The 60,948-nt window shown below is 47.3% G+C and overlaps 1 protein-coding gene across 3 annotated transcripts; it reads right to left on the reverse strand.

Annotated features, from left to right (window-relative positions):
• Positions 1-4,237: 4,237 nt before the first annotated feature.
• TNIP1 (TNFAIP3 interacting protein 1) lies at positions 4,238-58,683 on the reverse strand. Of its 3 annotated transcripts, none has more exons than XM_061571119.1 (18): positions 58,548-58,683; positions 36,562-36,723; positions 34,945-35,049; positions 33,493-33,630; positions 32,312-32,394; positions 29,695-29,985; positions 25,848-25,942; positions 24,049-24,193; positions 22,811-22,906; positions 21,949-22,014; positions 20,102-20,233; positions 19,385-19,513; positions 17,565-17,702; positions 15,891-16,016; positions 13,518-13,598; positions 12,691-12,849; positions 11,559-11,667; positions 4,238-11,067 (listed from the first exon to the last, which is right to left on the reverse strand). In XM_061571119.1, the coding sequence occupies exons 2-18, from the start codon at positions 36,686-36,688 to the stop codon at positions 11,045-11,047; spliced, it is 2,043 nt and encodes a 680-aa protein (XP_061427103.1). In that variant the 5' UTR covers positions 36,689-36,723; positions 58,548-58,683; the 3' UTR covers positions 4,238-11,044. The 3 variants fall into 3 exon arrangements, with proteins under 3 accessions (XP_061427103.1, XP_061427102.1, XP_061427104.1); XM_061571118.1 differs by lacking the exon at positions 58,548-58,683 and adding an exon at positions 42,266-42,426; XM_061571120.1 differs by lacking the exons at positions 33,493-33,630; positions 58,548-58,683 and adding an exon at positions 42,266-42,427.
• Positions 58,684-60,948: the final 2,265 nt, after the last annotated feature.

Genomic DNA, 60,948 nt, shown 5'->3' on the forward strand with positions numbered 1-60,948 from the left:
GATACGGTGAGATGACTTTCATAACAGCTGCGAGAATACAAACCCATTCAACTGCAATATATGAGGCTGACACAAGTCCCTGCCGTGCTCGTATTCACACCTGTCAAAGAGCATTAATGTTGCTTCTGCTTTATGCCATCGTCATTCTGACAGCCCACGAGCCTGGCCAAACCGGACTGTCTTCTGATTATCCGGAATTTGGCCAAATTTTCGGTTATTTAAATCTTACAGTGACACTCCCACGGCTTGCTACGAAAATCCCTCCTGGGCCCTGCTGTACATCTTCCCGTACATGGAGCATTGGGCCAATATTGGGCCAATATTGGGCCAATATTGGGCCAATATTGGGCCAATATTGGGCCAATATTGGGCCAATATTGGGCCAACGTTGGCGTGTTTACCGAGTTATTACAGACGCCTCTCCACCGCTACGGAATAATGAACTTGCAGATCATCATCAGCAGCAGCAGCAGCAAGGATTAAGCCACGTGACGGATGAGTGCCTCCCCACGCCGCCACGACCTCTCACGATCTTAGCTCAACTCGGCGTGTCACCGCTCCGTGGATTTCGCCGTTCCATCTCCCCGACGGAGGAAAAACAACCCTTTGGAAGTGTTCCATTCCTTGGGCTGCCGCTCAGTGATTTTTTGTTGACAATCGGTCATCGTTCCTTTTATGGGCATGATGTGTCCTGCCCAAGCCTACTTACTTTTCGTAACAGTTTGATGTTGTTAAACCGCGTGTGTTCTCTCATCCACGTTTCCTTCTTTCTGTCTCTCAATGTAAGACCTTGCACGGAGAGACAGAAATCGCGTGTCTCTCCACGCTTGATTGTGCTCGTGTCAGCTTTTGTTCAACTTTTCCCCCCACAGATACAGGCGCTGCGGTGGCGAGATGTTAACTACCTCGCCTGGTATGCAGGAGGTCGTGGGTTCGATCCCGATGCTGACGCCTGCTGCTGTATATTTGGGGTCTGCATCCTCTCTTTCTCTCTCCCCCCTTGGTCGTTACCATTTTTTTCTGGCAACAAAAAACACCTTTTACAAGGAATCATGTCTGCATTCACCACAATGCTTGTGGTCAGAATGCAAAAAAAAACACACTGATAATATATGCATTGTCTTTGAAACTGATTGGTCCACACCAGAGACAGCTTTCTTTTGAGCCTCGTCTCAAACGGTGTTAGATCAGAGGACGCCAAAAGGCGTGAGTGTTTGTGTGCACGTCTTCGTAACGAGCAGTTTAAATAAACCAAGTAAGTGGCTGATGGTTAAAGTGCACTTTTTGTCCTGAATTTATTGCAACAGAGTTACAGCTCGCTGCTGGAAGTTTGTGGCGCATTCGTCACCATACGTGGCCACTTCCCGTGCGAAGGGACGTCACAGCGGCGCAAAGCAGTCTGGGTATTCGGGAGATCGTGGCGAAGAGTGTGCGTGGTACAAAATGGGACCTTTTTTGTGCCAGTATCAAAGTATGAAAAAACAAGAATGGGTTGTTAAGACTTTCTGGCAATAAAACAGGAGGTGTCAAGATGTCCAAACACAAAATATAAACCTTTTGCAAGGAATCAAGTTCGCATTGACCACCCACAGTACTTGTGGTGAACATGCAGACACGTGTGCTAGGCACTAACTGACCTGAAATCACAAACCATATCAGTAAACCCGCGCTCCCTACCCACGAATTCTAAATCGTAACCCATCCCACTTTAACCCGACACAAACACTGAAGCGAGTGGCTTCACTTTACGTTTTATCAATGGAAATCCAAGGAAGGCCTATGATTGGACGACCCGCTGGATCTAGAATTGGGATAGAAACTTCTGTGGGTACAAGTCATAGCAATGCGTGCAACTGCTATTGACTTGGCGCTGGAAAACGACAAGCATTTACTTGTTAACAATGAGACAATAAGCCTCCACATACCCGTCTCTCCACGTAAAAATAAATAAAAACCCTCTCCTACACGACCCATAAGTCGCACGGGTTTCTGACAGTGTATAATTTCAGCAGCAATCGTTTAAGGACAGGGGAAACTCTGGGCCTCGTGGTTTCGACACGCAGTGTCTCATCAGCAGTGCCAGGCTTCCTTGCATCAATGCTGGCGAACTGCCGACACTTGAGTTGTTTGGGGGTCCCGGTTAGACGTCAAATTATTTCGCGAAACTAAACTCAAAATAACTCACGAAAATTGCGTGCACTCAAAAATGTCGTCTGCTTATACTCACAATGTTATGTCATATTCTCACACAGCTACGCCAATGATTGTGATTTAACTGTTAACTGTGTGTCGCCACCTGCTGTATAAGTATGTTGACGATTTGCAGTCTCTATAGAAGTGAGGCGAACTGAGAGCTTTTATATTATTTGGGTCTTTCGGTAAAGTCATGTAGAACAACAAAATAAAAATTTGACATTATTATTTGTTCGACGTGATTTTATCGAAAAAAAAACAAAGAATATGAATTCCTGCAGTCACAAAACCTTTAAGTGAAAACTGAGAACTTTGTTGAATACAGGGTGGTCCAAAAGTCAGGACACAATGGGCTATTGTATTTATTTTAACTCATCACAAAGGGTAATTTTATTTATTTTAACAAATGTTCAAACTGGCTTCCGTTAACATTAACGCGTGCATGGATTATCGTTTGCAATTAATTCAGGACTTAAAAAAAATTACAGCTGTGTAACCTTTGAACATTAATCAATTACGTTGTTTTATAAATGATGGATATGAGTTGACCCCACAGGCAGGAGCATAAAAAAGTATGGAAAAATAATAACGATAACAGATAAAATATGAACTTATATAATAAACTATTCAACTATTTTAATGGCAGTGTTAAAAAAGAATTAAATAACCCCTTTGTGTCCTGAATGTTGGCCCACCCTGTACACGTTACAATAAAACCATCAACGCTTCACAACAGAAACGTGATCGATGGTGTGTGGAGCGGTCGTGGCGAGCGCGCTTACGCAATGCACCCGGCCACTCGAGTTCGATTCCCGCTCACGGCCACCAACACCCTAGTGAAGATTATCTGAACCGGTCCTGAGCCTCCCCTAGGTCGACTCAGCCTCAAATGAGCATCTGGTGAGGTGTGCAAAAACATCGCCACTCGGGAAACAATTGCGGCCGGGTGTGGTGCTGGCCACTTAGGGGCCGTCCATAAATGACGTCACGCGATTTTGGACGATTTTTGACCCCCTTCCCCCACCTCGTCACACGGCGTCACAAAAAGTCAGACCCCCCCCTCAAATGACGTCACAAAGCTCTGCCCCCCCCCCCAAAAATAGAACGTACTTCAAATCGATTTAAACTATTGTCATTGTAGTGCGTATTTAATGTGGCGTGCTGCACTCTGATGTTGTAGAAGAAAACATTTATTAAAAAGTCTATTTAATTAAGTAGAACGTGTCGTCTATATTTATGTAAAGTTGCGCATTTTGATGTGACGTCACACATCGTCACAAATATCTGACCACCCCCCCCCCCTAGGTGCGTGACGTCATTTATGGACGGCCCCTTACCCCCGTATCGGCCTTCGTAGGTGCTCCTCGCCAACAAAGCGTTCTTCAGCTTAACACGTAGCCTTTCGCGACCAATGTCATCCATAACGCAGGGTTGCCTGATGATGCTAGTTGTGATTACTGGCGAAACGTCGTACTCAAGATTGTAAATGTTGTGGCTTGGCTCTCCAACACACCGGTGCTGCTGTACTCGTGACGAATTGGCCACGTTCTGTTTACGTGACAACCCTTACTAGTTGGCTGTGTCGGGTGGTGGCGGGTTTAACGACACATTTATATATTTACGCGATCTAACCCAAAACACATGTATTACAGCGTTTTTCACCAATTTCAGAGGGGGGTGGGCACTTTGGCCGACAATACATCATCAGTGTGTTCAAGCCGCCACGCATTTGAAACCATTGTTGGGTTTGACAGCAGCACGATAGGCGAAACGTCGCCAACTGTATTTTTTAGGGCAATGCAATTGGCGGATCAGATTCTACTCTGGTTTTATGGAGCCGATCGGCTGTTACGCGACCAAGCTCGATTTCCTGTTCACAACTTATTTACGTGAATGTTTTGCTCGGTGCAAAACAACAGCCGAAGTAATTATTAACATTCAATACACGCCGAGAACAAAGCTTTGCAAATTTCTCGATTATTTTGATACTTTGGACACAAAAAAACCCCACTACGGTGTAGTATTACACAGTGCGCTGCAGAAATTAGATGACAACCTTTATTGAATTTCGTTTGCGTTACATAGTTCTGCGACAGCATAATCACAACTAGGATTATTAAAGGCTACTCGTAGCGAATAGCAAATTGTTGCACTCGTAAATACATTAATACAGATATATATTTTTCAAAAAACCTACCCAAGGCCAACCAGACCCTTCTCACAAAACACACGTGACAAGACCTGCTGTACCACGTGTCCTCAACTAGGTTTCACCCCAACACATCCGAGTGGATCTCGGGGTCCACGTAAGGGCCATGGGGCCGTTCGTGGGGTCACCAAGGTATCCAACTCAAATCTCAACTGTCCGGCTGGCTGACAGTACCGCTCAGATTATTGTTATATATATTTTCTTTTTACCAGGTAAGGCCCACTGCAGCTTCTCGCTTCTTTTTCAGAAGCGTCCCGGCCACGAATGATAGCTCAACGAAGCGGCCCATCACGCGGAAATGTACTGAAGCCAAAATAATTCCTCCGGAAAAGCCGGAGGACCCAGAGAAATATCCACGCGACCACCGGGAGAACACGCAAACTCCAAATATACAGCATGCGTCAGGGTTGGGATCGAACCCACGAAACCTCCTGGAATGTCAGGCGAGGGAGGTTAACTTCTCGCCACCGCAGTGCAAATTAGGTCCAATATTTCAACCCCGTTAATGAGAAGTGTCCTGGGAATCAAAAATTGCCAATCCCATTTCTCGACACTGAAACGCGTGAGAATCTACCTTGGAGCCCACTGGGTAGGGTTTTTCGCGGTTGTGCCGTACGGCTCTCCGATGTTCTTCGTGGGTCGTACCGCGTGCTGAAGGCACAATGTCCGACGTTTCGCTCCAAGTGCTGAGATCATGCCGAACAGCACGCGGTCCAACCCAAGAATACAACGGACAGTTAATTAATCTACTTTGATGTCGCCATCTTCCCACGCGGGTTGATAATTGAACATAAGCATTCAATACCATTAGCCGCTGTATTCACATGTTCTCATCACAACCCGACTTTCTGAACGATGAGCTTGTGGCGAGATGTTAACTACCTCGTGGGTTCGATCCCGACCCAGACGCTTCTATATTTGGAGTTCTTTTGGAGTTTGCATATTCTCCCCGTGGTCGCGTAGATTTTTCTCCGGGTCCTCCGGTTTTCCCCTCCACATTTTAGAAACATCCGTTTTAAGAGTATTTGGCTGCTACACATTTCTACACACTTTGATTTCGTTGAGCCATCATTCGTGAGAGCCAGGTCGCTTCTGAAAAACAGCGACTGCATATCGCTCAGTAAAATTTGAAGTTTAGTCGATTTTTGTTTTGCCCCAGAACACACCACCCCCGTACGAGCCACGTGAAGAAATCTCGGTAAAAATATTCCTCGTTCACCCGCGTCTTATTATCATCGCGTACAGAACGAACTTCCTTTTACGGGACATTTCGTGCTGGTTGAGTAAAAACTCCCCGGGCCACGGAAACGCCGCTGGGGGAAGGCTTCACGGCGGCGACTTTTGGCACGCGCGTGGCAGAAAAACCTCCCAGCACGTCGTTAATAACGAGCTTGTGTTAGAACACGTCTCTCCACAGAGAGGCACCCGATGCAGATGCCGGTGACTTGGAATTGTCTTGGGGCGAGCAAAAGACGAGGCTTGCTCGACGCAACAAAACACCACCCACTGGATGTGATGAATGAGGCTCGGTGCACACTGCAGTCGTTCGCTTGGGTCGAGTTTTAGACGAAGATATAATGTGATGTGTTCACAGAGCTGTCCGGGGCTGGCCTCCGGAAAATATTGACCCTCACCCACAGACCCTACTGCCCCCCCCCCCCCTCGACTGTTATCCAGTCAGGAGGGTGGGCGAAATGGGGGTTGGGGGGGGGTCGCCAAAAAATATTCATAATCAAAATTTTATTTCCCGAGTGAAACCCATAGAGCTAAGAAGCCCTTTTTTCAAGAGCGACTCGGCCGGCAGACACCATAAAAGCATTCCACAATTAGACATTTGAAACAAAGCAAAGAAGCCCTGTATATAGGTGAAAACATGAACAGGTATACAGGTACATTAATTTTATTGCGGAAATGAAAACTTTCTTTTCCTGGTTGTCGATGGCAATACGCTTTTAAGTTATTACACAACTTTGCAATCCAAACGCATTTGAATTAAGAACACGGCATTTTGCCTTTATTTGCATCTAACTGCCACCCTTGAAAGCATATCGACATAACCAAATGTCACCGCAAAGAACCAACGTGCAGGAATGTCTGGAGATGAGCCCAAGATCAGATTCGGTGGTTGGGTGTCACAGGGTCGTGGTGGAGGGGGGGGGGTCTTGTACCGCCCGGCACGCAAACGGGGCAACAAAACCTTTCCCACATGCAAAACACCCTCTCTGCACCTTCAGCTACACACAGACACAAACACACACACGGCCCATCGTGCCACGTGTTTGAAGTTTATATTAATTGGCTTTGAACGCTGTGGGGCTGTTAAACGCGGGGATCTCGCAACACCTGGCCCGCAGGAAAACTCGAGCCAAACAAGGCCCCTCGCTCGGCTGGTGGTAGAGTTCATCTGCTCCACGTCCTGCCCTGGCTCGACCCAGCAAAACACTGTCCCCTCCACTTCCACCTCCCCCGCCCCTTCAGGCTCGCCCGGGCTGTCACTGGATGAAGCCGTCAACGGATTTAAGCGCATTAGCTTCTGAGTAATAAAATACACAGACCAGAGGTGAATTTCCAAGACAGTGACACGCGCTATTACGCCCAATGAGCTTGGGCCTACCCCAGCATGCTTTGCATGTGTCATGACATCAACACCTGGGTGCATAACGCGCCCCAGCCGTGTGTTAAGACCGTTTGAGATGAGGAAACTGCATATACGGGTTGAAGCAAAGGATGTGATCTGCCGACGGGAGTTCGTTTTTTTTTATATATAAAGATGTTTGTGCAATAAAATTGGCAAATAACTAAAGCTTAAGCAATTAAATCATATTACTGTAATCCCACGTCCCTATGTAATAATACAATATAGTTATTGGTATCCCACTTCCTTATAAAGATTATTGGCTTGTATACAGTATTGAGTTAATACATGGGCTTAATGTTCATGTGATGTTTAACATTGGGAAAAAACCGGTACATTTCTCGAGTGTGAAAGCCCTTTAATTACTTAGCTACTCAGCCATGCTTAATACGAGCCTCGACTTTACATGGACAGTTGTGCGCGCTCCGATCTTAATCCGCCCATTGCTCTTGCGCACTAAAGGCGTCGCACACGTCGTAGATGGCACTGAACAGGCGGGCTCTGACAGTTGTGTTTAAGAAAATAAAATTACAATCACGACGCTTTGCCATCTTAGCCGGGTGGCATGTTGATGGCGTGCGGGTGGCCTGTGGCCATCAAAAATAAAGCAGCAGTTTTGATTGCGTAACAATGCCCAAATCAAATGGCTTTGGAACAACAGCGCAAGCTATCGCGAGCAATGATTTTTCAACACAAAAGATTGGGCCGGCCTCCCGTAATCCAAGCGCGGTTTTGCCGGATCGGGCTGCACAATTTCGCTCTCGAGCTTTTGCCACGAGCTGCTGCTGCTGCCGCGGGCTTTCTGCTGCGGCGTTGAACTGAAGACGATGCCGGATGCCCGTAGTCGTGCGTGGCGAGAGTTTGAGAGAATGAACGCTCAACACGCGGCTCAACTGGGAAAACCACACTCGCATTAAAGAGAAAAAAAACTTTTTTTTCCCTGAGTTTCGTTTAATTGGTTCATAATCCATAAAGAATTTAGGGATATAAGTGCTTCCTATTGATTACACTCGGGTCCTGGATCCAGTTGGTTACGCACAAAGCGATTCGGAACAAAGTCCTTTGTACAGCTTGCCGTTTGGGTACGGGTCAAGGTTATGAACCGATGAACACAACCTGACACGCAGCCGAAACGGTAAGCTGTTCCCGCAGGTATCCAGCGGTACCCAGAGGAACCTGACTCAAGGCGAGACTATAGGTTACGCCCTTTGCCCTCTGCAAAGGATCATGGGTAGCTTTGTTGACATGCACACATCGTGGTCTCGGGTAAGCAAAAACCTGTCGTCACAAACAGCACTCACAATTCACCTCTGCTGATCCAAAGGAATCGTTGTAAGCAATGTCCTAACTTGTATATAGTTACGTATATGGTTACTGTGGCTGAAGGGTGTTCATATGTACGGTATAGGGCAAGTGCAGGTTATGGAGATATTGCAAATGACGAAAGTAAACATCGGAATGAATGCACTTAATGATTTATATATTACCCTTGACACTGCATAAGCGTCTTCAGAACAATTACAGCTGTTAAGAACAAATGCATAAAAGCTCACCAATGCACTTGAATGCTTAACATTTTAAAAACCAATATTTCACGCAAACTTAACGTGTATGATCACCGCTGATATCACAGTGCTTTGAATAATCCGTGAGTGTGCTCTCATTTGTAAATTTGAAACTGGCCTTTCGATGCAACATTTTTTTTTGCCACGTTCATAAGAGTCATACATTTTCAACTTGTGATAAAATACCACTTTAACAGGCATCACCATTCGTCACCAATTAAACGTCACACTCATGTCAATTGAATACACCGCACACTCTTAGTTTCACTCTTTCGATCAGAACAGGACCCACACAGAAACCAAAATCATCCCTCACTCACACCCTGAAATAAGCCAGAGTTGGCTTTTATAACACGTAACCACAATGTCCCTTTCTCGGGAAACAAAACATTTAAGATTATCACTGTGACCTTGCTGGCTTAGTGGCAATTAACAGCAGTGTCATTTTACAGAGAACAACCCCAACATCGTCCATTAATTAAATCGAATTTATATTCATAGAGTGCCTTCGTTCAAGGCGCTTGACACAGTTACAAGAAGATTGACAGCAAAAAATTATTTAGACGGCACGGGTCGTGCAACCATTGAGGAATGCGTGACAGCGATAGAGGGGGGATGAGGGTAGGGGAGGGACGGGAAGGAGTGGAGGGGCGAGGGGGGGGGGAAGAAAAAGAGAATGGGGCAATGGAGAAGAGGTGGCGAGGCTTGGAGAGAGGAACGGATGAAGTTAAGGAGGATTGCTTCGTGAACAGGGGAAGTTTTTTTACACAACGGAGGGCTGCAAGGAGCGAGGACCAAAAACGGGATTGGGCACAAGAATGAGGAGGGACAGAGAAGGTTGGGAACGAAGCGAGCATGAGACGGGACGTAGAATTAGGTGGGCCAACAAGGCCACCATTATTGAAAAAAAAAATCATTCATAGGTTGTCTTTTACATCACACCAACAATACACAGCACCAAAATCCCAACTAACTCACATGGGGAGCCCAACACAGTCCATGAGCCCCGGACCAAATGTGTTACTCGTTGGTAGCACACGAGATGGCAACACTTTTAGTCATTCCAAGATCTTTGAAGCGCCAATTGAAGTGAATTATGTAAGACGAATTCAACAAGTTACGTTGTCGCGATCAACCCAGGTCGCCCTTGCATGCGTTCTCAGCGTGTTTATTTCATCTCCTGTTCAAAAACAGATACGACAACAACACGATCCACTTCTACTCGCTGCATGCAGACACTGCTGCTGGTAGGCGTTTGCCCCCCCCCCCCCCAACGGTACCGAATTAACCTCTGGCCCCATGGACGAAACAAATACACCGACATCATTCACTGTAAATACAATGTATCAGAAATTCCAATGTTTCTTAGAATTAAAGCAGCAACTGGGTTTGAAACATGACTAGTTTATTAAGTTAAAAGGTAACGCGATCAAACAATTACCTTCCCCAAACCACAAACTGCCACTCCGCCAGCCCACCCACACAGCAAAACTCACACTCGCTGTTTTCCTGACCAATATTCACCCTCACAGAGATCGTAACCATTCAAACACGCAATAGCACACCCCACATAACATACACGCTTGACTGCACAAAGCCAGGGGCAGCTACAACGCATAGCTTTCTCGTTGCAATTCCAGTCGTATAAATGCATTGTTGTTTTAGTTTTACTTTCAGGAATTATATGTTGGGGCACCTGGTGACGACAAACCATTTAAAAAAAAAAAACGGCGTCATTTTGCTTCAAGTGGAAGCAAGACATATACAGGGCGATCCATTTATAGATACCCCACCAATCCCAAATTGCACCTGCTTACTTTATTCTCAACAACAGCTGATTTAATATGGTGAGAGCAATAGCTTCCGCATCTTACAGGAGAATGCGGGAAGAAGCAAGGTGGTAAAAGGGTGTGGATAGAGATTAGTGGCTATGCAGTGTGTACAGGATGCCATAAGTAAAAGCCTCTCAAAAGTAGTTTATTTGAGTGGGTATCTATAAATGGATCACCTTGATTTTTTCCCCCCCCATCATTTTTGGGGGGCGAGAGGGGTGAAAAGAGGTGCGGTTCCTTATCGATCCCTGCCGTGACGTGAACCATCCCCCTTCCAATTCCTGGCGAGGGAATTTTTTTTTTTTGCCGGGGCCCAGTTACGGGTACATTTCTCCGTGCTCACCACACGGCATCATCGCCCTCTCACGCCACTTCCTCGACTTCCAAGTACAGCCGCCTCCCTCCCGCCCCTCCTCCCTCCTCCTCCAACACCACCATTGAACGCGAGGCCTCTCTCCATCTGCTCCAACGCATATGTGGACCCCCTGCTTTGCACGGGAACGGAGTGGGAGAGGCGAACCCGCTTGCAGGGAAAAACTCCCCCCCCACACACCCTCCCCACCGCCTCTCGGGAACAAAAAATCCCCCAATGCCAGTCGCCGCTTACGCTTTACCGCTGGTTTTCTGGGGATCCTGTCAGATAAGGGAGAAGGAAAGGGGAAGTCAAGGAAAATAAATAACGGCAGAGCGCGCAATTTGTCGAGAACCGTAGACCAGAGGGGGTTAACGAGCTATTTTGGTTGGGATTTTTGTTGTTGATTTTGCGCAGTCTTCGCAGTTTTCTGAGTTGTCCAACCGTGGTGAATCCAACCCCGTGTGTTAGAAAAAAAAGTCCGCCAGAAGGTGATATCACAGAACTTATTCAGAGATCCCCTTCAAGTGGCATTTTTTTCCCTTCATCCACGCGACAGGCAAAAGCGGCAATAATAAGCTCGTATCTTTCCAACAGGGCACCCCGAATGCATGTGCACGCTGGAGCCAGCCCTTTTCCTATGTGTTCGTAAAAACTCGAATTAAATAGCAAAGCACAACAACAACAACATACGGGTAGAAGACAAAGTGGAGGATGTGCATCCAGGAGATGGGAGGCCACGGAATGACAGGCGCCCCGGCAAACATCTCACCGGCAGCGGTGCCGTCCACCTCCATGTCCGCAGGCATCACGGGGTTTACCGGCGGTCGTGGCCCAGCTCTTTGGTCTCTTGGCCAACGCTGAAACTTGACATGAGCAGGCTGGAGAGAGAGGCGGTGGGGGAAGGAAATGGTACCACATAGACACAAATATTAACACTGGGTTCCATAAAGTAATGATGCTACTTGCACGCGAGTGTGAGCGTGCGTGAATGTGTGGGCGAGTGTGAGAGTGTGTGGGTGAGTGAGCGTGAGAGTGTGTGGGTGAGTGAGCGTGCGAGTGTGTGGGTGAGGTGAGCGCGCGAGTGTGTGGTTGTCTGAGTGTCAGCGTGCGAGTGTGTGGGCTAGTTTATGGGTGAGTGTCAGCGTGCCGAGTGTGTGGGTGAGTGTGTGGGCGAGTTTATGGGTGAGTGTGAACGTGCGAGTGTGTGGTTGTGTAAGTGTGAGCGTGCGAGTGTGTGGGTTAGTGTCAGCGTGCGAGTGTGTGGGCGAGTGTGTGGGCGAGTGTGAGCGTGCGAGTAGGGAGCAGTAGTGTGGCGGTTAGCGCGTTGCGCAACGAGTCTGGCCACCCGAATTCGATTCCCGCTCAGGGCCAACACCGGTGACAATTATCTAAAACGGTCCTGGGCCTCCCCTAGGTCGACTCAGCCTCAAATGAGTACCTGGTGAGGTGTGTAAACATCGCAACTAGGCAGACAAAGACGGCCGGGCGTGATGCTGGCCACCCATCCCCTCGTGTTCTGTGCCGGCCTTCATAGGTGCTCGCTAACAGCACCTGCCCCAACAGTCTGTTCAGGCTATACGGAGAATCTTTGTCTTTGTGTGGGCGAGTGTGAGAGTGCAAGTACGTGTGTGTGTGTGGGCGAGTGTGCGCGTGCGAGCATGTGGGTCAGTGTAAGCGTGCGAGCGAGTGTGTTGGCGAGGGTGAGCATGCGAGCGAGTATGTGGGCGAGGGTGAGCGTGCGAGTACGTGTGTGTGTGTGTGTGTGGGCGAGTGTGCGCGTGCGAGCGTGTGGGTCAGTGTAAGCGTGCGAGCGAGTATGTGGGCGAGTGTGAGCGTGCGAGCCTGTGTGGGCGAGTGCTGAGCGTGCGAGCGTGAGTGCACGTGTGTGCCGAGCCGCTCACGGAGCGTGGCGACGCGGGGCTTGCTGGCGGGTGTGTGGTAGCGGCGGCAGCGACGGCGCGCGGGTCTCCCGGCGGGTAGCGCACCACGTAGTGGTACTCGCCGTACGGCTCGGTCCAAGTCGCCTCCATGGGCGCCAGCGGGTGGTCGACGTCCAGCGCCTGCGCGCGGGAACCACGGGTTAAGTTTATTTTGACTCAATCTTAATTTTGGAGCTTTCGTGACTGCAGGAATTATTCTTTGGTTTTTTCGGTAAAGTCACGTATGCTATTATTTAATTTATTATTTTATTTTTATACGTGACTTTACCGAAAAAACCAAAGAATTTATTTTGACTCGTCGCACGGATGACGGGTCTCCCTTAAATTTCGATTTAAAGCTAACGTGACTGCAGGGATTCATCTTCTTGGTTCTTTCGGTAAAGTCACGTAGAAGGGAAGTAATAAAATAATAAAAATAAAACATAATAAAATAATTCTCACGACGTTTCGGCCACAACGCAAGCAGCCGTCCTCAGGTGAAGACCAGGTCATCATGTGAGAACGGGTCTCCCGTTTAGCCAGCTGCCGCGGCTATTTTACACGGGAGATCCGTGGTGCTGGGCGAGCCACAGTAGTAGCGGCGGCAGCGGCAGCGAAAAAACGTCAATATTTTGAGGTCCTTAAGGAATATATTGCGCAACTAACACACGAGGTTGCACGTTGTTGAAGATTGTGTCCGCTAACCAAGCTTTAGAGGCGTCTGAGGCCGTGGCTGCATTCTGGAAATGATTAAGCTGCTGCAAGGTTTGGCGCAAACGTTAAGTTAATCCACAAGTGGGGTGCCTTACCTGTCGCTGTCCCCTGAGTTGTTTCTGTAGCCTCTCTTTCTCCTCCCGCTCCTTCTTGTAGTCTTCTTCATAGGTGGTCAACTGCAGAGACGTGAATCATTTCAAAACTTATCACGCCTACCCACCCCTACCCTGCCCACCCACCACACCAATGACAGAAATGCCCAGCGCCGGTAGCGAGGAGTTAGTTAGCAAGTCAACACGTAACGTCTCACGTCGCCACCCTTTGCGATTCGTGGGATTTGTCACGATTCAGGGTCGTGATTCGATTCGAGGATTGTTTTCTTCTTTTTAAATCCTTTATATTAAGTTCACTTGCTTGCTTGCTTGCGCGCTTACGACCGTGCAAATCTTTCGGTCGTTTTTTAACCCACTTCCCGTGATCCAATCGAGCTGACATTTTCCACATAGACTCGTTGTGCGTGACAATTAATTTTCGTGAAAAAAAATGTGCAAAATTTTACACTTTTAAGGATTTTTTTTTTATATTTAATTACCAATTGCTTAATGCTGCCAGGCAATCATCTGACCCATAGGTGGCAGCCATCTCAAGCCAGAGGACGAGAGGACTCTAGCCGCCACGCATATAAAGGATTTATAGTGAAAAACTTTGTTTTTACGGGTACATTTTTTGTCATCTCATTTGTTTATCGTCGGGATCGTAGAGGTTTTTTGTAATTTCTGTTTCGTTTCTACAGTTTATTTTTTATTTTAATGCTTAAAGCCTCAATGTCAAACTGACATATCATTTGGATATCATTTGCATACACGAGTAAACGGCCTAACGACCAAATCACCCGGAGCTCAGAAAGCTAAGCGGGGTAATTCCGGTTTTTCCCTACACGTTTAGAAACCTGTGTTTAGAGTATTTAGCTGCGAAAACTTTCCACATGATGATAAGCGACTTTCTTGAACTATCATTTGTGGCCAGGTCACTTCTCAAAAAGAGCTATATGGCTCAGTAGGCCTTACCAGGTGTAAAAAAAAAAGAATTAGTTGATGTATTTTGAACTTCACCGTACATAGCTAACCGCGTTTAAGCATTGTTCAAATAAGTCTCCATGACCAGTGTGGGGTGGGGGAGACCATCATCCAGCAGTGGATTGACACGTAAATCCCAAATGAGCGATTCTCACACGCGCACAATTCGTTACGTGCGTGATGAGCGGAAAACTCAAAAGTTAATTGATTAATCATGACACGGCGAGTAATAATTAGTCATTAACGCATACCGAGCTTAATTATGTCGAGCGGGCATTTCATTTTTTCGATTTAAAGCTTTCGTGACTGCAGGGATTCATCTTCTTGGCTCTTTCGGTAAAGTCACGTAGAAGGGAAGTAATAAAATAATAAAAATAATAAATAAAAATAAAACATAATAAAATATTTTATTATGTTTTATTTTAATTATTTTATTACTTCCCTTCTACGTGACTTTACCGAAAGAACCAAGAAGACGGGCATTTCATGTTTATTGGGATTATCCAGTCCGCGGGGGAGGGGGAGGTTTTCTTTCGAAATGAATCATGACAAGTGATATTTAACAATTATAATCAGGGTGAATTACAACTCATTGCTCACCTTTCGTTGGAAATCCGCTCTGAGTCAATTCGCAACGGCCGTTCGCCGCGCACGCGAATCGGCACCGCACGGTTGGCCAAGTGCGGTGCGAAAGAAGTTCAACGTACATACGTACACGCCGCTCGGGGATTTAACCATTCCCACCCCCTTCGCAAAATCTGCCTCCGTTAGTCCCTGCACCACGGTTCCCGGTATCACAGTGGAGGAATATCGAGTCCGTTGTTTAACCGTCATTAAATTTGAGCCCGTAACATCGAAGCTCGATGGGGGCGACAACGGACTAATTGTTTCTTTCGCTTGTGATGCATTCAATGTCAACTGCTAAGAGGCAATGGTTGAAGGCGCACCCCTGCAATCGGATCTGGAGAGAAACTCCTCCAGGGCTACTGATCCCTACTCTTCCACGGAGGGCGAGGGAGTACCCACACTCTACCACATGCGACCTACCCATCTACTGTGGTGGACCCATTTATACTAAAACTGAACTTTAACAAACCAATTTTACCAGGTAAGGCTCACTGAGCCGTATAGCTCTTTGTCAGAAGCGACCTGGCTATCACAAATGATAGCCCAGCACAATGTGGGGTGGGGGTTGCGGGGCAATTAAAGTCACTTGCCAATGTTTTTTTAAACTGCCGAGCCAAGTTGGGTAAAACCGGCAAAAACTTTGGATTGCAAGTCCAGTGTGGCAACCCATTCCACCGCGGCAGCGTAACTTGCCAACCGGCAAACGACTTTTCTCGTCTGTACGATGAGCTCGGTTTCTGACGTCGCCTCTCCGTGCGTCGTCACCTGTGCGCGAAGAAGCCCGGTCTCTGTGACCTTCTGCTCCATCTGCAGCCGCAGCTCCTCCTTCTCGGCGTTCATCCGCTCGCGGTCGCATCGCTCCTTCTGGAAGTCTTCCTCGTAGATCTTAAGCTGACGGGATGAGACAACCGGCGTGACGCGTGGAAGATGATTACACCAACTATGAAACTAATTATATATGTATATATATAAAAAAAATTATTTGACCAGGTAAGGCCCAACGAGCGCTATACAGTTATTATTTAGACGCGACCTGCCTAGAAACGCTGGCTCAACGAAGTGGCTTATCATCATGTAGACATTTATAACAGCCAAATACTCTCAATGCATGTTTCTTAATGTGGATAGAGAAACCGGAGGTCCCGGAGAAAAATCAACATGACCACAGGTAGAACATGCAAACTCCAAATATACAGCAGACGTCAGGGTGGGGATGGAACCCACGACCTCCTGTATACCAAGTGAGGCAGATAACATCTCGCCACCGGGAAAGACCCTGCAAATGCTTTCTCAGCCACCGCTGGTGGATGGCCGCACACTAGAGGGAGGGAGCTCTTGAGCGCCCCTTTAAGCATGTTGGCCTACTCTTCCATGCTGGCCAGACGAATTGGAAGAGGTGGGATTATCCACACTTTACCCCACCACGCGTGACCTGCCGATCGACCAACTGTGGACAGAGGTGGGGTGGCGGGGGTATTGAAGAAACTAACCCCATTGTTTCAACCGCGACCTCTGGATTGCAAGTCAAGTGCGCTAATCCATGACCCCACCATAGCTATAAAAAAAACTGTGTTTCCAGATCAGCCCTCAACGAGTCCCAAGAACCTTTGTCAAGAGGGCAACGTTTGGCGAATTCCTTAAAAGAGTGTACGGAGAAATCCCACATGCAGATTGATTGGCAAACCTTGAGATGGGTCAGCCACCTACTTGCTGTACTGCCTCCATCAGGTGTCATGCTGCTCACATTTAATTATGTGTACCGTGCAACTACTCAAACAAGTTAGGGAAAATCACGTGTGTGTATGTATATTATGCAATGCTTTCCAACTTTAGTTTTGTCTTCAGAGGTATATAATTAGCAGTATGGAAGCAGATGGGTAAGGGTCAAATAATCCTCTATGCCCTGGTTTGTGTCTCCAAGTTGATGGCAACCCTTTGATTAATTGCCCCATCCCTGTCCCAATACAGGACTGAGAGAGCGTTATGCATCATGGCTCTCAACCGTACAATTGAAAAGTATTCAAAACAATCGACTCCGGAATCCAATCGCCGCCACCGATCATCACAATTCATCCAATCATTGCCTGGGCGAGTCACTCCACGCTCAATATTTTACGCAGAAAGTAACGATCGCGTCCACCATTTACAAGCAGCGTTCGCAGTTTGTGACGGGAGAGCGCTCGTTTGCATTCCAGGGAGGAATTAGTGGCGGGGTTCGTGGGGCCGGTGGTATCAACCGCGGTTGGGATCGATGCGGTTCAAGGGGCGGTTTGGATCAACCGCGGTCTACGGGGTGGTTGAGATCAACGGATTAATCAAGCCTTTATTTCTATAGCACTATTTCGTGCAAAACATGCAATTCAAAGTGCTGTACAGATAAAAGAAAACATTGTTCACGTGGTGGTTGGCATCCACGCGGTTCACGGGGTGGTCACTCACCTGCTGCCTCATGACGGCGATCTGCGTGCGCAGGTCCTCCTGGCGGCATGGAGCCTCGCCAGCCTGGGCTTGGTGCCAGGCCGCCGACTCTTGCACCACGGCGCAGCTGGGAGACACCGCCAGTAACTCCGCCAGGCTCTACACGCCAGCACGCACGCGTAAGGACACACGCGTATGTATACGCACCCACGCATTCACACGCGCGCGTGCACGCAGTCACAAGCACACAAAGTGCACCCGCACGCGCGCAGTAAAAAATTACAATGAAGTTCTCTTTTTCGATTTAAAGCTTTCGTGACTGCAGGGATTCATCTTCTTGGTTCTTTCGGTAAAGTCACGTAGAAGGGAAATAATGAAATAATAAAAATATCAAACATAATAAAATAATTCTCATGACGTTTCGGCCACAACGCAAGCAGCCGTCCTCAGGTTGAAGACGCTGTCTTTCCGACAGACCTGGTCTTCACCTGAGGACGGCTGCTTGCGTTGTGGCCGAAACGTCGTGAGAATTACTTTAAGTTTTATTTTTATTATTTTATTATTTCCCTTCTACGTGACTTTACCGAAAGAACCAAGAAGATGAAGTTCTCTTTCATTCGGAGAGGCTGACAGGAGCAGCGTTACCGTCGACGAACAGAGATTTAGGATACCCTTGTGGTTCTTTCGGTAAAGTCACGTAGGTATAAAGTAAAATAAATCACGACGTTTCGGGCGCAACACAAGCGTCCGTCACCAGGTGGGAAAGCATGGCCTGCTGCATGGTCTGCTGCTGAGGCCACTTCCTTATGACCCTTGGGCTACACCCATTTCAAACATTTTAAAACAGTCTGCCTCAACAGCAGACCATGCTTTCCCCACCTGATGACGGACGCTTGTGTTGCACCCGAAACGTCGCGATTTTTTAAAAATTTTCTTGCTGTGGATTTCACACCTGATTATGATTGCTTGTGTTGCAGTCAAAACGTCGTGAGAATTTTATTGTTTTATATTTTTATTATTTTATTGTTTCCCTTCTACGTGACTTTACCGAAAGAACCAAGAATATATATTTGATTATAATTTTTTTACTTTTATTATTTTTACCTACGTTACTTTACCGAAATAACCAAAGAGTATGGATTCCTGCAGTCACGAAAGCTTCAACTCAAGATATTGATTTAGGATGTTATTTGTTTCAAATTCTGGCTGGGGCAGTTCGCAGAGGTCAGAGCACTGCAAAATGAACCGGGCGATTCGAGCGGCCCGAGTTTGATTCCCAGCCTTGACTGACATCGGTGGTGAGAGCGATATCCGAAACGGGCCTTCACCAACCCGCACTGACACCACGATTGTGACACAATCATGGAGAGAGACCTTCCATCCAGCAGTGGACTGGCAAAAGAGCCGTACATATACATCACAAACGAGCAATTCTCACACGCACAATCCGATGCGCGTTATCACGAGCGCAAGCACCGATTTTCATCGACGACGCAGTACACGCCGAATATAAAAGCCTATTACTGCCGCGCAGGTGTTAAATATCGTCATAGGAATTATCCAGTCCGTAGCGGGGGAATGTTTCTTTTTATTCAAAGTGAATCATTGCAGGTGATATAATCCAACGATAACAATAATAATCTTTGGATGAAAAGCCACTGTGATGAGTCAGGTTTGGCGGTGGGTGGCTGTGACAGCGGACGTGCGGGCGCTGCCTGCTGCTTGTGTTTAGTTTGCTGTCGCTTCACCCGCTACTCCGATGAGCACGGTTGGCTACGTACGGCGCGAAAGAAATTCAACATACGTACAACATACATACAACATACATACAACATACACACCTGGTTGAGACGCCACACCTCCCGTTCCAACAGATCTTTGTGCCGCGTGGTCCCCTCCAGCTGCTCCTGCGCCGTCTTGGTTCTCTTCTTCTCCTCCGCCAGCTCCTTACGCAGCCGCTCCCGCTCGAGCTGAACATGCGCAAAGCGTGCACGGGTGAACAGTGACATGGTTTAGTTTGCGTAAAGTCTCTGCAGATGTACGAGCTGCACCGCAATACGATTTGGATTTGAAACACATGCCGAGCATCTGTGGTTTTTCTTTTAGAAAACTAAATTCTTATATTATTTTCCAGGTGAAGGCCACATGAGAAGTTCTTCTTCAGGATGTGACCTGGCTCATGGAAGTGGCTTTATCATCATCATCATCATCACACGTGGGAATTTAAAAGAGCAGACAAATACTCTTAAACGTACGTTTTCTAAACGTGGAGGGTAAAACCGGAGGAACTGGAGAAAAATCCACGCGACCACCACACAACAGGCATCGCCAGGGTCTAGAATCAATACCACGACCTCCTGCGAACCAGGCGATGGAGACAACATCTCCTTGCCATCTTAGCGCCCCATTTTATAACCGCGGTCATCCGTCAGGCCCGCTGATTTCCGTCCCACTCGTAGTAATCACCGACCGTGATAAAAACACGCACACATCGCCGACAGATAATTTTTGTCGCCAATTTTTCGTGAATATTAAAAAAAATCAGCACGGCCGGGCACCTCTTCACGATCCAGACGGTTCTTGGCGACGACGAGCGTGCGGTCGTACTCGCGCTGGCGCCGTTCCTGCCCCTCGCCCGCCGTGGCCATCTGCTTCTGCGCCGCAGACAGCCGACCCCGCAACTCCACGACCTGGCGCCGGTAGAGTAACGCGCGCCGCCCGTTAGCCGGAGGCGCCAGCAACGCCGCTCGCTCGCAAGACCCCGCTCGACGATCGCCTAAGGCCTTGTCGATGAGACCGGCCAGGCGCCAACTTGTATGCATGTAACATCTATGGGACCTTTTTTTGGCGTTTTTTTCTAATTTTCTTGCTGTGGATTTCACACCTGATGATGACTGCTCGTGTTGCAGTCGAAACGTCGTGATAATTTTATTGTTTTATATTTTAATTATTTTATTGTTTCCCTTCTACGTGACTTTACCGAAAAAACCAAAGAGTATGGATGCTTGCAGTCACGAAAACTTCAAATCTATTCTTCCACATGTTTCGGACTGTATCTACCAGACCTGATCGACTGGTCTCATTCATAGCTCCAGTGGGCTTGCTATTATCGGAAGGAAGAGCATTCCAGAGGGCCGCAGTAGCGCATCTGAAAGCGCGCGATGCAGCGACCGTCTTTGCTAACAAGGCACCAATTCATCTATCACAGCAGTGACACGCGCACACTCAGAACCCTCACGCCGTACTCGCAAACAGACGCGAAGATTCGTGGGGTCAGGGTCCTCCCCCCCTAAAGTGTTCATTCATTTTTTTTTTTTAAACTGTCCCCATCTCTTAAAACAAATTATGCAAAAAAGTTCAGAAGTTTAGAAATGTCCTAAAATCCAAACAAGATTATCAATACCACAGGCCCCAGCTTTCTTACAATTATAATAAAGGAAGGCAAATCGCAATCTGCACGATGATAGTTGCTCAAGAACTGTAACTTCACAGATTGACTTATGGATGGACAAGTGAAGTTAATTCGTGACAAAATTCTAACCACCCTAAAAAGTATTACTCCTGAGGAGTTAAAGAAGTTTACTATTCAATCGTCTGCCAGGTTCATATCGACTATCCACAGATATGCGCCATGGGAATGATGTTCATACGCATGATTAACAAATAGAGAGAGAAGTTATATAACAGCACGACAATTAATGCTGCCACCAGTTTTTCTCAAAAAAATATTAGTTACAATTATTATTTTATCCAAAAGTTCAACACAACAGAAGCAGATAATGTACGAGACCAAAAGCACTGGTTGCCGTGCTGCCTGCTGTGCATTGCAGCTGCAAGCAAGCTTTACCAAACACACCGACAATGCACCGTTATGGACAGGGGTGGTCAAAGCTGCTTCAACAATGCCGACAAACGGAGCAGAGAGTGCTTTTGTCCCGGCAAAGCCATTACATCTGCGCTCGCTCACGCAACTGTGCGTACACACGTGTGCGTACACAGGTGTGTACGCGTACGTACACATACGTGTGCGCGCTTGCATGCGTCGCGGGACAGCGGCAGTGCCGTGGGGCCCAGCAGCGCACTTTGCTGCGAACCCAGCGACCCGAGTTTTATTCCCGGCCAAAGCCAACATCAGTGACGAATACCCGAACCGGTTTTTGGGCCTCCCCGAGGTCGACTCGACCTTCAATGAGCACCTGGTGCAGTGTGTGTGTGTAAATATCGGCACTAGGGGAGACAAAGGTGGCTGGGCACGTGATTGGCCACGCCACCCCGTGCGGCACCGCTGCTCGCCTTTAATATTGGACGCCCGTTAACAGCACTTTCCCCAAAAGCCTGCATAGGTTATAGGAGGGGACCTTTGTCTTTGTGCACACGCGTCACTGTGCACCTACGCCTGCCCTACCTTGGCCTCGTACTGCTGTTTCATGGTCCGGAACTGCTCGTCCCACTGCTTGTTCACCTCCAGCAGCTGGAAAAAACCAACAACGTTAACGTTTCCCATCGTCACGCAAAACAACGCACGCAACACCCATTCGCATCGCTGGCAAAGCGCAGGGCGATCCATACGGCGGGGAACAAACACAGCGCTGCAAGCTTTTGGAAGTCAACCCAGCATAAGACGGCGTTTATTCGCGGGCTGTGTGCCGAATAAACGTGTAACAATCCGCACCCACGGCCTGGCGATCTCACAAATTGTTGCGGCTTAAGGGCTGCGATTAACATTTAAATATTAATCCTGTAACCGCCTCGTCGCTACAGTCTCTCCGGCGTCGTTGTCTCTCTCTTGCTCGTGCGACTTTGGTCGCTCGATTTGCCTCAATGAAACGTTAGCAACATAATAAATTGAAGAACATCAATTCTCTCATGAACACGATTTGACGAGTGAATCGTGACCCCCCCCTTAAATCCACAAATCAAAGAATCGTTGCGGCTCAAAACCTTTGGAGTGGAACGATGCTGCATTTCAGCGAGTGATATCAAATGTTAAGCGGATGCTTCGTCTATTTAATCTTGTGAGAATCGTATACGCTTTATGCGACGAGTTCACACCTCTTAAAGTATATATATATATACGAATCTAAAAGCCAGCCAGCAGTGACGCTTGCCGTACAATTAAAGAGAGAACCGAATCGCGATCCTGAATCGCGGCGACTCGGCAAAATCCTCCCCCCCGCCCGGGGTGGGGGGGTACACGCGGCGAATTGTTGCGCCTGCCGTCGGGCGACGGACCCGCCACGCAGTTGCCGTGCGGGAACGCGACTCACCTCTTTGCGCTGCCTCTCCAGCGTCCGCACCTTCTGCGAGAGCACCTCCACCGCGGCGGGGTCGTCGCCCAACGCTTTGTCCGCCTTCTCGATCATCTTCACAGGTCGGCGTTGGCAGGAGGAGGAGAAAAAAAATACAGATTTTTTTTTAAATGAATAACCGAGCGCTCGGAGGCGCGTATGTGCGCGGCTACAGAACCGTGTTCGCAAAAGCCGTTGGCCGACTTGGTTGATTGACTGCGGGTGCTCACAGACCCATTTGGCCACGCGTGAGCCGTGGTGAGCGAGTCCAAACGTAAAAACCCTGACAATTCCTTTTCGTAAAAACCCACAATACGCAAAAAAAAAAACCTTCTCCCACAGTCTGAAAGGCCGTGTAGTCACCCGGCAGACTGCGTGGTGAATAAAGTCACCGGCGTAACTTTTAGCCTTGCCATTGTATTTTCAACCACGGGGAAATTCCCACCTCTGTTCCCTAAACCCTTTGGCACCAAAAATGTCAATACTGGTCCAGAGTTTTCTGGTTTCAATATCACCATTGTGGACGACATTGGGTCCGGAAAACCCGTAAGCTGACAGATAAATGAATCAACATTTTTACGTGGAAAGATAATGTTGTTTTTTTCTTCTTTACTGCTATACAAGGTGGTGCGTAACGCCCATGAGAGTGGCACATCTGCACTCTGAAAACACTTTCATTTTCTCGGTAGCAGAAAAAGCGTATTTGGCAAAACTACGGATAGTTAATCTTTGTTTTCGTAATCTCCGGATTACGTGACGCTCCAGATAGTAAGATGCACTCCCAAACTTGTGCCTCGTGCCTATGAAATCATGCGCATTTGGCAAAAGACAAATAAGACTAAAGATTCCCCGTACAGCCTGAACAGACTGTTGGGGCAAGTGCTGTTAGCCAGCACCTTTGAAAGCCCGCACGGTGGACGAGAGGGTGGGTGGCCAGCACCACGCCCGACTGCCTTTGCCTGCCCAGTGGCGATGTTTTACACACCGTATCAGGTAGTCATTTGAGGCTGAGTCTACCTAGGGGAGGCACAGGACCGGTTCAGAAAATCGTCACTGGTGTTGGCCGTGAGTGGGAATCAATACCAATACGCGCCATTTGCCAATGAGTGACAGTGCCAGGCCAGGTGCACTTTGAGGCCACATGAAATGTCGAAGGTTCGCTGACAGGTCACGGAGGTGCCATGGGTTGACCGACATAGATACACACACACACGTACCTTTGGCTTCTCAGATCTGGATGTTTGATTGTGTCTTGAGGCCACGGCCGTGAGTTGGTGAAATTCCCTGAGGCCGGCATCACTGTCGCTCTCACTCTCGCTCGCTTTGTCATTCTTCTCGCCGAGCGGCCTCTCACATTCACGCCTGAAAAGTTAAGACAAAAGACAAAGATCCCCCGTATAGCCTTAACAGACTGTAGGGGCAAGTGCTGTTAGCGAGCACCTATGAAGGCCGGAACGGTACACGAACGAGGGGGTGGGTGGCCAGCACCACGCCCGACCGCCTTTGTCTCCCCAGTGGCGATGTTTACACACCGCACCAGGTACTCATTTTAGGCTGAGTCGAGTTAAGACACACGCATGCGCACACACATTCACGTGTCAACCTCTACGGGAAAATCCATACGAACGCGCACTGCATCGGGGTCACGACTGTAAAGAGATGGATCTATCATGAGCGTTGCTCATCATCATACTCGTAAAAATCACCGTCTGGCAATATTTCACGCGAACATACAATTAGATGGGGGCAACAATAACATCGATTAACTGACTAATGTCGATCATTCTTGCTCACAACACAAGTATTGAATGCACGCGTGTAATCAATTACGTTGATTTGATTCGTATGTGTCGTATGTACGATGTTCGCGTGACGTCAGCAGCAACATCAGGCTGCTACATACCACCACAACCATACAGTATAATAAAAACAAGGTTTTATGGCGAGCTGGCGACATCTCTTGGCGCTTTGACGTGACCCACCCCCCCATCTCTGTAAGAGTGTTTACTCACATGGAGAGCAAGGCCTAGCCTGAACTGAACACGCCTAATTAACAGCTTAGTTTGCATATCAGGGGAAGCGTTTAAGCATCCTTATCTGTCTCGATGCGAAGGCCGTGAAAATCTACGGCCGACCGTCAAAATCGCAACCGGTGTCGCGCAACAACCACACTTAAAAAAAAGTGCTTACCGAAGCGTGCCACCGCCTCGCGATCGGGATATCCCATGCCGTTGGCTAAGTGAAAAAATTCCACTGAAGTCAAGCACCCCCCCTCAGGTGTGGCGAGTAAAAGTTGCAGCAGCTCTGCAGCCGGGCTGACATTCCCCAAACCAGTCACATTCCGGAGAGGCTCGGTAAAACTACCAATAGTTCCTCTTTTTAACAGGCAGGCTTTCGCGACCAATATCATCCATGAAAGTTTTTTTTATCTAACCCAAAAACGAGATCTAACCTAAAAAAAACCTGTATTATGGAGTTCCTGATAATTGTTTTTTACCCTTTTATCTGGCAACAAAACTGACATCTTTTTTTACGAGGAGTCATGTTTGCATAGACCACAATACCTGCAGTCATAATTCATTATGATGCATTATGACTGCAGGTATTGTGTTCTATGCAAACATGACGCAAAAAAGGTGTCAGTTTTGTTGCCAGATAAAAGGGTAAAAAAACAATTATCATATTTTTTACTGGCAAATGAGGTACCAATGGTATGGAGTTCCTCTTTTCGTGGAAAATGATATTGGCTTAATGAATTACTTGAAATAAATACAGAATTAAGCTATTATAGACATTACAATGCTCGTAACACATCTCTTTATCTCGTCAGATTCTTCTTGATAATTGTATCTCATCATTTTCTCTCGATGCAGTCGTGTAGAGTTCCAGATGCCGACAGCAAGTTCATAAAACAACGAGGGAATATCATATGTACGCTGAACTTCTTTCGCACCGTACGTAGCCAACCGTGCTAATCGGGCACGTGCCTCTAAACGTTATCTAAACGTTGTCTTACCGACGAGCTTCGGTCGTCTGATGTTGTTGCTTCCCTTCCCCTTCAAGCTTCTTCTTCAGCTCTTGGTTTTCGGTTGCGAGTTTCTCGCAGAGGACCTGCGAAACCAAAACCGGTTATTTGAAAGTGCACGGCCGTGAACGGCGAGTTACTCATTAACCAACACACACGTTTCATTCCGGCAGCCTTGCAATGATATATATACGACCAAGTAAACAGGCACCGGAAAGAATTGAGGAACGAAGACCACTTCTGTTATTACGGTCAATGTCAGAGGAATCGGCAGCAAACAGCAACCATGCGAAAAGCAATCACGACGCCAGGGGAAGGAAGCCGAGGCGAAGGATGAGCGCCGAGACAAAGGTCAACTTATTCTTGGTTCTTTCGGTAAAGTCACGTAGAAGGGAAATAATAAAATAATATTAATATAAAACAATAAAAATTCTCACGACGTTTCGACTGCAACACAAGCAATCATCATCAGGTGTGAAATCCACAGAAAGAAGAAAGAAACGTCATGAGAATTTTTTTAAATATTTATATTATTTTATTATTTCCCTTCTACCGAAAGAACCAAGAAAATGAATCCCTGCAGTCACGAAAGCTTTAAATCAAGATTTAAAGGTCGACTTGTGGAGTGGAATTACACGGAAACATCAGCAGCCGATGGGAGAGGATTATGATGACGACGGTGGTCGTCGTCAACGGTGGAGGAACTGCTACCCGCTATCGCCACCTCCGATTAGTGCCGTTGGCTATGTACGGTGAGAAAGAAGATTAAGGTACGTACACAAAGAAAGCCTTTGTAAAGAGCCTGGGTGGGGAAGAGAATATCAAAAACACATGCGGAGGAGAGGTTTGACCAAAACAGGAGTGGCCATTTATGACTCCTAAGGTGATTTCCTGGAGCTTTTTTGGTAACCCCCCGAACCCGCATTCGATCCATGTGATATTTTGCTAAAACACAAACAAGCACACTCATAAAATGGTTTACTGAGCGTTACGGCGTTTCACTCTCAGTTCCCCTGAAAATTGAGAGGAAAAAAAACTTCCCACCCAAGGTGAAAAGGAGATGAGCGATTCTTGGCGCGTGTGTATAAATGTGTCTGTAGAACGGTGGTGCAGCGGTTAGCGCGCTGCGCTACGAACCCGGCAACCCGTGTTCGATTCCCGCTCACGGTCAACATCAGTGACAATTATCTGAACCGGTCCTGGGCCTCCCCTAGGTCGACTCGACCATAAATGAGTACCTTGTTTGTGTGTGTAAACATCGCCACTGGGGAGACACACAGGCGGTTGGGCGCGGTGCTGGCCATCCACAGCCACTTCCGTTTACCATACCTTCATAGGTGCTCACTAACAGCACTAGCTCCAACAGTGTCTTAAGGATATGGGGCAATGTTTGTTTGTTGGACTGACGGATTATTTATTTTGCATCTGTATCTGAAATAAATCACCTGCAAAATCCCTTGTTCGGTGACACATTAAGAGTAAACACGTTGCGACGCGAATACAACTGTTTTAAATCTACACCATCCGCGGTTGTAATGTTCACACGACGTCATGTTAACTTAACGCAAAGCCAAGGATGGATACACGACAGCCCAGGCAGCGCGCAACAACATCGCGCCGCGGTCAAACCCGGGAAGTAAATGGGACACACAAGGTCACTCCGGCTAGTGTTTCCATGTCTGAGAAGTAAATGTTTAATTCAACTTTGGGGGGGGGACAAACAAAACCCCATGCCTTCATTAATGGTGAATTGGTAAAACAAAGTTCTATAAATGGCCCAAACAAAAAAAACATCCCCAGCAGCTGCAATTTTCCCCCACTTACTGATTAAATAAGGTCCCACGGCAGCTACCGAGTGGAAAGAATCCACGGCAGAGTGCACAGGGCCAAACAAAACCTGTCCCTGGCAACTTCCGTTTCCAGCGCTCCACTCTCCAAACGAAAGCAGAAAGCTTACCGTCTCCAACAAATAAATAAAAACAAGCCAATTGATGATTGTATTGTGTAAGGAGGGAAAGATGCTGCAACAGTGATGTAATGGTTAGCACACTGGTCTGCAATCCAAAGGTCGCCTTTGGATTGCAAAGGTCGCCTTTGGATTGCAAGTATTGCTGCAAGGCAGGGTGAGTTTCTTAAACCCCCCTGTCCACTCAGCATTATAAACGGGCAAACCAGTTAGTCATACCCCACCACACATGACCTATCGATCGGCAGGTCACGCGCGATGGGGTAAAGTGTGGGTATGCCCGCCTCTTCCAAGACGTCTGACCAGCATGGAAAAGTATTAACTATTTTTTTACAATTTTTATTTTACCAGGTAACGTTCACACTGACCCCGAGTCCTGTATATTTGGAGTTTGCATGTTCTCCCTGTGGTTGCATGGAATTTTCTCCGGGTCCTTCGGTTTTTCCCTCCACATTCAGAAACATGCGTTTAGAGTAATTGGCTACGATACATTTCCACACGAATAGCCACTTCGTTGAGCTATCATTGGCGGCCAGGTCCCTTCTGAAAAAGAGCTACATAGCTTTAGCGGGCCTTACCTGGTAAAAATAGAAATTGTTCATAATAGTCATCTCAGTCTTGTAGTCGCCATACCCCAAGGTGATGGGCCCCATTCAGGAAACAAGAGTTATGGTAAAAATGGGGGCAGGTGAAGGAGCCGTTGGAAATTCCCACGTCACAGTTGCATTAACTTGTACCGTACAATAGTCTCTGCTGCTTCCTTTAAACACAAAGGGGTCCCTTTCACCCGCGGAGGAAGCTCGGCACGATACGGTTAGGTGCCTGGCTATTTCAAAGAGTGGGCCATTGTTTATGAATAATGAACACACTGTCTAGGTCTGGTACCGCATTAAGTCACCGCAAACAAGGCCATGGTAGGAAACCCTGTGCATAATCCGTCACATAGTTTTGCAATGTCTCAGGACAGCAAAACTTCTCAGATACCTAACTTAAAAAATATGTGAACTACTCAATGCAAGACTTCCTTTTGGTTTAGACTTCTTTTCGAGACAGCGATAGGTGGATTTCGTCAACGACCCGGCGACCCAAGTTCGATGCCAGGTTAACGTCAGTGGCGAGTGGGTATATCAACCAGTCTTCAGGACCCCCTTCACTGTCCTGCACTAACCAGGGTGGTTAAGTATAGTCAAACAACCCCATGGCCTTCATCCAGCAGTGGATCGAAAAACATTGTAGCCTCAATTGGTTCTCACCTGGTTCACCTAAAGGACCTGTGTGTGTGTGTGTCCATGTGTCTGCTTTAAAATAAAAAATAAACAATGTATGCAACTTCTTATTGATAACTTAATGGATAAGCTGAAATGTGTCCTGAATGAACAAGTCCCAAGACTCGTTAAGGCTTTTTCTTTGCAGGACTACTTACGAACAAGTTAGGTTCGAAAGGTCTGTTTGTAAGTCGATTTGTTCGTAAGTCCAACTTGACTCCTGCCTATTTCAAACATGTATGGCACGTACACTAAACACGGGGAACAGCTTTAAAAGTTGTATAATCTCCTGTAGATGCCACTGGTTCTTCATGTTCTGCAGAAGTAGATGCCACCACTGCCATCTATTGCGCGGCGGTTGAACTTACGACTCTCGGTCCGAACAGTCAACTGGACATACGAGACAGGTTCGTTCGTATCTCTGAAAGTGCACAAGTCGAATGTTCGTAAGTAGAGGAGTCCCTGTATATATACAAATTATTAAACAAAGATATTAGATTTTTTTTATCGACAATGTTATTTTCCAGTGCACGGGTTAAGAAAACTCCACACATTCTTGTAGACCGAGACGGCGAAATTCGAGTTGCCATCGGCTCTCCCAACACACCTGCATGCACGAGGTCTTCTGGCTGTTCTGCTTCACGACGCCGGACAGCTGGTGGAACTTGTGAGCCAGCCGGGCAAAGTGCTCCGAGAGGTCCGTCTGGGCCCGCTGAGCCACGTCGGGCGACTCCCCCGGCGTCTCCGACTGGCCGGCGGGGGATGTTCCCCGCGCGGCAGCGTCGGCCGACTCGGCGAGCTCCGTGGCGCAGTGAATGATGGAGTCTTCCAATCGCTGCATTTGTGCCGACACGTCTTTCAGCTGCACGTCTGGTGGTTGGAGGGCCGCGACTTCGTGCTGGTTTTCCGGGGGAACGAAAAAAACGTGGAGAGTGACCGACCCCCGAATTGGCAAACCGGTTACGTTAAAGGGAGTCTCCCCGTTTTAGTTCGGGGGGTTGCGGGGGGGGGGGGGGGGGGCCTTCAGGTGTAGGAAGAAACGTGCGCACGGAAGCCACGTAAACGCACGTACAGGCAAGACGCTAGACTTAATTTGAACTGGCGAGGCACGTTGAGCTCAACAGCCCAAGACCGTGGCGACAGTTGGAGGACGTTGCAGGAACAAAGAGTTACATAGAGAGCAATGGAGTGACAAAGACTCGCAAAGTTACATAGAGACTCGGGCTATTATTTCAGCTGCTAAGGCCACATTGAGCTTTACAGCGCAGCAACTTCAGCAGTGGCTGTAGTTACAAGAAACTGCAGGGTGGAAATATTCAAAATTACAAGAGCAAAAACTTAAATCATTTACATACAAAAATGCCAAAGCTTACTCCAAACAGGATAAAAATACAAGTGCGTAAAAAAATCAATTGTGCCAAAATATCCTGTGACAAAGATTAGGACATTCAGATTAGGTGCATGCATGCACTCACATTCAAGTGTTCAAATGTAAATGCCACTAATCATGCTACGCAGCAAGTATAACAAAATATTTATTATAGAAAGTATTGTTGGCAGTTTTGCCCAACAACAATCTTTATCAAGAATAATACTCCCAACATTAACAATACTAACAACACTTTTCTGGGTGGGTGTGGGTAATCTGCGTGACAAGGGAGTTTAAAGTTTTGTTTTAGTATAGCGGAATTGTAGTGTTCATGATTTCCCAGGCATAATAAAATTAAGTCTCTACCGGCAATGCTTAAACAAATATAAGACAGATGTTTTAACATTAAGAAGAAAGCATGAATATAAAAAATACACACCAGGTTAGTCATAACCACTGCCTAACAACTAAACTATTTCATTTTATCAGGTCAGGCCCACTGAGCTATAACGGTTCTTTTTCAGAAGCGACCTGGCCACAAATAATAGCTCAACAAAGTGGCCTATCACGCGTAAATATATAGCAACGAAATACTCTAAAAAGCATGCTTATAAATGTGGAGGGGAAAACTGGAGGACCCGAGGAAAAATCCATGAAACCACGGGGAGAGAGACGCAAACTCCAAATACACAACAGGCGTCAGGGTCGGTATCGAACCGACGACCTCCTGTATACCAGGCGAGGTAATTAACATCTCGCCACCGTGGTGGGCCCCAAGTGAAATGTGCAAAGGGGTCGACATTTTGGCCAAATGACCTTCCTTTAGGGTAACCTGGACTCGCCGATGGACAGACTTAAATTTGGAGATTGCACTTTTTACACTGTGGTGGTGACTTTAAGCAAATTAAGTTGACAAATGAGCTAAAGTTTGACTTATGAACAATGTTCTATTGCTGGATGATAGATAACAAATGTGTTCTCTTGAGAATGTAGACCTGCATCAAAGGATAAAACTAAGGACCACATAGTTAATAACAGAAGTCTGCGGTCATACAAATGGAGGAGGAACAGCAAAACTACACAAAATCTTAAATGTCTCTCACCGTCAAATCTTAATTGAATTTTTTGACAATTCTCTGATTATTTTCTGTATGTTCCGGAATTATAAAAAAGTAAAATTCTAAATAGAAAATGTCAAGAGTGGAAGCTCAAACCAAACGCTTAATTGGGCAACCGCAAGTTGAAATAAATAGATAAATTATGGTTATTATAATGGTTATAATTGTTGTGGTTTTGATAATAAATCAAACAATCAAACTAACTTGTACTTCATTTTCTATACCTTTTATTTTTGGTAACAAAGGTTATTAATTCAAATGAGGTGACATCCAGTTCTCAGTGGGTTAAAGTTAAAACTTAAAATAAATAACAAAAATGTCTGCTAGAATAAAAATCAGTGGGAGGTTGGAGGCTGTTTGCACAGTGGTTTATCGACAGTGACCCGAATTTGATTGCTGTTAAAAGACTGACACACACCCTAAGTAAACATTTGTACCAACTCCTGGACACTACCCACTTCACTTCCCCACCTACACCCATCAACGTGGTGAGTTAACAAAAATAATTAAATGACCAATGCAGTGCGAAGTGGCCTTCTCATCCAGCAGTAGAATGACAATGGATGACATTGTATTAGTTCATTACTGCCAATAACATATCAATAATGATCAACAAAATCATACTACCAAACCAGCTCACACTCAAGACATCCGAACTCCTGAAGATTGAAAGAATGTAATCAATTATGTAACAAAGGCAGGTGCGCGTGAAAGAAACCGCTTCGGTTAACACTTACCATTGGCGGTTGCGGTTTAGAAGAGCTTCCTTCGAATTTCAGATATTGCTTCGACCAAGGGATACCAGGTGGGATCACGGCTTCTAAATTTAAAAAGATACAATGCATTTAAAGCACAATGCTGAATTCAGCGGGACACAATAACTCAGTTGGACACCGACCAAATGCGTGGCTTTCTCGACCAGAACGATAAAGCTAAGAGGATTTTTTGGCGTGGTCCCTTTTGTACGACTACTGTTTTACTCGGTCGATGAGTCAACCAACATATTATTAACATGACCAGCTCCTCGAGGTGGAAAGCCCTTGCGTTAAAATACATCTCTGTACAGCTCAAACCATATCATCATCTTTATTTTGGAAAAAAACATCGCCGTCTCATGCTCACATTTTCATATAAACAGTTTTATAATGTCACCCTCTGCCCTCTGCAATTATAGACCCATGAAGTTTGGGGTTTTTCTTATTTACCCCAAACGTGATTCGCCACCGATAGCCAAAGCTTTTAGCCATTACTTTTCCCAACCGAGTTTCCATTGCCGTGATTAACAACAGCAGCTTATAAATGACGTACTATTCTCAGCTAGACCAGTTTATCCCTCAGCTCAATATACACGATGAGCAGCCCATTACACGACATCGATATAAATACCTCTGTTCATCACAGGGGGAAACCTGTCACATTTAGTCAAGTCTTAGTGCTGTGGATTTGATTTAGTCAGTACAATTTGTTGCAATGACTAAATTACAAACCCAAAGACTTGGCTAAAATCCCACCGGTCACCGTCGACTATGCCAATACTAAAACTCTCACGAGATTATCACCGGGTATTGTACATCTCCGGCTATAGCTCCGAACGAGTGACTGAATTTTAACATTCCTATCGCCACGTGCTTCCCTCTCCGAATGAACAACCGCTGTTGAATCGCGGCACTTATCTTATTCAACCCCCTGGAGAAACGACAAACTGAATCGACTCCCATAGAGAATCCCAACCTCACACACAGCCCACCTGACCAAGCCCAGCGTTCCAGTACCAACGCCACTTGGAGCTGTGCCAAACGCCTCTTAAAAAAAAAAAACTCCAAAAAAAACTCCGCAATGTTACGCAGACGTAAACAAACAAATACTCTACGCCTACCACCCCGGCGCTGCTGTGGGTGGTGCTAGCGGGGCCGCCCACCTGTCCAAGCGGAGGAAGAGGAGCTGTTTGGGGAACGACAGCGTTGAAAAGAAGCGTTGGGAGGAGACTCACGACCCAAGTCCTCTACCCTCTGCCTTAACCGCAGTGCCTCTGCCTGGGACTCATTAAGGAGCAGGCCTTCAAGATGCACAGAACGAGACGAGGGCACAGGGTCAACACCGCCACGACCAACCACTTTTGTATGCGCGCTCTTTCACCGTCGTGTCGATGGGGCGGGGGGAGAGGGCAGGGCGAGGGGGGGGGAGTCGATTAATCGCGTGTGTTACGACTTTTATATTTCAGGTAACAAAGGTAAAACGTTGCTCAATTGTTCTCTTTCGTTGCTCAACGACCGAATCGCGCATAAACGGCATGCTTTCAAGAACAACCGCTACTGAGCTCACTTTCTAGTCAAGGAACATACATCATTACGCAAACTTCGGTCATCCTTGCAGCAGCGGCTTATGGTTAACCATCAAACAACGACGGTCACGGCATCGCGCGCTTTCAAATGCCCTTCTGCGGCCGTCTGGAATGCGCTTCCTTCCGATATTAGGAAGCGACTGGAGCTATGCACTTTTAAATCTAGATTGAAAACTCATTTATTTAGAACTGCTTTGTGTCCAGTTTGTTGTCCTTCCCCCCACACCTCCGATTAGAACGGGTGGCTATGTACAGTGCGAAAGATACATGCAAATATGATGGGCAAAGTTCTGTCCTATTATGTTTTGGTCCTGTTACGGGCACAGCAGTATTGACGAATGCGTTGAGTTGACAAACGTGCACCACCACCAATGCAGCATCATAAAACTGATCACTTTAATAAATTTCAATCGTCCTTTCGGAATAATATTACAAAATAAAATAATTGAATTCAGAATTTTCAGTGAGCAGCGTATTGTCACGACGTGTCAGGCAACGGCCACAGAAAATAAAAACATATAAACTACTTCTGACGTCCCTGAATTTTGCGTGCTATATTATAGCAGAATTGTCAATGATTGTGCAAAAAAGCTGAGCCTTTTCCAGACCACAGGCTCAAAATGACAATTGTAATGCTGCACATCTTTCAGGGTTGTTAAATCTATCATAATTTACAGAATGCCGAACAATAATCAATATTGGCATTAAACATGAGGGTAAATGACATCTTAGGTTGAGAGATATTCCTGCCAAGAAAATTAAATCAAGAATAAGATAAAATTAAATCATGAAGGGAAAAAAAAAAATCTGATTTCTGGATCAAAGAGTGGGCCCGTAGTATGACGACAATTTGTTGCATCGCGTGGGAGGGTTACAGTGAATCACTAACATCTTTGGAATTAAACATTTGAAACATTAAAACATTTACAATAGATTATCATGAATTTAATTATCATGAACTATGCTACAGCCCTAAATCAACAACAAGAGCAGCAGCAAAGAGTAAATAAATTCAGAAACAAAACTTACCAAGGCTCTGCAGGCCTCTCATCCGCTCTCGCAAAACCTCATTCTCTTGAAGGATCTTTTGAATTTCTGCCGAGGTCACCCAGGATGAACCTGGTGTTGTCTCCACTGTGAACGCCGGACGACCAGACAGAACACGGGCAAGGCAGTGATGGTGCTGCCGTGCAACTCGAGCCCAATGGAAGTGTGCATCACTCTTTCCGTGGTGGACAATGCTACACTTGTAGGTGATTCAGTCAGGAAACATCGTGTCTGTCAGACCAACTGTGATGACTCAGGAGGGGCTTTTCCAGTCTGATGAAATGTAAATCCTCACCACGTGGAATTTGTTTTGTATAAACGTGCCATCATCTGCAAAGAATTGCAGTGGTCTCAAAGTTTCTCATATTTTAGCTCTGTGCCAGCGACTATAATTGCCAGAGGTCACAGATGCATTGATGGGCATCTTTCAACATCAGGCAGCACGTTAACTTGTCAGCCGTGAGCAAATGGACTCTTAATAAAAAGGAAGCAGGTCAACCCGTGGTGTGAATTATAAATCGGCCCAACATGTCACTCCGCCAGGTGCCGTCAAAAAAAAAAGAGGCAACGAACTTATTCCCTTATGTAGGTGTGCAGTGGAGATGTGTCTACGCGTCCATCTCTTTACTGATCTTTGGAAACATATAAACCATGTCCCAGAAAGGCAAATGACATACTGAAAGGCCACAATGTTTTACAATGCCCTGAAAGTAATCTATCTTATAACTTAAAAGTACTTCCTCTCAATGTAGCTGATAATGAAAATGACACTAGTTTCGCCATGAAGGCCACAATTTTTAACAATGCCCTGAAAGTAAAGTATTCTAACTTAAAAGTACTTCCTCTCCATGTATCTGATCATGAAAATTCCAGTGGCATTCGTAGACAAATTACGATATTCAAAGCTGGGTTATGCAACACAGTGATCACAGTTAACCATGTCAACACTGCGTGTCAAAGGCAGTGAACATACCAATGAGGTTAACAATCTCACTTCTGCAACCACCAGCAATACCCAAGGCATGCCTCAGCAAATGTAATTTTTGCAACATGAGTGATAATCAGATAGCATTTTACAATGCGGATATAAGCATAATTACAAATAGGTAACCAGTTTCGCATTAAGTTAAATATATACAGACATATCCAGACACCTCCACGTAAATATTGTTAACAAATAACATGTTACAGAAATGTATAATCTCCAACGATAATCACAATGTGAATGTGCAGTGGAACAAGTGGTGGTCACTGGGGTCAGTAGTGGTTAGCACAAGGCGCAATGAACCCTGCGATCCGAGTTCAATTCCAAGCCACGGCTAACATCAGTGGTGATCATCTGAAAGGGGTCCTGGGCCTTCCACAGTGTCAACTCGGCCTAAAATAAGTGCCTGGTGTGGGTGGATGAACATCAGCGCCGGGGAGACAAAAGCGCCGGGGAGCGGTGCTGCTCACAGCACCCACCCCGAGTGCGCCGCCGTGCCGGCCTTCATCGGAGCTCGCCAAAGGCACTTGCCCTCCCCATCGGTCTATGAAGGCTCCACGGGAGAACGTGAAGTCTTTGTTGTGTGGGAAACGAGTACCGTTGCGAGGACTTACCGGGAGGATGTAAAACCGTCGAGTTGTTTGCCTGCACGCCGTGCTGCCCTTGCCCAGCTGATGTGGTCCCGCTCATCCCACGCCCGCCCGGGTCAAACACTGGGATTTCTGGGAGCAGGTTTGACATCCCGTGCCTTACGGGTGTGGCAGTCGAATGAACTTCTGCCATCAGAGGAAATAGTAAAGCATGATAATGCAGAATTTTGTACACTCGTGTGGTTTGGACTGGTTTCAAGGTTCCACTAAAGTGACTTGGTGATTGCTGAGTAAAAATGACAACGCAGAGTGTGACGTAACCACTGGCTCTGTCTATAATTAACTCCTGGAATTCACAATCTTCTATTTAAAAGTCCAGTGTGCATCATATGGGCGAGAGTCACAAAGGCAGGCATGTGGTTGAGTCAACATAAATGCATGACAAAAACCTTGCAGATCAATTTAATGTAACCAGAACTTAATCGCATACTTAGAATCCGAGTATTTCCTTAAAATGCTGGCCAGTGTACCGTTTATTGACGTGAATAAAAAATTGCCATTTTCAACGAACTCAGCCCACGCAAACCACTTGCACATGCAGCCAGACGAAACAATCATTTCCCGTTGAGACATTTAAATGTTTTTTCCATTAAAAAGAATGAGAAATAATTCAGCTTATTTGAATAAAAATTCCTACATACATTCAAGTAAGTTGTTATAGATTGCCGCAGTATTTAATACTCCACCACCGCTGAGAAATTGTTCCACTAGGGTATTTTGTCTCCTCCATGTAAACTAAACAATTTATATTTTACCAGGTAAGGCTCGCTTTATACAGTAGCTCTTTTTCAGATGCGACCTGGCCACAAAGTGGCTTATCACGTGGAAATTGATCGCAGCCAAATACCTCTAAATGCATGTTGATTCTAAATGGAGAGAAACATCGCAGGTAAATTTAAGTACTCTATATTTATATATGTATACATAACACACATGTGTTCAACCACTATACTGCAATGACTTCATAATTCGTTTTACTTGGTTTTATGTAGAGGTATATTTTTGTTAACGAGAACGTCCTCACCATCTGACAAAGCCAATCACCTTCTTGGTTCTTTCGGTAAAGTCACGTGACTTTACTGAAAGAACCAAGAAGATGAATCCCTGCAGTCACGAAAGCTTTAAATTGAAAAATAAAGCCAATCACATCAAGACTGTCACGTGGGCAAATACGGCAATGGGGAGGGAAGAGAATGGGCAATGGAGAAGAGGTGAGCTTTAAAAGAGGAATGGAAGGAGGTTAAGGAGGGAAACTGCTTATAAAACACTATCCGGCAGGAGAAAACACTTAACGTATAAATAGTTCCACCTATATTAAGGACTGTACAGGGACTTCTCTACTTATGAACATTCGACTTCCGAACTTTCAGAGGTACGAACAAACCTGTTCGTATATACACTTGCCTGTTCTAAGTCCTAAGTTAAACCGGCACACAATAGATGGAGGTGGTGCCATCTACATCTGCAGAATATGAACAGTGGCATCTCTGTTCCCCGTGTTTAGTGTACATGCCGTACATGTTTGGAATCGGTAGGAGTAAAGATGGACTTACGAACAAATCGACTTACGAACAGACCTCTGCAACCTAACTCGTTCATAAGTAGAGGAGTCCCTGTTTCTATTCGACTTGATCGATTGGTCTCATCCATATCACATTTTAAATCACCGTATCGAAGGACAAAAACACTCCCCCCGTGCTTTCTGCTTGCTTGGCAATGATAGACTTTGGATTCCTTCCAATAGTCTCTTTTTGAAACCTCTTAACAACCACGGGTCATTTCAAGAAACAGTATTCGTTCGTATCTCTTGCAACTTCAAAGGTGCTGTTAGCATTTTTGGCCTTTGAGCCCGTGCCCGGCAATTTTAACTACATCTCTCTTTCACGGCCACTGCTGGTGCCGGTGGGTGCACAGCAGCATCCTGAACACAACTGGACCATTCCTCATCGGGGAAATGTTATGCCGACTTAAAAGTGCATGAAACACAATTTATACAAAGGTCACAGTGATATAAGGTGTCGACTTAGGATTATTCTCATGCGGTGGCACCATTAGACTCGCAGCAATGAGCTGCCACCGCTGAGTGTCTTGGGTTCGAATCCAGGTTTCAGCCAACTGGGATTCTACCATTTTCTCAAGGATAGCAGAGTGGATGATCTCCAGCCGGTCACCATCGACTGTACAAAATATACCATCACGCTAAATGTGGTTCTGTACTTCATTTGTCTAAATAACTACCCTCGGCTTACACTAACTTCGATGTGGTCTCCAGCTGTGTCCCCTCCGACAAAAAATCTTCAATCGCGCGAGCCCTCTCTGACTGAATTACCATCACGCGGCCCATGCCAAGGCCGTCACCCAGCAGTGGATTGGCAAAGAACTGCGGATTGTCACTTACTTACATGACAGCCTCGTTAGGCAAACGCAAAGACACACACACACTCGATATCAGTACAAAGACCCCCGTATAGCCTGTTACAGACTGTTGGGGCAAGTGCTGTTAGCGAGCACCCATGAAGGCCACCACGACACACAACGGGGTGGGGTGGCCAACACCACGCCCAGGCCGCCTTTGTCTCACCAGTGGCAATATTTACTACACACCGCACCGCTTACTCGTTTGAGGCCGAGTCAACCTAGGGGAGGCACAGGACCAGTTCAGATAATCATCACTGGTGTTGGCCGTGAGCGGAAATCGAACCCGGGTCGCCAGGTTGGTAGCGAAGTGCACTAATCACTACACTACCGCTCCCCACCTGCACAATACATGTGTAGTGGCACAGCGCCGACTGCTATCCAGCAGCGGCAACTGCGGTGGAGAGTTAGCGCACACGCCGTTGAGGACATACACTGTGCGTGTGCCGGCAGGGTGGAGGAACTGGGGCAAGGGTCACGGAAGACCTCACAGGGAGGGCCCCTGGAACCCTCTGGTGGGTTCGAGAAAGGAGGCGCGGCCAGGGCGGAGCCAAACCGCACCGAGGAGAATAAAAGCAGCGGAGAGCGAGAGCTCCAGGCTGCCGGTAGGGGACTCGCCTCGTCGTTGCTGCCACCTTCGCCCGATCATTGCGGGGCCGGGCAGTAGTCTGCCTAAACACGAAAGGGTCGTGTCTAGACCGGGCATGTCCGGCAGCGTGGTCGAGAGTGAGGAGGCAGGAGTTGGTGTGAACGGGATAATAAAGAGACGGTGCCCCTTGCGACAACCTCGTCTCCGACTGAGTGTGTGCGTTGCACACCACACGAACCCAAACAGCTGCATTGAGTTCCCCTGTGTAGCCTTTAACAGACTGTGGGGGCAATTGTTGCTGATAGCGAGCACCCTAACAAGGCCGGCAACGGCACACGAGTCACAACCACGCCCGGACACCTTTGAATCCCCCAAGGCTGATGTTTACCACACACCACACCGGGCGCTTAATTACAGACCACTCGAGACCCGCCCCCCCCCGTACAAGACATCTGTGCTTAAGAGCTTCATAGCTCATCAGATTTCTCCGGGATAAATTAACCTTATGGCGGTAACCCGGCTCTCGCATAATGTCCGTGATGCACTCATTATTATTACACGCTTTATATTAACTCACTCTGTTGTTGTTGTCGTATCCTCAAATCTTGTAACTCAGTTCTAACCCACTTATCAATGTGGTATCGACTGCAAACTTTGTATACTTATGTCATACTGATGAAAATACTATATTCAATCATGAAAAAAATATATATATTTTTAAACATTATTTTTACACGCTTTATATTAACTCACTCTGTTGTTGTTGTCGTATCCTCAAATCTTGTAACTCAGTTCTAATCCACTTCCAAATTTGGTATCGACTACAAACTTGGTATACATATGTCATACTGATGACAATACTATATTCTATCATAAATATATATATATATTTTAAACATTCTTTTTACACGCTTTTTATTAACTCACTCTGTTGTTGCTGTTTCCTCAAATCTTGTAGCTCAGTTTTAACCCACTTCCCACCGTGGTATCGACTGCAAACTTGGTATACTTATGTCTTACTGATGACACTACTATATTCTATCATTAAAAACATATTTTAAAACCATTTTCTTTAAGTTATGTTTCGGCTTGTGGGTCTAATTGTCCACACTCAACTGACGTTGGCTGTAAATCACCACGGCCCCCTTACGTTGTGGCAAACCTCGGGGCCACTTCCTGGAGTCGTGGAGTTCTGCCATTACTAGCAAGGTACATTTCATTAAAGCGTGTTTTTTAAAAGTTCTATTTAAATATTACTTAGTCTGTTGATGGTCGGCGATGCGGCAATCGACTCATCTCGACGAGCTGTACACGATGCACCACGTTAATTCGACATCGCAGAATATCACCGATTTCAGATTGATTGTTACCCCAGTCGTGGAGTTTAAGCAACACCCCGTGTGAAAAAAAAAACCTAGTGTCCCATAAATAAACTATTTAATTGCCGTAAGGATCAAATAAAGATTCCTATTCGTATTCTTAGGTTTTTTTCGGTAAAGTCACATAGGTAAAACATCAAAATTTATAAAAATAAAATAAAACAAAAATCACGACGTTTCGGAGGCAACACAAGTCTCCGTCATCAGGTGGGACCGTCACAGCCAGATTAGCTGCATCAAGTGAGGCAATGATTCAAGATGTAATCCCTTGATTCATTGCCTCACTTGACGCAGCTAATCTGGCTGTGACGGTCCCACCTGATGACGGAGACTTGTGTGTTGCCTCCAAAACGTCGTGATTTTTGTTTTATTTTTTATTAATTTTGATGTTTTACCTACATGGTGACTTTACCGAAAAAACCTAAGAATATGAATCCTTGCAGTCACGAAAGCTTCAAATCTAGAATTCCGATTCGTACTCGCAATCGACATGGGTGAGGTCAACGAGAGTTTATTGCAGCCGATCAGCCCAGACAAGTCCTGGTCGATGACCATTCTAGAGGAAAGCTAAGGCGAGACTATTCCACTGCGGGCAAGCATTGCCATGTTGCTGTAGCCGCATGTTTTATGCTCCCACGTCCGACCTTCAGTGGCAGCTGACCGCGGTGGTGAAGTATGGTCAACAAACTGTACACCACCCACAACACCACCCACCACACCACCCACCACACCACCCACCACCACCCACCACACCACCCACCACCACCCACAACACCACCCACCACCACCCACCACCACCCACAACACCACCCACCACCACCCACAACACCACCCACCACCACCCACAACACCACCCACCTCTACCCACAACACCACCCACCACCACCCACCACCACCCACACACCACCCACAACACCACCCACAACACCACCCACCACACCACCCACCACACCACCCACCACCACCCACAACACCACCCACCACACCACCCACCACCACCCACAACACCACCCACCACCACCCACAACCGCCACTAGGCCACGTAACCCACCAAGCAAGACGACTGGCAAAACTCGAGACGCGGGGCTGGTAAAGTCGCTATTATTGTGGTTATTTTGTTTAAAAAATACCCACAACGTTAACAGGGTGACCAGACTACTGCGGTGTAGACGTCCGAGACCCAGGGCCTAGGACAGGCCGCCTCCAGTTCCGCGTTACAATCACACAAACACACACACACGGGTAAACACACGAGCCTCCCCTACTGTGGTGACATAAAGCGTACCTTTGTTGTTGTTGCTTGGCCTTTAAGTCTTCATAATGTTTGTGTGTTGACGGCACTGGCGCAGCACAAGCTGCTGGTGAGGGTGAGGGGTGAGGCACGCAACCAGCTACTTCCCCCCTCGCTAAACTCGGCTGCGTGGATAATTCCCAGCGTCACCGCGACCACCCCCACCACGTGACGCGGCCGGTGACGTGTGCGGGTGACCCCCCTCCTCCTCACATCACCCTCCACTTACCCCTCCTCCCCCCCTCACCCCTCCTCCCCCCCTCACACTCACCCCCTCCCCCCTCACCCTCCCCTCACCCTCCCCCCGCTCCCCCTCCCCCCTTACCCTCCCCCCTCACCCTCCCCCCTCACCCTCCCCCCGCTCCCCCCTCACCCTCCCCCCGCTCCCCCCTCACCCTCCCCCCATCACCCTCCCCCCCACACCCTCCCCCCTCCCCCTCCCCCCTCACCCTCCCCCCTCACCCTCCCCCCTCAACCTTCCCCCCTCACCCTCCCCCCCTCCCCCTCCCCCCTCACCCTCCCCCCTCACCCTCCCCCCCTCCCCCCTCACCCTCCCCCCTCACCCTCCCCCCTCACCCTCCCCCATCCTCCCCCCCACACCCTCCCCCCACACCCTCCCCCCTCACCCTCCCCCCCTCCCCCCTCACCCTCCCCCCTCACCCTCCCCCCTCAACCTTCCCCCCTCACCCCCCCCATCCTCCCCCCCACACCCTCCCCCCCACACCCTCCCCCCACACCCTCCCCCCTAACCCTCCCCCCTCCCCCTCCCCCCTCACCCTCCCCCCTCCCCCTCCCCCCTCACCCTCCCCCCTCACCCTCCCCCCGCAACCTTCCCCCTCACCCCCCCCATCCTCCCCCCCACACCCTCCCCCCCACACCCTCCCCCCACACCCTTCCCCCTCACCCTCCCCCCTCCCCCTCCCCCCTCACCCTCCCCCCTCACCCTCCCCCCGCAACCTTCCCCCCTCACTCCCCCCATCCTCCCCCCCACACCCTCCCCCCCACACCCTCCCCCCACACCCTCCCCCCTAACCCTCCCCCCTCACCCTGCCCCCACACCCTCCCCCCACACCCTCCCCCCTAACCCTCCCCCTCACCCCCCTAACCCTCCCCCCTCACCCTCCCCCCCTCACCCTCCCCCCCTCCCCCTCCCCCCCTCCCCCTCCCCCCTCACCCTCCCCCCTCAACCTTCCCCCCTCACCCTCCCCCTCCCCATCCTCCCCCCTCACCCTCCCCCCCACACCCTCCCCCCTCACCCTCCCCCCTCACCCTCCCCCCCTCACCCTCCCCCCCTCACCCTCCCCCCCACACCCTCCCCCCTAACCCTCCCCCCTCACCCTCCCCCCTAACCCTCCCCCTTCAACCTCCCCCCTCACCCTCCCCCCTCACCCTCCCCCCTAACCCTCCCCCCTCACCCTCCCCCCTAACCCTCCCCCCTCACCCTCCCCCCCACACCTTCCCCCCCAGACCCTCCCCCCCACACCCTCCCCCCACACCCCCCCCACACCCTCCCCCTCACCCTCCCCCCTCACCCTCCCCCCCTCACCCTCCCCCCTCACCCTCCCCCCTCACCCTCCCCCCTAATCCTCCCCCCTTACCCTCCCCCCTAACCCTCCCCCCTAACCCTCCCCCCTCACCCTCCCCCCCTCACCCTCCCCCTCACCCCCCCCCCTCACCCTCCCCCCTCACCCTCCCCCCTCACCCTCCCCCCTCACCCTCCCCCTCCCCCCTCACCCTCCCCCACCTGGCACGGATCATTCTGTTGTCACGTCATGTCCAAGCGCAGCAGCGAGGACGAACGCGCAGAGGAGCCGAACAAGCGAATTCACTCCATGCTCGGGTATGGGCAGGATCAGAACAAGTCTTATCCAAAGCTGCTCAAACTGCCTACACGACTCGAGTCCTTTATTTGTCATCACGGGATGCATAATACAGTGGAACTGCTCTCTTATCTTCATTATTATTTGTGACCTACCAATGTCTGCAGCCAGGATCAATCGATGACAATCTTATTAACCTGCAGATATTTAACAGATGAGATGCGTTGCACCCTTAATTCCTCCTGTTTGATAAAATACTTCTCCCGTATGCATTTGTGCGGATAGGTTTTTTTTTTGCGGTTAAGCCATAGTCCCCACATACCGCTCGTATCAATGCGGATAAGAGGAGCGGCGACCCACTACTCTGCAGAGTAACATCGGTATAAACGCGTTTACAATATGAACAGCGCATTGAAAACGCGTACTATGTTATGTACTGTTTACAAATTGTGTTCACAAATCCACACTGAGAAACACGATGATTGACAGAGGGGTGTAAATTATTTTTTCGACAGTGTATTTAAATAGAGATACTGCAGGTAAGTAGTTTTCAGTTTTAAAGGCGTATGTGATGCTACAGCGGCGAAGCCGCTCTGCCGATGCCCCACCTGCGATCCCACCACCACCAAGCAGCTTGGCCGACGCTGCTCTTCCCTCACCACCCCCCACATGGACACACCCCCCCCCCCCCCCCACATAGGGCCTCGTGGGAAAGTCACCTGGCCTACAGGTTTTCACCCAGGAGCCCTCCTCGTGGGGAACCTTCTCCACGGTTTCCTGGGGCCAGGGAATTGGCCGAGGCTTCCCCGAGGTTAAATGGCACTGCGGCGCCGTGAATTGACGTGAAATTACACGGTCACAACGAGGCTACTCAGCCACCGCGGTTAAGACACACAACACAGACGGGTTAGCAAGCAGGTAGGGGGTGGAGCCACGAACGGCGGGATACAAGGGTAAGCGTCTGATTGGCAGGACAAATGTGCTTGTGTGCCAAAGCAGTAGCCCAGCGGCAGTCCCTTTCATATGGAAACCGGGACGCGGACGGTGCTAAGAGCACCGATGCGAAAGCTGGGACCCGGCAGGCGGGCAATCTGATTGGCCGGGAAGGCCATCGGATCAGCGACAGGTTTTCTTTGATGTAGAGGACAATAAAAGTCGAGGGTAGGGAGAGATAGTTGAGTTCGTGTCCAGCACAAGTCAGCGATCGGTCGACTCTCCAGCCACCCGAACGTCCGTGTGACGAGTCGCAGTGCAGCGAGGACTGGCCCGCAGGAACTCCGTACGAATCGAACCGTGAGCACGAGAGAGAGGTGGAGAACAGCGTGAGAATTCCTCGAGAGGATAAGTCTGAATAGGCGGGATATATTGGATAGATTGGGTTTAAATCCGTGGAACAGGTTAGTTTCCCACTGATTTCGGCTTCGGGCTCCGGGATATTTAGTATCAGGCACGCATCCGGCCGGTGTTCCCCCGTCGTTGCGCCCGTGTGTTGAGTTCGTACCCGGCCGACGCTATTTTTAAATCCTTTATATTAAGTTCGCTTGCTTGCTTAGGACCGTGCAAATCTTTCGGTCGTTTTTTAACCCACTTCCCGTGATCCAATCGAGCTGACATTTTGCACCCAGACTCGTTGTGCGTGACAATTAATGTTCGTGAAATTTTTTTTCCAAAATTTTACACTTTTTAGGACAAAAATATTCTATTTAATTACCAATTGCTTAATGGTGCAATGCAATCATCTGACTCATAGGTGGCAGCCATCTCAAGCCAGAGGACGAGAGGACTCTAGCCGCCACGCATATAAAGGATTTAGAGTGAAAAACTTTGTTTTTACGGGTTATACTTATTAACGTGTGCACGTGGTGAGCGACGGTAGATACGCACGGGGTTATTCACACCGCTATCTTTAGCGTGTGCACGGGGCTGAGCAGCAACGCACGGGTAGTCTCTCACTAACTATCAGAGTTATGTTTTTTTTTGCATTATGACTGCAGGTATTGTGGTCTATGCAAACATGACTCCTTGTTAAAAAAAAGGTGTCAGTTTTGTTGGCAGATAGAAGGGTAAAAAACCAATTATCATGTTGCGTTATAGTCAACCCGATTGCGTTGTCAAATACCCATTTCGGGGTTCATTTAACCAGGGCATCATTTACACAAATGCGTTCCACACCGTCGTTAGCTGCATGCGATAGACACACGCCGCCGTGTCAGCATGCAGTGGCACGGATTATGCGCGTAGACGACGAGGGGGTCGAGTGACCGCCGTGAGCTCTCGTGGTGGTCTGGACGGGCGAGACGCGTCGGCGTTCTTCATTGCAAGGAGCCACTGGCACGACCCCTGGTGGCCTTTCGTGCGGCCCCTGACGTTCGGACCCCCGACTATTCGCAAATGGTGAAAACACCAACCGCCCCCGAATCATCCTAAATACAGGTTTGCTTGGGTTAGATCGCGTAAATGTATGTGTCGTTAAACCCGCCACCACCCGACACAGCCAACAAGTAAGGGTTGTCACGTAAACAGAACATGCCAATTCGTCACTAATATAGCACACCGGTGTGTTGGAGAGCAAAGCCACAACATCAGCAATCTGAGTACGACGTTTCGCCAATAATTACAACTAGCTTCATCAGGCGGACAGCCAGATTGTGGAGAAATCCTCCTGTTTCGTTCCTTAAATAGAGGGGTTGATGTTATTAATGAACGCATATCAATGACAATGGGTATATCCATCGGTGTTTGGGGGTATTTATATAACTAGCTTGACTACCCGGCTTCGCCCGAGACGTGGATTCTCGTCTTGGATTAATACATGGCCTACGTGGTGGGTGGGGGGGTGACGTCATCAGGCACACTGCATGACGCTACCGCATGCAGGTGACATCACAGATGTGACATCACCGCTCACTTGCCGTGCAATATATTATATCTATTATTGCGACCCCCCCCCCCCCCAACCAAAAAAAGTCTATTTTTATACTTTTGCATGGTGTACAGTCTGGAAAGTACCCACATGCCAAATTTCAAGTTTGTTGCATGTCGGGAAGTATGCTAAACATTTCGAACAGACACACACATTCACAAATGTCCCTTTTATATATATAGATTAATGGACATTATCCATGCGCATTATGCAAGCCCATTGTTCGTGTACCTCCTGTCGATTGTGTGCCCTAAAGTAGCCGTGCCTGTTATTGCACGTTCTCTTTGGTTCTTTCGGTAAAGTCACGTAGATGAAAAAAAAATGAAAATAACTCAATTAAATCACGACGTTTCGGAGGCAACACAAGCTTCCGTCATCAGGTGGAACAGCCAGAGCAAAATTACTGTAGTGAATAGGTAATTTTGCTGTGGCTGTTCCACATGATGACGGAAGCTTGTGTTGCCTCCGAAACGTCGTGATTTAATTGAGTTATTTTCATTTTATTATTTGTATTTTTTCATCTACGTGACTTTACCGAAAGAACCAAAGAGTATGGATCCTTGCAGTCACGAAAACTTCAAATCTTGAATTGCACGTTCTGTTTACGCGACAAACCTAACTGGTTGGCTGTGTCGGGTGGTGGCGGGTTTAACGACACATTTATACATTTACGCGATGTAACCCAAAACAAACCTCTATTATGGATGATATTGGTCGCGAAAGCCGACGGTGTTAAACCCCCCATCATCATGATCGTGCTGCTGCTGCCAAACCCCCAATGGTTTCAAATGGTTTGACGGCCCTCACACTGATGGTGTCTTATTGGCCACAGTGCCCCCCCCCCCCTCAATGTGAGTGAAGAACACTTGGCCAGAAGAGTCAGCGGTGTTTCTCAAAGTGCTTTGGACCGCGGACCACTCAGCCGAGCCGATGCAAACTTTTCCACGACCACCCAGAAGCCCACCACCCCTGGTGACAAACGCATTCACTTCTCCCTCGAAATGCCACTCGTACTAAAATGATTCATGTTATCGGAAAATTGTTTTTTTTTACGCAGCTAATTTCTTTTTAAGGGTGACATTTAGATTTTAGGGTTATGGTAATTTAATCGGGGTAGTTTACCTAACTTCATTTTTGTAAGTTAAATATCACGAGGAAAATATTAATGTCCTAAACAAAAGGTCATCAACCTGCATTTGCATCATAATCCCGCGGGCAACCTGAAGGCCCGTCATGGCCCACTGGTGGTCTGGGGACCACACTCCGAGAACCACTAAGCTAGAGAGACCTCACTCTGAGAACCACTGTGGTAGAGAGACCTCACTCTGAGAACCACTGTGGTAGAGAGACCACACTCTGAGAACCACTGTGGTAGAGAGACCACACTCCGAGAACCACTAAGCTAGAGAGACCTGACTCTGAGAACCACTGTGGTAGAGAGACCACATTGAGAACCACTGTGGAAGAGACCTGACTCTGAGAACCACTGTGGTAGAGAGACCACACTCTGAGAACCACTGTGGTAGAGAGACCTGACTCTGAGAACCACTCAGCTAGAGAGACCTCACTCTGAGAACCACTGTGGTAGAGAGACCACACTCTGAGAACCACTGTGGTAGAGAGACCTCACTCTGAGAACCACTGTGGTAGAGAGACCACACTCTGAGAACCACTGTGGTAGAGAGACCTCACTCTGAGAACCACTGTGGTAGAGAGACCTCACTCTGAGAACCACTGTGGTAGAGAGACCACACTCTGAGAACCACTGTGGTAGAGAGACCTCACTCTGAGAACCACTGTGGTAGAGAGACCTCACTCTGAGAACCACTGTGGTAGAGAGACCACACTCTGAGAACCACTGTGGTAGAGAGACCACACTCTGAGAACCACTGTGGTAGAGAGACCTCACTCTGAGAACCACTGTGGTAGAGAGACCACACTCTGAGAACCACTGTGGTAGAGAGACCACACTCTGAGAACCACTGTGGTAGAGAGACCACACTCTGAGAACCACTGTGGTAGAAAGATCACACTCTGAGAACCACTGTGGTAGAAAGATCACACTCTGAGAACCACTGTGAAAGAGACCACACTGAGAACCACTGCGCTAGAGAGATCAATACTGTTACGAATACAGTACTATATACTGTACTCTTAGGTTTTTTTTCGGTAAAGTCACGTAGGTAAAAAGAAATAGTAAAAATGAAATAATAGAAATAATAACAGAAATGAAATTATAAATCACGACTTTTTTTTTACTATTTATTTTTACCTACGTGACTTTACAGAAAAAAAACCCTAAGAGTATGAATCCTTGCAGTCACGAAAGCTTCAAATCTAGAAATACTATATACTGTGAAGTCGAGTCTAACCTTGTAAATGGACAAAAAAAGCGAAGACCAACTTTTCCCATGATTGTGAACCAAGTAACGCGCCTCCCATAGGGTATGGCCCTAAAGCCGATCTAGATCAGGGAGGCCAGCTCCCGGTCACTAATCGAACACGTTTCCTTCATATCTATACCAGTGTTTCTTAAACCTTTACTGCAGCCTTGCAGCCCTTTGGTTCTCAATCGTTATATATTTTTTGAAAAATACACGCGTGCTTAATTTGTATTTTGATTATGTGCCTTCTAAAAAAAGAAGACCCGACAATGTCTCGCAAGCAAATATCTCTGAACAAGAAGATGCTGCTTCCTCCGGGACTTTTCGACAGCCACAATCACGAGACCTTTGATCGTCACAGAGGTTCCCTAGGGGGTGCTAATGAGCGTGAGTCGAGGCCTTTAAATAGGGTGGGTGAACTGACATTCTCCTTTTTTTTTTATTAAAACAACACCCCAATTGGCCGCCTCCGCATGCCACACGATGTGTTTTAGTGTTATGATATGCATTGCAATTTGAATATAATTCCGAATATTTTCACGCACGAAAAAAACATCTTAATTTGTATAACCAAAGCACCCGGTAATGGGAAGTTAAGCAGACTTGAGCAAACGTACTTCACAAACCCAACGCATTCGTCAGTAACACCGTGGCCTTAAAATAAAATAAATGTGACGTTTTGGGTAATAGCCCTTCTTCATAGCACTACAAATATACCCCCGTTATAGCCTTAACAGACTTTTGCGGCAAGTGCTGTGAGCGAGTAGCACTGATGAAAGCCAGGATGGCACACGAGGGGATGGGTGGCCAGCACTACGCCCGACCGCCTTTGTCTCCTTAGTTGCGAAATTTACGCACACCGCACCAGGTACTCATTTAAGGCTGAGTCGACCTAGGGGATGCCCCAGACCGGTTCAGATAAATCGTCATTGGTGTTGGTCGCCGTGAGCTGGAATCGAACTCGGCACGGCGGGTTCGTAGTGAAGCGCGCTAACTGCTGCGCTAACTGCTACACTACCGCCCTCCCACCCCCCATAGCACTACAAGGTTGTCAGACAGCTACAGAGTTTCGTGATCAGCAGCAAAGGGCAGTGGAGAAGCATCCACTGTGGTTCTGTATGGGGCGCCATGGTGGCTAGGAGATGTTAACTACCTCGCCAGGTATACAGGAGGTCGTGGGTTTTATCCCGACCGGCGCCTGCTGCTGCTGTATATTTTGAGTTTGCGTTGTCTCTCTCTCTCTCTCCGTGGTCCCGTGGATTTTTCTCCGGGTCCTCCGGTTTTTCCCCCTGCACATTTAGAATCAACATCACGCGTTTTAGAGTATTTGGCTGTTACAATTTTTCACGTGACGATAAGCCCACTTTGTTGAGCTATTATTTGTTATGACGTCGCTTCTGGAACAAAAATAACCATATCGCTCAGTGGGCCTTATCTGGTCAAATAAAAAGGGTTTTTTTTTGAGTTTAGTATTCAATGTTGCCACATTCGTGCACCCCCCACCTTCACCAACCCGCAGTGGCTATCCAGCGAGGTGAAGTATGGTCACCGCGTGGACATGCCAGGTCGCAACCGGGTACCCGATACCCATACCCTACCCGATACCCGGCTACGGGTACCCGTTTGCGACCCTGGTGCGGCCGGGTACGGGTAGGCCGTGAGTCACTGGTGAGTAACTGTTTGTCACTTATTTCCCAACGTCTTGTCTCTTCTCACAATTCAAGTTCCTAGAATCAGCCCACCCGCGCCTGCAACATGGCTTCATCCCAGAGGTCGCAATCAGGTACCCGATACCCGTACCCTACCCGTACCTGGCTGGGTACGGGTAGGGTACCCGTTTGCGACCCTGGTGCGGCCGGGTACGGGTAAGGAATCAAAACCCGTTTGCGACCTCTGGGACACGCCCTAAACCTAGCAGTGGATGTACAGGTACATAATCACGGTTATTGCTTTTGCAGAAAATTACGGTGGAAATGCAAAGCCTCGTGTGCTTGTTATTCAGAATTTTGATCTCATTCTGAACACGTACGCCGGATCATCATCATCAGCCATGATCAATCCACTGCTGGACGAAGGCCACGGCCGTCCGCCGGCGTTTCGCGATCCCGAGATGCAATCATCCAACGAGCAGCTGCACAAGAGCGGACTTTGTGTTGCGGGATCACGGCTCAACAATCCGAATGTAACATCTACACGATTCCAATCTGCACATGGCAAGTAAACCCATAACAATAGGGATTTTAATATTCGAAATTTCTTGTTTTTTTTTCTATATTTCTGTTACGATGGGATTGTATCGTCATTTGCGGGATCTATTATAAACCCATCACAACAGAAAGAGAGTTTGTGCAGAGCAATGCAGAGCGCAAAACCATCGCGTTTCGTGAATTAATTGTATAATCTGCATTTATGTACGATACAAGAGATCGTTTGATGAACACTGCGTTATGTTCCCTTTGTTCCTGTTTCTCCGTTCTCTTATTTCCCATTCTTTCTCTTCTCTCTTCCCTTTCTAAGTGTCCATACTTTATTTATCGCACCAAGGCCATAGCAATGGAGTCAACATTGGAGGGGACCAAATCTTCCAGGGTGTCTGGGGGTCCCAACCCAGAAAAATATCTACATTTCAAAACTAATTTCCTGCCTAAAATATTAAAAAATTCACGAACACATGGGATGGACTTTTTTTTTTACAATAATGTCTAATAGTGTATGTTGTATTACATTGCTCTGTTTTTACTTTTTTACCATTTCTTGTTTCATTGTATGTAATGGCAGAAATTAGAGATGAATAAAGTACAACCATAACCACAATCATATGAACAGGAATCTATGCATTGATTTATATGAAGACAAGTCCAGATATTGTGGCCAAGGTTGATCAAATTGTTGTTTTTATTTACATAGCATAGAAATGATATTTTTTCACAGCAATATATTGGGGGGGACATTTTGAGCATATTTGAATATATATTATAATTAACGCCTTGTATCATACTCTTGACTCAACGCCCATTCACCGTGGCGTGCCACTGCTAACAACGTTGCAATTTACGTTCAATGGGCAAAGATCCCCACCCACCCTCCCACCATAGTAACCTTTAAAAGACTGTTTGGAGGCATCTGTTGTTAGCGACAAACGGCACGGGTGGGTGGGTGGTGTGACCTGCACCATGCCCAGCCGCGTTTGTCTCCCCGATACTGACGTTTAAAAACCGTTTCGGGTACGTATTTTAGGCTGAGGATAGGGAAATGAACCCAGGTGTCACCGACTCGACTTAAGCCAAACTTTGTTCATCATTATCGTCGCGAAACGTCGGCAATGACCTATCCACTGCTGGATGAAGTCTTCACCAAGTTGTCCCCGTCGCCAACGGTCTTGCGAGATGCAGCGTATCCCGCATCCCTGCCTCCTGCAAAACTGGCTGAGCTCATCGCTTTCGGATGAAATGGTTGGCTGGACGCTCGCTTGTTCCTTCCACGTCAAATATGTCAACAAAAGTGAAGAGACAGTTTTTGCATCTTCGCAACGTATGCTTTTTCATTGTTGATGCGCGCGTTCATTTGCAAGACCTTGGATAATTCCCACCGAATAAAATACATTTTCATCGTCTTTGAAAGCTAGGCTTGTATAGGTATTAATTCACAAACGGTTAAAGGTGCAGCCCTGAGATTGCGTGCTCACGCCACTGATGGCGGAAGGCGCTGTAATTTAATCCGAATCCCGGTGGGATCACTCGATCCATGCATCGCAAGCCAACGGATCGACGAGAGCGATAAGTGGCGGTGACGTCACATGGCGCTTGTGCCAGGCTATGTGCACACCGGTTATTGTACCTTCACTGGCGGCTGCAGGCAACGCAGTGCCGGATTAAACTAGTGCGGGGCCTGTAGCATATGTTATAAAGGGGCCCTAAATATAAAAAAACACGTAAATATTAAAACACACATTTTTTACTTGCATAGTAAAGTAATTGTATTTTTTTTGTTTGCTATACAGCCAGATAATACGACAAATCGTTAACCTTAAACACCCGGTCGTTCATATACGTTTAAGACGGTATAGTACTATAGTAATAGAGCAAGTGCAGAAAGAACCAATGAGTACAAAATTGATAGCTTGAAAGCATTTTGCGCGGGGCCCTTGAAAGTGCGGTGCCCGTAGCATCTGTATCTACTTTTGCTACTGGGATAAATTGGATAATCCGGCACTGTGGAAATGCCATTGGGTCGCGGTGCCAGGCTAGGGGTGGCATCTGTCGCGTTGCGAATGACGTTATTCAGAACATTGCCTCGCGTACGTCAACAAAAGGTCCAAATACAAAGCGCGCGTTTATTAAAAAATGGCGAACCACGAAAGCACGTAAACCGAGGATTGCCTGCATTCTGTAATTCAGCCCCATTGAGTGCATACACACCAGGATAAGCCCTATTGAGTGCATGCACACCAGCACAGGAGTACACACCAGCGGTATTGCTGATGTACGTTTATTATCAAGCACGATGTGCCTCTGCTTTGTCGGCTGTCCGAGTGTATTGTGCGACAGCGTCTCCACCAGAGGCATTGCTCAAGATGTGCCGTGCAGAGGGCATCTTTTTGGCGGACTCCACCACGCTGGTCAGATATATTGTTGGCAAGGGTTGGTAGATCACAAGACATTTTCAAACTCTCAGTCCTGCTTGCTGGGCTAGGATGAGTCTTGGAAGAGGTGGTAGTACCTACAAAAAAGATATCATTCGATTTTTTTTTTATTTGTACTAGCTTTACTACCCGGCTTCGCCCGGGACTTGGATTCACCACGCCAGGCCGCCTTTGTCCCCCCAGTAGCGATGTTCACACACCACACCAGTTACTCGTTTGAGGCTGAGTCGACCTAGGGGAGGCTCAGGACCGGTTCAAATAATCGTCACCAGTGGTGGCCGCGAGCGGGAATCAAACTCGGAGTCGCCAGGTTCGTAGCACAGCGCGCTAACCACTACACTACCGCTCCCCCACACACACACGCACACGCGCGCGTCCATAGGTACACATTCACGCGCTTGCTGCAGACACACACAACTTTCAGGGTGCATACGGCAGTAAACGACTGAAATAGGAAGAACGCCTTAGACCTGCAACACATTTGATTGGCACTTTACACGCGGATTGGGGAGGGCTGCGTGACGTCAGCAGGCACACTCTGTGACGCTTCCGCATGCGGGTGACATGACAGATGTGACGTCACAGCTTACTTGCCGTGCAAACTATATCCATTATTGCGCCCCCCCCCCCCACCAAAAAAAATATCCAAAAGTATATTTTTTATAATTTGTTGCATGGTGTACAGTCTGGAAAGTACCCACGTGCCAAATTTCAAGTTTGTTGAATGTCGGGAAGTATGCTAAATATTTTGAACAGACACACATATTCACAAATTACCCTTTTTTATATATATATTGATGTATACTTGTAAAAATACGAATAACTTTTCAATAAAAAACGTGTTTTAATCGTCAACATCATCATCACGTTCCATGGGCAGATATCCCGTAGGTGTCCACTGCACATTTCGTAATTTATTTCCACGTTTCTCTGTCCTGTGCCACTGTGGCTCAAGTAGTGGCCGCGTCTTGTCCGGGCACCGATCTCTTCCCAAGTTATCGTCAAGCCAATCTTCCGCGAGGTCTTCCCCTCTTTCCCGTTCCTTCATTTTTCCGAACACCGCACTTTTAATTTTCCGGTTGTTGTCTATCCCACATATGCGTGCCCACATCGGGCAAGTTTCCTTCTCGTCGCTGCCTCCATCATCATCATCAGCTGGTCGTCGTCTTCTTCTACGTGAAACCTTTTCCTTACTTATACTTTGGTCACTCTTTGGGTCCAGCTTAGATGCAGCAGTATCCCTCCGTAGCGATGCATTCCGAGCGCCAATATCTTATCGAATGCATGTTATTAATTTTTTTGTACAAAATTCAGAATAACATTTCAATAAACGTGCGTTTGTTTCAATGCATACCGACCATAACCATCAGCTGCTCTTCACTGTCATTTTAACAGCGATGGCCACAAGATAAATCGTCGCAAAACACACATTCCTGCGGAGGGAGCTGGTAGGAACGTTGGGTTGCTCGGTCAATGGCCAGGGTTAACGGCGGCGTGGTGTATTCCGCAAATATGCCCGACTGTGAGGGCGGGCACAAGCCGGCGTGAGTAGGTTAAACGTTGAGTTTTATAAGGGCACCACGGGGTGACCAGCCCCTCCCCACCCAGCCCCACCCTCCCCACCCAGCCCCTCCCCACCCTCCCCACCCAGCCCCTCCCCACCCAGCCCCTCCCCACCCTCCCCTCTCCACCCAGCCCCACCCCTCCCATTTTTGGATGCACGACGGACGGACACAATTACACCCCTGTGGGCTGGTGTAACCAGGAGGTTCCTACCAGTATGAGCCACTGTTCATGGTACAGCAACGACCCGGTTTACGTCGGGGATGCGTTCCTGAAAGGTGCGACGACGAACATCGAAACGACGTCAATCAAAGACGCGACTGACGCGGTAGGTGGAGGCGAAGGCTGAGAGGCGACGGATAACGAGACAAGGGAGGCACGATGCTGTCAGCGACGTGAGTGTGGGGTTGAAGCAACGCAAATCGGGTGGCGGTGTTCATAAAGCGACGACGTATTTGCGAAACGACGTGGAAGGGGGAACGCGTAGAACGCGCACAACTGTAGTAAGCCTCTTCTTGGTTCTTTCGGTAAAGTCACGTAGAAGGGAAGTAATAAAATAATAAAAATAAAACATAATAAAATTATTCTCACGACGTTTCGGCCACAACGCAAGCAGCCGTCCTCAGGTGAAAACCAGGTCCGTCGAGGCGACAGAGTCTGAATGAAACAGCACACGAGCTTGGAGCATATATATAAGCTGGGCGCCTTGACAAAGGAATTTGCATATCAAGAGGAATTTAGCATATTTATTTAAATAAAAATGTAACTGTAGTAAGCCTCGAGGCGTTATTGCATTTTAACATTTGTCTCAAACACATGCAGGAAAATGTAACGATGCGGTCAAAACGTGTGACCGCGGTCAGTAAGCATATACAGTCCAAATCTGGTCACATACAACTGACGCGATTCTAAACCTTTGACTTCAATTACTGGGGAACGTATGCGTCTTATTATACTGTATTCTGGACAATATGGTAATTAAGACAGAGAATACGGTAATTATAGACAGAGGAAAAGCTGAGCATTAGCATTGCCACAGGCAACCCATGAAGACCAAATAGTTTAATTTGTTCTGGGAGTTGTGCATCAGAATCATCATCATCATCAGAGGTTCCTTTTACCCAATTAAAGCCCAGCTAAGAAGCTGTTTTTCAAGGGCCATTCGGCCGGTAGACAACAGACGCGATCATTATATTGCCATGATATATCCACTGCTGGATGCGGACAGCAGTGGACCTGTCCCCACCTTTAGTTGCGACTCTGTGATTAGCCTCGACAGATGTGAAAAGAGCTTTGAGATTTAAAACAAAATAAAAACTTTGGAAGTTGTAACTTTCCATAATCAAAACAACTTAACATCGATTCATCAAATATTCAAGTGCGACCGATAACGATGTAAGATTGAAAAAGAAAACAATATCTTGTAAGAAGGTTAGTTTCAAGTTTATTTAGTTTAACCCAGGGTGAGAACTCATGAGACCGGCGGCAGTCCGTACGGTGGCATTTTCAAGCGTGACCTGGTCGGATCGAAGGTGACCCCAAGCGAAACAAACAGCAATCAGCTCAAAAACAACAACAACAAAACGTCTATATTCTTGGTTCTTTCGGTAAAGTCACGTAGAAGGGAAATATCATCATCACACCTGATGATGATTGCTTGTGTTGCAGTCGAAACGTCGTGAAATTTTTTATTGTTTTATATTTATATTATTTTATTATTTCCCTTCTACGTGACTTTACCGAAAGAACCAAGAATATGAATCCCTGCAGTCACGAAAGCTTTAAATCAAAACAAAACGTCTGTGTAGGGAACGCGAAAAATGCTGCTTGGCCTGTAATAGCGAGACGCTCCTTGATAGGATTGTTGGAAGAAAATGTTACATCGGACGGGTTATGCGTAATGTAAAATATACACTCACAATAGCATTGCATCATGCAAATATCTTATTCGCAGAGTTGTAAACAATTGTAGGTCTATGAGTGTTATCGATCGCTCCTAGTTCAAACACTTGCTTAATGGAAAACAAATTAAGTGTTGTCGCACCTGTAGTTTGCTACGTACGGTGCGAAAGAAGTTCAACATACGAACACGATTTAAATGTTATTTTACCACGAACGCATTTCACGTTCAGATCATGTAAGCTACGTTGTCTTGTACGGACATGCATACAAACATAGATCATACAATACACATGTAGAATGGAAATATATTTTTTTTATTATTTCCATTCTACGTGACTTTACCGAAACAACCAAGACGATGAATCCCTGCAGTCACGAAAGCTTTAAATCGAAATTTAATACACATGTATTTCTTTTCGTTCAGCACAATCGTGTATAACAATATCAAACTTGCTATCACAATTAATAATTATCATTCAGATATACTATACAATTCACTGTTACGGCACTAGAATCTACAAAACGCGTTATCAATACCCTTGTATTCCACATGCTGATCTAATTATAGATACGCTACTAAATAAAAGTATATGGTGGATTCATCTTCTTGGTTCTTTCGGTAAAGTCACTTAGAATGGAAATAATAAAATAATAAAAATAAAACATAATAAACATAATAAAACATAATAAAATATTTTATGTTTTATTTTTATTATTTTATTATTTCCATTCTACGTGACTTTACCGAAAGAACCAAGAAGATGAATCCCTGCAGTCACGATCGCTTTAAATCGAAATATATGGTGGATGTATCTGTAAAAAAAAAGCCTAATGCATTCAAAAGCCTCTACATCTCAATAGTCGCCTACAACTTAGTAAACAGTTTTAACAATAAAGTTAGACCGATGCATAACTGCAATCACCCCTTGAGACGAATATGCGAAACCAGTGGGTTATCTATAAACGGATCACCCCGTGTGTGTGTGTGTGTATAAACACACAGTACTTCATATGAATTTGGAAGAAATAAAACTAGACTTACTGTCACATCGTCGACGCTTGTGCAGCAGCAGCAGCTGTTGGCTTTGGTTACAAGTTGGGTGTTTGCGGAAACAGATGGTAGCAGTGGCACTATCACCGAGAGAAACCTGCAAAGTGGAAATCCCCCAGACGGGAATTTCCAGGCCACGTGGCCTCGTCGAACGAACGCGTTGCACCATTCAAAGAGGAGGAACGTGTCAACCAACACGTCCGTTCACCGCACCGTGTCGACCACGCAGACGGGGGCACACCCCCCCCCCCCAATATTAAAATATGCTCAAAATACCCCCCCCCCCCCATATATTGCTATAAACAAAATTTAAAAAATAAGAATTGCAATGCTATGTAAATATAAACAACAATTTGCTGAACCTTGGCCACAATATCTGGATTTTAGACAGTAAATGGCAGGAAATAAGTTATCAAATTTAGATATTTTTTTCTGGGGGGGGGACCCCTAGACCCCCTGGAAGATTTTGTCCCCTCCAATGTTGGCTCCATGGCTACGGCCTTGGCCGTGAATAAGGCCCGTTGCCCGAAACGTCACCCGTTTAATTTTTTTTCAGACCACACATTGTATTTTTAAACTCATGTGTTGAGTGTTTGTTGTTAAGGAACTGTTAGGGGTGTAGACCACGTAGAACAGTGGTTCTAACCCTTCACTGCAGCCTTGCACCCCTTGGACTCTCAATCGTTAAACAAATGTATAATCCTGACTTAAAGCTTTCGTGACTGCAAGAAATTCACACTCTTTGGGGTCTTTCGGTAAAGTCACGGAGATAGAAAAAATAATAATAATAAAAAATCACGACGTTTTGATCGCAACACGAGCAATCGTCTTCAGGTGAAAAATACAGCTGGCGGACTGCTGATGCAGGAAGAAATACAGCCAGTAAATACGTCGGGTTTGATGAAACAAAGTCGTTGTTGTACTTAAATGCCCGTGCTTAATTTGTGTTTCGATGATTTACCTTTAAAAAAAAGGTCTGGCCATGTCTCTCACCCCCCCCACCACCCCAGGGGGTGGATGCACCAGAGGTTACGAACCACTGCTACAGACGGTTACTTTGTGTGCTATGCAGAAGGACCATTGGCCAAAAAGTCACTTATTTAAAATAGTTTTTTTTCTTTTTAAGCCACAGATAACCTTTGACTCATGTGTTGAGTGCTTTGTTGGTGTTGTTAAGAGACTGCTGCGGGGTCAGTGCTGAGACTTATCGACCCCCCATAAGCAATACAGTGTGTGCGTGTAAGTCGATGTGTTTCTATGTGTGTGGGTCGATGTCTGTGTGTAAGTCGATGTGTCTGTCTGTTTCGCCCGGGCAACGCCGGGTACTTCCCGCTAGTAAGCAATACATGCTTTCTTCTGCGAGAGATTCCACTGAAGTCTAAGGTCTCTTCTGCTAGAGCCATGGATATAGCCTATTCTATTATGATCGCAATAACAAGAGCGGGTGGGGAGCGGTGGCACAGTGGTAAGCGCTCTGTGTTATTGATTACAGCTGACATCAGTAGTGAGTGATTATGTCAAAACCGGTCGTGTGCCCTTCCCTTCAACCAGTACTGGCCAGCATGGTGAAGTAGGGCAACTCAACCCCGTAGCCCCGGGGAGGGGGCGTTCATCCAGCAGTGGAATGACAAAGGGTCAAAATAACGATAACACTGGTAGGAACCACCTGGTTACACCAGCCCACAAGGGATTATTGTGTCCGTCCGTCCGTCGTGAAGGGAGGGGCTGGGTGGGGAGGGGCTGGGTGGGGAGGGGAGGGTGGGGAGGGGCTGGGTGGGGAGGGGCTGGGTGGGGAGGGGAGGGTGGGGCTGGGTGGGGGTGGGAGGGGTGGGGCTGGGTGGGGAGGGGCTGGTCACCCCGTGGTGCCCTTATAAAACTCAACGTGTAACCTACTCACGCCGGCTTGTGCCCGCCCTCACAGTCGGGCATATTTGCGGAATACACCACGCCACCGTTGACCCTGGCCATTGACCGAGCAACCCAACGTTCCTACCAGCTCCCTCCGCAGGAATGTGTTTTGGCAAATTTGGACCATCGGGAAAAGTTGGACCAGACAGTGGCCCAACCACTCTTGTGAAAGACTTCACAGGATCTTTAACAGACAATGAAGAAGCAGGCGGTGTGTATTTTCTTTACGATTAATTACATCCGCAGTAATAAAACTAAGCTAATAAACTAAACAAATGTTTATTTTATGAAACCAGGTAAAGCCCCACCAAGCTATATAGCTATTTTTAGGAATTTACCTGACCACAAATAATCGCTCAACAAAGTGGCTTATCACGTGCAAATGTATAGCAGCCAAATACTCGAAACGCGTGATGTCTATTCTAAATGCGGAGGGAAAAACCGGAGGACCCGGAGAAAAATCCACGCGACTATGAGGAGAGAG

This window comes from Lethenteron reissneri, chromosome 47 (genome assembly GCF_015708825.2).
Source record: "Lethenteron reissneri isolate LAM-NWPU_2019-01 chromosome 47, ASM1570882v1, whole genome shotgun sequence".
In the NCBI taxonomy this organism is placed as follows: Eukaryota; Metazoa; Chordata; class Hyperoartia; order Petromyzontiformes; family Petromyzontidae; genus Lethenteron; species Lethenteron reissneri.

What these genes read in the sequence shown, in the direction of transcription:
- TNIP1 (XM_061571119.1), bottom strand. Translation starts at nt 36,688, where the DNA reads ATGTCAAACCTGCTCCCAGAAATCCCAGTGTTTGACCCGGGCGGGCGT. An exon ending in AGGTGTGGCGTCTCAACCAG is followed by an intron (nt 17,703 to 19,384) that starts GTGTGTATGTTG and finishes GCTGGCGTGTAG; the next exon opens with AGCCTGGCGGAGTTACTGGC. An exon ending in CCGGGCTTCTTCGCGCACAG is followed by an intron (nt 13,599 to 15,890) that starts GTGACGACGCAC and finishes ACGTCTCTGCAG; the next exon opens with TTGACCACCTATGAAGAAGA.